This window comes from Octopus sinensis, linkage group LG9, assembly GCF_006345805.1.
Source record: "Octopus sinensis linkage group LG9, ASM634580v1, whole genome shotgun sequence".
Lineage (NCBI taxonomy): Eukaryota > Metazoa > Mollusca > Cephalopoda > Octopoda > Octopodidae > Octopus > Octopus sinensis.
In genome coordinates, this window is record NC_043005.1 from 5,815,984 (window position 1) to 5,888,072 (window position 72,089).

General features: G+C 38.0%; 1 protein-coding gene across 3 annotated transcripts; it reads left to right on the forward strand.

Annotated features, from left to right (window-relative positions):
- The first annotated feature begins 3,929 nt into the window (after positions 1–3,929).
- LOC115215775 (uncharacterized protein C19orf44 homolog) lies at positions 3,930–55,554 on the forward strand. Of its 3 annotated transcripts, none has more exons than XM_029785074.2 (9): positions 3,930–4,049; positions 31,673–31,781; positions 33,069–33,669; positions 36,245–36,369; positions 38,355–38,631; positions 41,889–42,438; positions 47,186–47,394; positions 50,050–50,213; positions 55,270–55,554. In XM_029785074.2, the coding sequence occupies exons 1-9, from the start codon at positions 3,940–3,942 to the stop codon at positions 55,348–55,350; spliced, it is 2,226 nt and encodes a 741-aa protein (XP_029640934.2). In that variant the 5' UTR covers positions 3,930–3,939; the 3' UTR covers positions 55,351–55,554. The 3 variants fall into 3 exon arrangements, with proteins under 3 accessions (XP_029640934.2, XP_036361631.1, XP_036361632.1); XM_036505738.1 differs by lacking the exon at positions 3,930–4,049 and adding an exon at positions 22,211–23,253; XM_036505739.1 differs by lacking the exon at positions 3,930–4,049 and adding an exon at positions 25,171–25,271.
- Positions 55,555–72,089: the final 16,535 nt, after the last annotated feature.

The following is a 72,089-nucleotide window of genomic DNA, read 5'->3' on the forward strand; positions in this document are numbered from 1 at the left end:
AGCAAGCGATTTAGCTCTCCTTTTACCATATTTCTGTTGAAATGCACTGTCTTTTTTCAATTATTTTTGAAATTAATGGAGAAATTAGTCATTATTAAATTGGGGTTTGAAGCATAAATTAGCATGAAATTTTTATGAATGGTTTTAATTTAGATCACTTTAAAACAGAATTTGTATCATAGAAACAGGGGCAATCTCAAGTGGGTTGGTATCAAAAGGCTTAAACCACACCCTACCACCATTGGATGATGTAGTCTGGGATTTACAGTAATAAAAAAATGACTGGATGGTCATGGCTGGGATGCTTCTGAACTTAAGATATGCTTAACCCTTTTGCTATCAGATTTCTGTTGAAATTCACTGCTATTGTTTCAATTAATTTTGAAAATAATGAAGAATTTAGTAAAATAACTTTTTCTTTTATTAATATGATGTTTGGAACATAAATTGGCACGAAATTTTTATGGAAGGTTTTAATTTAGATAATTTTAAAACAGGAAGTTTGCATCATAGAACCAAAGGTGGTCTCATGCAGGTTGTTTCAAGATTATGATCTGATAACAGGAATGAATGTGTGGGCTTTCAATTCTGCACCTTTAACTACAAGTATTTGTTGGCCAAAATTCATTCCTTGACCAATGATAAAGTTTAGTTATTTGGTATCTCATTTACTATGAGCTTCCCTGGATTTTTATTTATTCTTTTTATATTGGACAAAAGGAAGGAGCTGTGTCCATGGCTTTTGCTGGCCCTTCGAGACTGGCGAGTTTAAGTGATTATAATATTGTAACAAGGACTTGTGGTGGGTGAGAAGATAGTTTTTTCAGTAGAAGTGATCAATTTATACATGCAACAGGGAATCATTTACAGGGGTAGTAGGAGTTTGTTCCTAGTTCTTCTACTGAACCTAAGTGCCATTTCAAATATTCCATAAAGTTGTCACATCTATTATTATTTATTCACTCTACTTCTTTATATCCCTCAGTTATTTCAAGTCTGGCAAGTATGGTGGTGGTGGTGGTGGGGGACCTAAGTTCTCACGAGGAGGTTTTTATTAATGTTGAAACATATCTAGAGTTGTCACTGCCAAAGATCAGACTCACCTTCCTTTGTCTACTCTTTTACTCTTTTATTTGTTTCAGTCATTTGACTGCGGCCATGCTGGAGCACCACCTTTAGTCGAACAAATCGACCTCAAGATTTATTCATTGTAAGCCTAGTACTTATTCTATTGGCCTCTTTTGCTGAACCACTAAGTTACGGGGATGTAAACACACCAGCATCGCTGTCAAGCAATGGGTGGGGGGGATAAACACACACACACACATATATACAATAGGCTTTTTTCAGTTTCCATCTACCAAATCCACCCATAAGGCTTTTGTCGACCCAAGGCTATAGTGGAAGACACTTGCCCAAGGTGCAATGCATGCGCAAGGTGCTTGCCGATGTGGCTGGTAAGCAAGCTACTTACCACACCGCCACTCCTGCACCTGTATGTTCATATTCTACTTTCGATTAATTTAACTTTTATGATTGACTCCCTTAAATTTTTTTTTTCTAGACTAGATTTCCTTTTTTTTTTCCTCATTAGGGATGTAAATTTAAATAATTAAATTTTTTTTGTTTCACTACATTAAATATATTGGCATATTAAATATGTTAGCACTACTTGTTTTCCTAGCAGAAGATTTCCCTACACAAACTATAAAGCTGGTTGTTAATTATGCAAAAGTGAAATTTTTAAATAATTATACGGTTAAAATGTATAATTCTTCTTCTTTTTTTTCTTTCTCAGAATTTATTGAGAAAGTCATACAAACAGACACAATAGAATGAATCTAAGCCGCCGGCATGCTTTTATTTATTATTCATTTATCTTTGCATATATTTTAAACTACTTTATTTCCTTGTACAAGTAGTTCGCGAGGCGGGAGGAGGGGGTAAGCAGATTATGCAATTATTGTACTTATGGTCAACCATAGTTTACATTGGCTGAGTAGGTTAGCCAACTGTTTAATCACCTTCCCGAGGACAAGAGATGTTCGCGTTACGTGGTGAGTTTTATGAAATCGGGGTTTCGAAGCCGCTCCACCAATCGTTGGCGACGACGTGGAAACACTCACATTCATGTCGTGTGTATGTGTTATTACTCGCCCGCGCGCACACGCACACACACATATGCATACATTATGTGTGTGTGTGTGTGTGTATGTATGTATATATATATATATATTTATACACAAACACTCACACGTAGATAGGCATGAATACATGCACACACACATACTCTCACATGTATGTATATGTGTGTGTATGTAATATATATATATATATATATATATATATATATGTACGTATTTCTGTCTGTCTGTCTATATGTATGTATGTATGTATGTATGTATGTATGTATACACACACACATTACCTTGACGTCCTTCAGCAATGCTATATATCACTTCACTTCCCATCATTTCGTTGCAATCCTCCACCGGCGATTTATTTAATGCACGTAACTTATATATACACACCTACAGACACACATGTGTTTATACACGAATACACTCGCTATACTCCACCATTGATACATTAACAGAAACACTAATGTGTTGCTGATGCTATTACCTTGAACAAGTAATATCCGTTGTTGAATTTTGTCAAACGGGGGAAAGTGTTTTATTCATAAACATATCGATTTTGATATCAGATCTTCAACATATACCCAATGCAATCCATTATATATATATATATATATATATATATACACAAAGCACGCATCCACACTCATGTACATACACACGTACACACTCATACATGCTTATACACTAATATGTATTTCTGTATACATATCTGCATGCATACATAGTTTGTATATATTTATATACGTATGTGTGTATATGTGTGTGTGTCTTTGATTATTCATAAATTAATCCAAACATCTGCGCTCGCGTGTGCGCGCGTGTATTTGTGTGTGTAAATTCCAAGTGCTCGTGTAATTAGCGAATGTTTTCGAGGCTAAAATCCGATTCCAAAACCCTGTTGGAACAGTAATCTTATAATGTCTACATGTCACAACTTCTCTCTAACCTTTCTTCCATATTATTTTTCTGATCAAAACATCAAAACAAGATAACGAGTAAATGGCAGTGGAAGGCTTCTTGTTAGTGCAAAGTGAGTAGAATATGTTAGGAACTTGGAGAAGAAGTGCTCATATTTTCTCTGAGTCATCATAGAGCTATAAGCAACGTCCGGAGGAAAAAGAAACAGATAAAGTGATGAAAACGAGTTTCTTAGGACAACATTGATAAATTTTGTAAAACAAGGAAGAAGGGTTTACTGTACTGCTCACTGGTTTTTTAAAAAGGCTAGAGGGAAATGGTCACACGTAAGCAGAAAATGCCAGATCGTAATTGGATACAGGAATTCATCGGAATATAATGAAAGGCCTAAAAGGATAAACCCCTCAGCCAGAAGTTAAAATCAGCGAGAATCTACAGGCATAGAAGACAGAACCTGATCAAAAGGAAGACTCCGACATGCCCGGCAATCAACAACTGCGTGCCTGACAATGTACTGTGTGGCCCTCTGCTTGAAGGAGATAGAGCATATTTAGAAGCAATGGGGGTTTCCTGATCACGATTGATCAGGGGTTTCTTTGCGACTCGAAGATACTCACTTAATTAGATTGAGCAAATAGCAGAGAGTGTAGCTATTCTATATTGCGATGGATCTGAATTCCTGGTTATTTTTAAAAAGTTCAGCTTGGCAAAAGTTTAAGGCAAAGATATATTCTCCATTTGTTCTCAAATCACTGTGATCAGAGATCGATAAAGGGAATATCCCACTGTAAATCGATATATTTATATACATATATACCTGTGAGTGTGTAGCGTATGCCGAAATTATGGGAAGGTACAGTATATCGAAAATAATACAAATATGTTTTGGAATGTCACATTAGGTTGTATGAAATCCACTAACCCTTCGAAAATCCCCATTCCTGACGAAGGAATTCAATATATATACATATATATATTATATACATGTATGTGAGTACGTTTATATTTTAATTTTCCAATATAATTCAGTTTTTGATTTAATTCATTTATATTTATCACAGAATTAAGTAAATTACGCTGTGTAAAGTTGCCAAAGTGGAGAAGAAAATATTTGTGATCGAGGAGGGTCCGTCACACAGTTTAACATTAGCACAGTTCTGTTGATTTGGGGTTTAATCAGACACGAGTTAAGGCGTGGATGGACTTTGGGGTTTGCATTTCAGTGAGCTTTCAGTGATTGTATGGAAATTTATTATAATGCTGTATCTAAAACTATAAGTACTCTAAATTATTGAATTTTAAAAAAGGTGGCAGGGTTAGTTATATCTATACACACATATACATCTGTCTATCTATCTATCTATCTATCTATCTATCTATCTATCTATCTATCTATCTATCTATCTATCTATCTATCTATCTATCTATCTAGCTATATACGTACATCTATATGGGTGTGCGCACGTATCTGTATATGACTGAGTTAAGGGTGTTTTGAACTCAAGATCGTTAGGTCGTAGTTTCGATTCTCGAAACGGGCGATGAAGTAGTCTCCATCTTCAGAAAGCGACTATATTCCACTCGTTTTGCTCCAATCCACCCCACTCGAATTAAGAATGAGTATCAGTGACAGCTGGGAGTTAACACTACGAAGGACTAGCGTCCTGTTCAGGGTTGAGTCCTTGCACTCTCGATCGTCAAATAAATAAATAAATAAAATCCCGCTGTGACCCGGTCAACTTCCGACTCGGGGGTAAGCTTGTATACTTGATGTAAGCAGATATTACAGCGAAAGGAAACATTATACCAGAGCTTGTTGGTCGGTGAGTAAAAGTTTGTGCGAGACAAACTTTTTTTAAACAACTAATTCTCAAGAACAAAACGAATAAATTAAATTGTTCAACTTTTTCTTTTTCTTTTTGAAAATATTAATGGGAGCTTCACAAAGTTTATGGTGATCCTACTCCGGTTCCTAGATTCATGTAAGATTGTATATTATACAGATGTATATACTCATGCATTTCCAAATTAATAATAGCCAAATCTCCCTCAAACTGTACCCTACTGGCTTAAAAGAGAGACGGTATTAAATAAATAATGTGGTAAAGGGTACACTGTATTTGAGAAGACTGGATAGTCGTGGCTGGAATGTCTCTGAGCATATATCGGCTTGAGGTTAAACAACATTCATGATGGCACAACCACACAACAGAGTTTTTATATAGCAACTACAATTGCTAGAAATAGCAGCCAAATGTTCGATCGTCTTAAGTAAGGAAGTACACTGGATAATGTCTTCCTAGATACTCTCTCTTTTGTACAGCTATCCATCCATACGTATGTATGTGCCTACGCTCATACACTTATGTATGTGTGTGAATCTATCTCTGTCTGTCTGTCTATCTATCTATCTATCTGTCTGTCTGTCTGTCTGTCTGTCTGTCTGTCTGTCTGTCTGTCTGTCTGCCTGCCTGCCTGCCTGCGTATCTATCTATCTATCTATCTATCTATCTATATATATATATATATATATATATATATATAAATGGCGGTGCCCCAGCATGGCCACAGCTCGTGAGCTGAAACTAGATAAAATAAAAAAAATAAAATATGAGCGGTTTAGTTCACTTGTGATCTAAATGAATAGGTACGCTGAGTAAGTGCTATGGTTGGTCGTCTGTTAGGTTCCAAGTTCACAGCTGAGACTGGATCTAGGGATCCGTGTTAGGGTTCCGTTATAGCAGGACCTGTACCTTCATGGAAGTACCAACCAACATCCAAATTCTTTGGAAAAAGATGAATTGTGAACATTATTCTCCCACCTTTATTCTACCTTTACTCTTTATTCTTCTATTTTATTCCTCGTGAACACACACACACCTATTTTATAAGTTGGTTTTACTGAACGCATACCAACACGTCGCACTGGTATCACTCATTTCTCTCATTCCGATCAGTAAATCAAATGTAATTTTAATTAACAATATACTTAAAAAGTTGGCCCAAATATATTTTTTTTTACTGCTCCATGTGTTACTATCATGATATTGTCGTTTTAGAGTCAGGGTCATAAGTTAAACGAACAGATATAATCAAAGGCGTTCCATTCATGACCACATACCGCCTTTCATTAATATAGTATCTAAGACAACTTTATAATGTTCCGCTTTTTTAAAAGGCACTAACAGTATGATTTAAGGGATATATAACTGCTATTTTTATCTAGTGCTGGAGCAGACATGGTCATGGGCAATCCAGTCATGACTAAAGCGCTTATTTAAGGCATTATCCTATCTCCCACATTTTTTAAAAGGCATTAGTGTGATTTTAGGGCGATATGGCTGCTATTGTAGTGCTCGACATGGTCAAAAACGTTCCGGCCATTACCACACGGCCTTTTATTACTATAATGCATCCTGAAACAACATTACCCAATGTGTCCCACAGTTTTTTAACCTCATTAGAGTGTGGGTTCAAGACACACGGCTGCTGTTTTTAGCACCTTAAGCAACCATATATAGGTTCCCCCAACCACCGATAAGCATTAACACGATCCGATTAGTACTACCTGATTAAGTAAACCCATGTTCAAACAACCCAGCCATGACCACCACCTTTTATTCAAACAGTCTATCCAGGGCAATATGATCGGAAGTGTCCTTTTCAAGATGCTAGGGGAGTGGTCCTCAATCGAGGTCCGTATGACCCTTATGGGGAGTGGGGTCTATATAAGATTTAGTTGCTAAAAATTATATGCACTGAATCGGTTATACTCAAAATATTTTAACTTTTTATACAATTCCTATTAAAATTTAATTATAAAAATATAATGGGATTTTTTAAAAAACATCAAATGGCTATGGAATCCTGTGGAGTAAAACAGCAATCAAAGGGGTTCCACACTTGCAAATAATCGTCGAGTTTTTGGCTGATATTTCTAACAGATCGGGCGACCATTTAGTGTTAGTTTTGGTGGGCCGTAGTAATTGTTCTTAGTCTTTGAGTCCATGTCTGTCCCGATGAAGATCTTATGATTACAAGCGCTCATCCTGTGCATTTTGTTCAATATGGTCTTCCATAGACAATTGAGCATGATGTGAGGGTGATTTGGTTGCTCTATCTAGCATGATTAATGGTTACTAGGTGTTTAGTGATTTATTCCCAGGCCGGATCTATGAGCAAACGCATTTCATCCGTGACTATTCTGTCTTTTTGTATATCGAAGACCACACTGGTCAATAAATGTGGCCTTTGCCTCTCCACTTTCTTTCTCTTTGGTGACGGCGGCGGCGGTGGTGATAGTAATATAAGGTGGTGGTGCGGAGGGGGGTTAGGCTGTGGCTGAAAAATAAAGTATTTCGTAAAATACCTGTCATTATGAAACTAGTGTTTAGAATATGAATTAATATGAAATGTTGATCACTTTAAAACAACGTTTGAAGAGGTGGTCTCAGGCACGTTAGTATCAAAAGGGTTGTGGTACGGTGTGATTCGTGGTAATGTTGGCAGCTAGCTCTTATTTCTAACAAGTCGAACAACAATGTAGACTCTCCATGATGATGGTGGTCATGTTGTAAAGTTATATACAGAACCGATACGGATGAAAAAAAGAGGTGGTACCAGCGAAGAAGGATTTTCTGATTAAGCGTACATACATGCATACTTTTGTTCTCATTAACACATATGTACAAGAAGTAGCCGGTATCTTCAATGTCTTGTTGTTTAGCCCCGGGTCAGACCTACTCAACTGACCACCTATATAATCTAAGACGTTCGTGCCTTACCTCCCGTCTTTTTCAGACGTAAGTGCACTTAGGACTATATTATCTTTTTTTATTTATTCAGTAATACCTCGATAAACGAGTTAATTCGTTCCCGGAGATCGCTCGTAAAGCAGAGCAATAATTTCTCGTAGTAGCAATGTTTTAAATCATAATTCGTTCTCATAAAACTATTTTACCTATAAATTTCATAATGGTCGTAAATAAATGGCAATAAAACAACAGTGGAATGTAAAAAATACTTCATGTAAAGTAAAAAAGTATGTCAAGTTCATTTATAATAAAAAAATATAATCGTTTCCTGAACCCCTTTCACTCGCACTAGACTCGTACACACCAGCATTTGTAGACGCGGTCACCGATTCACAAGCACTCGTAGACGGACTTGTAAATTTCTTTTTAAACAAATAATTCTAGAGTTGTTAGCTTAGAAGCTTTTTTCGCTCTCTGTAAATTTCTCGGTAACACGCATTTGTTATGGTAGTAGAAACTTTTGCACTTGGTTCACAAAATAGCTGTTTGACCATTATATATTTATTATAAAATAGAACTCGTAAATCTGGCTTCTCGTAAAGTGAGGCATCACTGTACTCTTTTAATACATTAAGGTGTGGCATGAATTAGATATGGCTACAAGTTTCTATTCAGCGAATGTTTAAGAACTGTGCTTTTCGACCGCTTTCTGTTTGACGTCCTCATAATATTCAGGCGCTGTCAGTGTTACAAACACACAAAAAAGAATAAACTAACGCAAAATGGTGAGGGAATTAAGTAGCAGAAGATTAGGGGGGGGGGGTAATGGGTTGTATACCCCGGAAGTGGCGTGTTTAGCCGTGCCTCGTGGACATGGTTGCAAAGGCGTTGCTACAGAAAATGTATTTCTTTTCTATCCACAAGGGGCTAAACACAGAGGGGACAAACAAGGACAGACAAAGCGATTAAGTCGATTCCATCGACCCCAGTGCGTAACTGGTACGTAATTTATCGACCCCGAAAGGATGAAAGGCAAAGTCAACCTCGGCGGAATTTGAACTCAGAACGTAACGGCAGATGAAATACGGCTACGCATTTCGCCCGGCGTGCTAACGATTCTGCCAGCTCGCCACAGAAAATGGTCAACAACACTCGCTGTAATAGCCACCCAACTTAGCGAAGGTTATTTCTCACGTAAGCCGCATTTATCCTGATCTTGTGGAGGAAATCAACAATACGGAGTCGGAGAACACCTGAGGTCTCGAAGGCGACCACTACAAACTGATAGCAACCGGCCAGGTATTTGTTTATGCTCCGCTCCCCTGTGTTACGGGCTTGGCGATTCTTTTGTCCGTTTACAATCTTCACAGGCATGTCCTATGAAAAACACTATACTACAGTACTCAGACTTCATCTCATAAGTTGTTGGTCAACCCAAGGTAAGGAATTATAAAGTACAGCAATCCCTCGCCACATCGCGGTTCACCTATCGCGCACTCAGTATATTTTTCTGGCTAATATAAGTAAATTTATATCACGGACTCCTCAGTATACCGCGAGTTTCTGCGGCCGATAGGTATTTATATTTTTTTAGATTTTAATTATTTCTGTGGGAGATTTTGGAACGTAACACCCGCGATAGTCGAGGGATTACTGTAATTATAAAATTTCGCAAGGTACCATGCAGTGGGAACAAAGCACAAATCACGTTTGTGGCGGTTGTTTAACCCTGACTGAGTGAACCTATGATTAAAAACATTCCATCATCATCATCATCACTCCCACCGATATCATTGTCACCACTATCACCTCCACTACCACCATCATCATCGTCATCATCACCATCATTATCGTTTAGCGACTTGGGTCAACACCGAGCTCACGATCTCATTTTGTTACGACACCACCGAAGTCTTGTGCTTCATATTCCGAATTCCTTGGCGATATCATCGAGATAAGAGAGCAAGCGATTTTTCTCACCAAACTGGCCAAGATCTTTAAAAACAAATGATAGCACTATCTCATCTTTTGCTCTAAAACAGAGCTCGTTAAATCATACTCTGTGTTATCAAACTGCTTATAAGATGAGTGGTAAAGTTCTTTAAATTTGTTTTGTGTTGGTTGATTTTCCTTGAAGTATTTTGTACTTCACGTAGAAGTTAAGCGTAGCAAATATCTAATCCTTATAAAGACTTATCAGGAGCCATCATGCTTCAGACATATTTATATGTATACAAAACCTCTTCCGCTAAAACTGGTGACTCAACTTAATAGTGGAGTACGAAAAGATGTACAGAAGCCGGTCGTATATCTTTTTATTTATTTATTTATGTTTAATTTAGGAGGGAAGACAAGTGTTCATGACCAGTTACAGGGTTTCCGAAACCAGGAGAGAGAGGAAAGTATCTTCAAACGGGAAGCCGGGCCCGAGTGTTTTTAACGGAGTGGATTCCTCTAAAGCAGTGGTTCCCAAACTTTTTCAAGCTGCTGCCCCCTTGAAACCCTGGCCACACTCCTAGTGCCCCCACCCCAACTAACCATCACAAACATAGACCTGTTTTTGAAGCAAATTCAAAGCAACTATATTTCACAAAACTTAACTTAATGAACCCATTATTTTCTTCAACGCTCCCTTGGAACTTTCCACCCCCACCCCCAGGGGGACAATACTGCCCACTTTGGGAATCACTGCTCTGTAGCCACTCGAAGTGTCAGGTCGTGGTGTTAAACTGGGCGAAGAGTTTAAGTGTACCATCTAAGCAGGCCATGGTAAGATTTGAACTCGGAACGTAAAGACCTGGAACAAATACCAAAGTGAATCCAGTCGGACAGTTTTGAAGTTCCGCTAATTCACCGCCTCGGATTAGTTCTTTTCTTTTTTAAGTCGAACCCTGAAGGATGAAAGGCACTAGCGTAGCTAGGGTGGGGGTTGTAGGGGTGGTCCGTCCCGGCGGCACTTTTGGTTGGCTGTTGTCAGTATGTATTTTTTGCAGGATCCGGGGCGGCAAACGGAAGGGCCGCCCCGGGTGGCACACACTCTAGCTACGCTAGTGATGGAAGGTAAGGTTGACTTCAGTGTGCAGAAAGCCAAATACTATGGACGAAATGGGGGTGATTTGGCGCAGCTGAGTGGACATTCAGCCTGATTGGGCGACAGTACTTTTTGGCATTGGATGCAAATACACACACAAGTGCAGAAATATACACAAACAGACAGAAGGGGGGAGAAGGAAATTACAATTTATTAATTTAACATGATTGACATATAAACACTTTTCCTCTTCTACAGATAAAGAAAAATATGCTCACAAACATAAAGAGAGCGAGAGAAGCATTAAAACGTCCGATGTCAAATAAGTTAGCTTCGAATCAGCGCCGCCAAATAAGCAGCGCCGAAACGGTATGCCAGAACGTATCATAGCCTACATTTTATTTTATTTATGCGCCCTTTTCAAGCCTAGCCAGGCTCATGGGCCCGGTTTCCCGGTTTCTATGGCGTATGTGTTCCCTACAGCTGGACGGGATGCCAGTCCATCGCAGCGTTACTCAAGAAACAGGAAGAAAGAATGAGAGAAAGTTGGGGCGAAAGAGTACACCACCCCTACCGGAGACTCGTGGAACTTTAGGTGTTTTCACTCAATAAACACACACAACGCCCGGTCTGGGAATCGAAACCGCGAGTCCGCTGCCCTAACCACTGGGCCATTGCGCCTCCATCATAGCCTACTGCGGAACATTCTATTCAGTGCTCAAGCGATTCAGTGAATCCGCCAGCTGTTGAATGTATTTTTTCATGTAAATTAGCAGTTCGATAAATTGAAATCTATAAAATAGGTATCATATTGAAATAAAACACTGGGTTCGATATGGTTGACTAAGAGTAAATAAATAAAGCCAAACGAGAAGTCGGTGGTATCGTACCATGATGGCAGGAACCAACAAAATAAAAAGCTTCTGAACTTGTTACTGCAAGCCGAATATTAGTTGCTGGAGCGTTTGCTTACATGTCGAAACAAAATGAACATCCGATCTTTATTTTAGCCTATCATTTCTTAGACAATCATCTGTTATGAGAAAGTAACACATGGGCTGAGTGGTTTATTTATCAAACAAGAATATCAATGAAAAGTATCGGCTGACTATTGTTATGAGGCGACCAGCTTTAAGTTTTACAAAAGCCAGTGACTAGCAAGTGGCGATATGTCATTGGTGAATCTATTTGCCCCCTCCCGCTCCGTCTTCCTCTCTTAAACCTTCTCTCACAACTTCTTCTCCAACACCTCCAACACCCTGTCTATGCACAATCACATTCACTGATGATCTAATAATTCTTTCTCATATTACAACGTTTGCGGTGGATTGGTAGGTTCGTTAGAGCATTGGACAAAACATCTTTAAGTATTTGTGTTCTGGCTCTGTACATTTTGAGTTCGAATCCCGCAGAGGTCAAACTTCGCCTTTTATCTTTCCGGGGCCGATAAAGTAAGATACCAGCTAAATATAGAGGTTGATTTACTCACTTATCCGCCCCAATCACATTTCTGTTCCATCGACGGTCTATTGTATCCAGTCTCTTCATTTCAACCTTTTTTTCTTCCTTTTACCCTCACGTGTCGAACAAAATAATTTCAAAGTTTAGCTACGGTTCTTTAGGTTCTGAGATCAAATAGCACCGAAGTCAACTTTGCGATTCATGCTTCCAGGGTCGATAAAATTAAGCACCAGCCAAACCCTCGGGTCGGTTTGCTCGCCACTCCCTCCTTTGTTAGACGCATGTTGCTCTCAATCCTTCACCTTAGTCCCTTTCTTTCAACCTTTCTCTCTCCCCTTTACTTTCACTTTATGGAGTTTTCGAACAAAATATGGATCTTTTCGGTTTGAACGGCAGTTTTTTCTAGCGGTGTCATATGAAATTGTCACCCATAATTATGACCCTAATATCGATCTATTGCATTTCAATGTTTTAGGGTTAGAGTTAGGGGTGGGGTTAGGTATGGGGGGAAGGGTATCTTTTTTTCTTCAGAAATTGTAAATAAACCCAATCTGTTTCTTAAACGAGGGACATATTCATACGGCACAGAATGTTTTCACCTCAATAGACATCATTGGTTGGTTGAAATTGCAGAAACTGAAAAAAAAAAAACAACAAATATCTTACAAACTATAGAATTTTCTCAACAAAGCCAAGAGAAAAAGATGTTTTATAAACACATTCTACCAGAATACGAAGTTTAAAAGTGTTTAGTTACGTGGAAATTACTTTTAAAAACTGCCGTTCAAACCGAAAAGATCCCAAAATACTTTATGTTCTGGGCTCAAATCTCACCGAAGTCAGCTTTGCCCGTCATCCTTCTAGGGTCAATATGAAAGCAGTAAGGCCGCGTGTGTCTGCGTGAATGGAATTACAATAGAGGACAAGACTTGTCTTTCAATCCCTCACTTGTTTATCTTTCCATCTCGCTTATACCCCCCCCTCTCTCTCTCTCTTCACACTCCGCAGCCATTTCAACATTATCTTATGGTTTTAATCTTTACTTTCTCTTTCTCGCATCTCTCCAATTCTGTCTTTATCAGACAATACATCTCACCCCCCTCTTTTCATTCCTACTTCAGCTCTCGGATCTCTCAGCAATCATTCTCTCTTGCTCTCTCAATCTCATAATTTCTTATTTCTTTACTACCCACAAGGGGCTACACACAGAGGGGACAAACAAGGACAGACAAACGGATTAAGTCGATTATATCGACTCCAGTGCGTAACTGGTACTTATTTAATCAACCCCGAAAGGATGAAAGGCAAAGTCGACCTCGGCAGAATTTGAACTCAGAACGTAACGACAGACGAAATACTGCCAAGTATTTCGCCCGGCGTGCTAACGATTCTGCCAGCTCACCGCCTTTCATTCTCATAATTTCTCTACCTTCATTTCCCTATTACACCTTTTTCCTTTCACACACCTTATTCTTCTTTCAAATTTGTTCGACTCTTCCTTCTTTTTCATCTTTTATCTCAGCTATTTCCCTTTCTTCTTCTTCACATACTTCCATGCCTTATTCTCGCCACCCTTCTTCCCATTCGTGATTCTCTTCAAATCTGTTTTTCACATTTGCCCTTCTCCAATAATCTTTCACATTTCGCCTGTCCTCTCGCTTCGTATTTTTCTCACAACAGATTTCCGCCTTTCTCTATCATTCTTATTCTTTTTATATTCTTTTCTCTCACTCTCATTCTCTCATACGGTTTACATTTCTCTCTTACTCTCTCGATCTCATATTCTTACACACTATTCACTTCTCTCTCTAACGCACACGCACAGAGTCATACTCTTTGCGTGTCTCTCTCTTTCCCTCACTCACACTCATTCCCTTTCACACACTCCATTTCTTTCACTCTTACTGCCACTTCTTTATCACTTCTCTATTTCACTTCTTTCAAAACATTCTCCTTCATTCACCTTTCTCCTCCAACCTTTCCTCTTTCATATATTTTTTCTGAACTCAATACTTTCTTCCCTTCACCTCATTTCTTTCTTTCTTTCTTTCTTTCTTCGATTTTCTTTTTCTTTTTTGTCAATATTTCTCTCAATTACTTATTTTCCATGAGAAAAAATCAGAAGAATTTCCTATCTTTTTACTCACAATTTTCTCACGACTTTGATTTTCGCCCCTCTCTTTCTCTCTCGTCGCTCCAGTTAATATCCTTCCCGCTTTCATTTTTAATCTTTGTCTTCTTCATGCTCATCCTTTCTCTTACAAACACAGAAAGGGCCTTACCTTACACAACAGGCTTAAAATCTTCGCTAACCCGCGATTATTCACGAAATTATTTATTTGACAAACAGAAAAAAAAACAAAAAAAAACTAGGGAAACAGGTATCGGATCTTTTCACTTTGACCGGCAGATTTTTAAAGTAATTTCTTTGTAACTAAACACTTTTAAACTTCGTGAAAAGATCCTTATCAAAGTGAAAAGATCCTTATCATAATGACCGATATAAATGTTGGTTTGTTTATTTCTCCAGTTATGATTTTCATTGAATGGAGAGAAGTGGAGAGAGAGAGGGTAAGAGAGAGTGAAAGAGATTTAACAAAAGAATTGTAAGATAAGTGTCCTATAACTTCCTGAAAAAGGAGTCTTTCTCATTCGCAAAATGGGCCCTCCTTAATTTTGCTCAGATTGCTTTCAATTTTGGTGAACCGATGCAACTCTGAGTTTTAGTTACGACCGACCAATTACTTTATCTCGTAAATTAAAGAATCTGATGTTATTTGGAATTAAAGTTGGGAAATTTGGGTCATTTTAGCCAATCAACAGACAGCGTGGCATTAGCAGCTTGTTACCATGACAACCGCACGCTGCGTTGTGGTTCACTGTTGTCTGTGCCGCTGGTGCCTATGTTGATTTTTTCACTCTTAGTATTTTTTTACATATTTTTGGGACTCATTGACTCAGATAACTGGATTTATGATTTCACTAGGTTAATTCTATTCATAAACTTTTTAATTAGGAGTATTTCTTAAACCCTTAGCTTCACATTTCAGCAGCTTAACTGAAATTTAGCACATGTAACAGGAACTGAGAGGGATATCGTGGAACAGAGAAACTGTGGGTGATACAGATAATTTGACATTCTTTTACTTGAGACAAATTCTTTGTTGACCAGTGTTATTCTTATCGTAGTTTACAAAGCCAAACATGAAAACGTTACTCAACTTTGGAGTTTTGGAGACACACACACACATGCACTTATATATTAAAGATGTACAGAAATACATGTCAGGTATACATAATACTGAAGTACGCATAAAGTAAACACATGCTGACTAATATATTAATATAACAATTTTTTAAAATTATAAAGGGTATTTCTGTTTATTTAGAAACCTACAATGAACAGGTTAGACACTAAACTATAAATTTCACAGGGTACAACCTTAAAAGTTGACGCCGCTAGACGCAGAAAATTGCTGTTTCGCTATTGGCTAAAAATACCCAGTTTTTTCGATTTTTAAACCTCTAACTTTTTTCACTATTTTTTTTCTCCACAACATCATACCTTCAAAGCAATGAGATGGAAGGCTATATTATTATAGCCGATTTTCAGATTTTTTACTTCCTTTTAAAAAATGCATATTTTGCAAATGAAAAATCAACTAGATCCCTGAAAAATACACAAATTTTAATAAAATTGTACGGAGATAGGTCTTTAATGGAGTAGATTGCTATTATGCTAATAAGATTAAGAAAAATAACATAATTATAGCAAATAAACAAATGAGAATTTTATTTAATTTTAAGGTAATAAATAATTTTCTTTTGAAAATTAGTATTACTCTTATAACCAAGAAATTCTATAAAAGTTCAATTATAATTATTGTTTGCCATATTTCCTGATATCAACCGTTGTGACAAACGAATACTTCCAAAGATGCCCATTACAGGGCCGCTCCCAGGAATTTTTCGAAGAGAGGGCATAAGGTCAGAAACGAATACAATTCCGGGAAAAAAGGGCATAATAACATTATTTAGAAGGGCGCACTTCTTTTCTTGAGGGGACACGTGCCCCTCATCCTCCACCCCTGCATTATATGATGGCTAACATTGCTTACTGCTTATGAGAGCCCATCGAAGGTGATGACAGCGTCGACCCATGACATTCATCATCCCGTACACTGTTTTTCTTGAGAGCGGACGTGGTTGACAGGACCAATTCGAGATAGGCAGATCCTGTGGCACTGGGGTCACTTTCAGTGACCCCGAACAACAGCCACAGGAATTGATGGCGATGTCTCCGCCTCTCTGAGGCTTGCTTCCAGTCTCGATCTCACTGAAGAAGACCATTTTTGGGAATAGGTTACCTGGCAACCGAATCAGCAGTTTCGGGGAAGTTAGTAAGTTGCTTACATCGACTCCAGTGTTCAACCGGCACTTATTTTATTGACCTTCGAAAGGATGAAAAACAAAGTCGACCTTGGTGGAATTTGAACTCAGAACGTAATTTGGCGGAAGCAATGCCGCTAGGCATTTTGTCCGGCGCGGTAACGATTCTGCTTGTTTGCCACTCTAACAGTTATAATAATAATCCTTTCTACTGAAACTTGGGGGAAGGGGACTGGTCGATTACATCGATCCTAGTGTTTCACTGGTACTTAATTTATCGACCCTGAAAGGATGAAAGGCAAAGTCAACCTCGGCGGAATTTGAACTCGGAACGTAACGCCAGACGAAATACCGCTAAATATTTCGCCCGGCGTGCTAACGATTCTGCTTTACTGGTGCTTTATTTTACCAACTCCAAGAGGATGAGAGGCAACACATTTCCATTGACTTCATTTATCTTCAAACTTAAAATATTCAAATTATTATTAATGAGGTCGATTTGCTTTTACTTTATCTTCCAAACTTAATTAATCAGGCTTAATTGTTAATGACATTTCACTTATATTCAGCATTCTATTATATCGATTTACCTTCATTAATTTCCAGGTTTTCACCCATGTTTAATTGAAGTTTCCTATATTTTAACTGATAACAAAGGGTTTCTAGCATTGGTACAAAGCTACGTAGTTTCAGGGACACAATTTAGACCCCACTTTTGGATTCGTGTGTTTTATCTTTTACTTGTTTCAGTCATTAGACCGTGACCATGCTGGAGTACCGCCTTGAATTTTTAGTCGAATGAATCAACCCCAGTACTTACTTTTTAAGCCTGCCTCTTATTCTATCGGTCTCTTTTGCAGAACCGCTAAGTTACGGGGACGTAAACACACCAGCACCGGTTGTCAAGTGGTGATGGGGGTAACAGACACACATAGATATATATACATATATATGAGCTTCTTTCAGTTTCCGCCTACCAAATCCACTCACAAGGCTTTGGCCGGACAGAAGCTGTAGCAGAAGACATTTGCCCAAGGTGCCACGTAGTGGGACTGAACCTGCAACCACGTGGTTAGGAAGCAAGCTTCTTACCACGCAGCCACTCCTGCGCCTATTTATTATTAAAATTTGTTTTTGTTTCTAATTTAGTTACAAGGCTAGCACTTCTTAAAAAGAAAGGTTAGTCTATTCTACTAGCAACAGCACTTGGCTGGTGCTTTATTTTATCAACCCCGAAGAAAAAAAATGAAACATAAAGTTGACCTTAGTAAGATTTGAACGAAAAAAGCCAAAATGGATACTGCGAAGGGTTTCCCCAACACTAACGATTCTGCCAGCTCGCAACCTTTTAATTTGGTAACATTGATTTTTACACTTAGTACGTATGCACTAGCGTAGCTGGGGGGGGGGGGGGCAGCATTTTTAAAGTGGCACCACTTTATGTGTTTTTTGTGTTAAGGCGGCGAGCTGGCAGAAACGTTAGCACGCCAGGTGAAACATTTAGTGGTATTTCGTCTACGGCTACGTTCTGAGTTCAAATTCCGTCAAGGTCGACTTTGCCTTTCATCCTTTTGGGGTCGATTAAAAAAGTACTAGTTACGCACTGGGGTCGATATAATCGACTTGATCCGTTTGTCTGTCCTTGTTTGTCCTCTCTGTGTTTAGCCCCTTGTGGGTAGTAAAGGAATAGGTATTTCGTCTGTCGTTACGTTCTGAGTTCAAATTCCGCCGAGGTTGACTTTGCCTTTCATCCTTTCGGGGTCGATAAATTAAGTACCAGCTGCATACTGGGGGCGATCTAATCGACTAGCTCCTCTCTCAAAATTTCGGGCCTTGTGCCTAGAGTTGAAAAGAATGTGTTTTTTGTGGGGTCAGGGCACCTTGAGCAAGTGTCTTCTACTATAGCCTCGGGCCGATCAAAGCCTTGTGAGTGGATTTGGTAGACGGAAACTGAAAGAAGCCCATCGTGTATATATATATATATATATATACATATGTTTGTCCCCCCAACATCACTTGACAACCGATGCTGGTGTATTTACGTCTCCGTCACCTAGCGGTTCGGCAAGAGAAAAAGTACTAGGCTTACAAAGAATAAGTCCTGGGGTCGATTTGCTCGGCTAAAGGCGGTGTTCCAGCATGGCCGCAGTCAAATGACTGAAACAAAATAACAAAATAAAAAAAAAAGACTGGTATCTCGTTCAGAGAGAATGTTGTGATTTTGGTCACTTATGCACCATGGAAACCGAGTAACCGACCCTGGGAGTCCAAGAACTTGAGACAGTAATAGCGAAGGGACTTACATATCAGTTCCATTTCTTTTGTTTGTTTGTTTGTTTCAGATATGAAATGTATTCCAAGAAATTTCATCAAAGTTAAATTATAATTATTGTATGTCTGCTATATTTCCTTATATTATCCATAGTGGCAAAAGCACACTTCCAAAGTATTACCCATCACATGAGGGGTAAAACTCCATAGTATATTTTATTGTGTCTGGGAAGAGTCATTCTCTTTTAGTGTCTTGTTAATTTAACACACTCACCGGTCTGATTTCCACTCAGTTACTTATTTATTTTTACTAAAATTTTCGTTGCGTCTTGCAACCTTGTCAATTGCTGTTGACTGTCCGTTGTCGGAACTGCCTTCTTTTTTCGTTTTTTTTTTCTACAAGAACGAAACTCTATAGTATGTTATATAGTTAGCAAAAGATTATTGTTTTCCTACCTTATTTCTTATAAATAATCCTTTCTACTATAGGCACAAAGTCTGAAATTAGGGGTAGGTGGATAGTCGATTACATCGACCCCAGTACTCAACTGGTACTTAATTTATTGACCCCGAGAGAATGAAAGGCAAAGTCGACCTCGACGGAATTTGAAATCAGAACGTGCAGTCAGAGAAATGCCGCTAAGCATTTTGCCCAGCATGCTAACGATTCTGCCAGCTCACCGCCTTATCTTAATATATAAAACAGAGTTTGTGTGTGTTCCTTATGGATTCGAAAACTGAGTTGCCGATTTTGACGTATGAGGTATCAAAAGTTTCAGTAATCTTTCGGCTACCAAATGAAGTATGTTTTTTGCACAACTCCTTTTAACTACAAAAATTACTTCGAAAACGAGGTCGGGTCGCACAATTTTGAGGTCTTTAGCTAAGGGAGGCAACTCTGCCTCCACAACCTAACTCTTAGATAGAGCATAATGAGAAAATGTTTAAAATACATGGAGTTTTGTCAGGGAATGAAACTTCGAAGATATACCATCAATTTTATTAGTATTATTTAGTAGATAATCTTTTAATGTGGAGCATGTTTGTCTGCGTTTTGTCTATCCCAGAGTTGCCTCTGATGTAGCAGACTCATCGCATAGTTATTTTTTTTCTTCCTGAAATACTGCAAATCTGTGTCTTTCTTTTGATGAAAGGGTGTGTTTTAAGACAGATTTGGCTGCTATTTGTAGTGGATCAAGTTACCACAGACACACCTCAGTATGTGCTTTGTTGTGGTGAAAAAAATATTTTTTCTCAGAATATTTTGCACAATAATTTTAAAAGAAATCTGGACATCGTTCTTACTGCTAAGCATTCAACTTCAAATTACAATTGTTAATTGTTGGAAGTGAAGTAGACTGAGATGTACAAATAGTGTTATCGTATGGAGTGGAAGTTCAATACGAAGCTTTGAACTCATTATCTTGTGGTTAGTAATCCATTACCTTAGATTTGAAGCCATTAAGTCCTTAAACATTATTTTACTGGGTTTAGTCATTCGATCTCAATCTGGCATTTATTTTATAGATCTCTGCTTGATGAACTGCTGACTTTGAGACATAGTGGGACACAATATTCGATTTAACACACACACACATTAGGTGCAAGAATGACTGTGTGGTCGAGAAGTTTGCTTCCCAACCACATGGTTCCATGTTCAGTCCCTTTGCATAGTACCTTGGGCAAATGTTTTCTACTATAGCCCTAGGTCAACCACAGCCTTGTGACTGAATTTAGCAGACGGAAACTGCAGCATTGTTCATCAGAAAAATGACCGAAAATCATGTTTGTAAAGAAGAGTTGTTTGCTTCATACTTCTTGTGTACAGATTCTGTCCATAAGAAAGGAACAAATAATACAACGTAGGTCATAATACTCTGGCAACGCCGAGATGCATTGCTAGTATTTTATAAATAATGAAACTGTACCCCCCAGTGTGCTCTTTCTGCTTGAAGTTCAGAGCTATCTAATTGGATGCACATTGCATGCAAGGAAAATTCTTTGTAGGAACTCTTATTCCTAGGTTGTCTTGGTTTGAACCTAAGAAACTATTGTAAGCTTATCTATTGATCTCCTTTAGATCTTAAATCAGGTATTTTCTATCTGAGTGTAAGACGTTGTTGTTGAGCTCGAAGTGACCACAGCTGGAACATTTCTGCTCTTAAATCAGCCCTGATCGAGCAAACCCAAGGTAAGAGATGTTGCAACTGTATAAATCCGTCTCAATTTTAAGACTTTATGTTTCATTATTAAATGTGTCCTAAATTTTTGTAGACAGTAAAATACAGGTTGAGGGAATATGGTTGCTAATTGTAGCAAGTAGAGAGACAGTGGATGCCTTTCCGTTGTAGATGTAAGGTGGTCAACAATCCCAATAAAACAAGGGCGAAGGTAAAGAATACATACACCCGGTGTTTAGGGTTAGAGTTAGGATTAAGGTTAGGGTTACGCCGAAAACGGGTGGTGTGCGTATTTCTTACCTCCGCAGGCTATCACAATAACAAAAAGTAACGTCCATGTGATTCCATCACTCTAATAAGAAGATACTCCTCGGAATTCCAACAAGTGTTTACTTCTATCTTACTGTTTATATCCTTGTTTTGGTGAAGATAAAGAATACACACACCAGGTGTTTAGGGGTTAGGGTAACACCGAAAACGGGTGGTGTGCGTATTCTTTACGTCCGTCCCAAAATGTTTAGCAGCGTTTCCTTCGTCTTTATGTTCTGAATTCAAATTACGTTGAAGTCGACTTTCTACAAAATAAGTATCAGTTGAAAACTGGAGTCGATGTAAATTCGAATACACTGCTCCCTTAAAATTTTAGGCTGTACACCTATCGTGGAAAGATTAGTATTATTATTATTATGGCAGAGGTTTGGAATAGCTATTAGTATCTCACGGGGAAGTAACTGGACACGAAATTGAGTGGCAAAATGTAAAAACTGAAATTCTAGGGGGAAAAATACGGTAAACTTTTACAATTACACTTGTCTCAGGAGAAGGGGATAATCGCTGATCGGCGGACTTTCAGAATCTTTTTTTATTACCTTCACAGTGTTTACCATTTTACAAAATTAAATTAGAAAATTGGACAAAACAGAGAACAAAATTGAAGAAATTAGTAAGAAAAAGAAAAAAAAATCTAAAACAATTGACCACCTTGGGTTGAAAAATTGGGGGTGCTGGGAAACCTGTCTAATAGCTATTGAGACACGCCAGCACGCTTGCAGCGTTTCCGTGAGTGATGGCGAGGTTGATGCGCTGGAATAGCCAAGCGCCCTCACCAGTTACCTCTGCAAGGCGAGTTGCCAGGGAAGACAGGAATCTCGCAGTTAGTGGTCTGACCCCACCAAAAGTCTTGAACGCCATAGGATGGAAAATGTAGTTGGCCGACAGATAGCGGTATTTCTGGATTTTGTTCCGCTCGTAGAGGAGTAGAATTCCACCGAGAAATCAATCTCAGTTATAAATCAAAATTAAATTTGATCGGTGTGTTCTTAATTATGTATCTAACTTAGACTGCATCCGCCATTGCAGAAGAAAACAAATTACTTTTTAGAAGTTGAAAGTAAATTTTGAACATAAACTTATCAGAGTTTACAAATTGGTGACGCGAAAATTGAAACAGAATTGCGAAAATAAGAAAGTCAATTTGTTGAGAACGAATCGTCGAAAGTCTGGCTCTACACCGTCAGTAACTAAGATGCACATTAAACGGTGCATTCTTAATTATGTACAGCTGTAAAATTTTATCCACCTTTGACGCAGACAGTCCCATTTCGTTACTTCGAAAAACATTTCGTAAATTTAATTCGTCTATGTAATTTTTATATACCTATATATACCTATATTCATTGTCCACTTATTTATTTCAAATATATCCAATTTTTTAAACTTAAAATTCATCTCTCAATCTTGACTTAACAATTTTTCTTCGATGTTTTGAAAAAAAGAAACATAAAAATGACAATATTTCAGTGATTTGGTAAACAAAACAATTCTAACGTTCACTTAAAAAGAAATCTGAAAGAATATTTCTAAATATTTCTAAATCATTTATACCACAGCTATTGACCTTGCGAACCCGTCTGTTCAGTAACTTCTAAATTAAAAACGAAATAACCAAAGTAGTTCAGATCTTCGAATCGTCAACGGTTGTTAGCCACGCTATGATCTAAAAGTTTCCAGACTTCCACTAATATTCAAACTATTTAGATCATCAATTCTATTCGCAATTAAAAACAATAACAACTAAAAATACAAATCACACAACAGAAGAACTAAATGTAAGTTTATTATTATTTGCGAATTTTCTGTAAACATAAAAGTAAAGCTTATTGCTTGCGTTCGTGACTAACAACTGATACTAATCAGATTCATTATTTGTTAAGGCCGAGTCATCCTTGACCGAACGGACTTATTTATAGTCAAAGTAATTCAGCCTTGACCACCACTTCTTGAATTTTGGCACAGCTTGTTCATAGTCCTTTTTAATGGATTATAAGATTATAAGATTGGAAGATTTGATTATTATTTCTAGTAGATCGAACGCAAACAGTCGATTGCTTTAGGGACTCGTTTTCATCGATTGTCAAGTTCGAAAGGGATTTACACACAGTTGTTTGTGTGTGTGTGTGTACATGTATACACACACACACACACACGTATGTAAACATAGATTGGATGGTCAGTGTCCAGCACAATATCTCCACATTTGTTACTGCCCTTCGTTAACTCCATGAGATTTCACCTCTTGAGATCCACCTTCTCGCCTAGGAACCATTATATCCTTCTCTCTTGCTCACCATTTCTGGTTCCTTTACACTCACTTTTCCTCGCAGGCCTTTCATGCTCCGTCATTCATGTACACTAACATTACACATCCAGTAGAACGGGCTTGCTTCATTTCTTTACAACTCATACACATATCCTCTACGTCCAATCTTCCTTGTTTTCACTGCAATACAAACTTGTATATCATATGCAAAAGTTATACACCCTGTCCTTCTTATGAAGAGAGGATTTTCATGTTGAAAACAACTCCCTGAACCTTTTCAGAACCATTCCTACTTTGGCCACCCATCTCTATTGCCTATATAACTGAAGCTATCAATTACTTTTAGGGAGCCTTCTAAGAATTTGAAAGAATTTATTTATTTATGTACTCCAATGCTTCTCTTATGGACCAAGTCCTTTTTCTCTGTTGGCCTGCCTGTGATCCCCACCGCATCACTTGTGTATATCCATAGTTTACAATGGATTCATCTTACCCACTCCTTTTCAATATATTGAGCATGACCACTTCCTGGATGGTATATCTTTGCCAGATTTATCACCAACTGCTTGGTTTACATGTCAGGGTGGTTGGTTTCCTGAAGTTGGTGTGGCATATGGTTAATTCATTTACATCATAGAATTCCAAAAACATTGATCCCTCTTCATTCCTTCCACTTGTTTTGTAGCCCCTATGAACTTCAGGGTGTCCATCATGGTGATTCTCAACATATCCATTAAACCCACCAGCTGTGATAACAAGGTCACTGTCATTCATTATCAAGGTTGTCTGTCAGAGGACCTCATAAAAACTGCATTTTCTCATCTGTCAGTCCTAACTGGGTTGCTTATTCAGTGCAAACCATAGTTACTATGTTATCTAAGATAAGTTTAAACTTAATGAACCTGTCGCATACTCTATCTCAATAATTTTATCTATCCCTTTCTTTTCTAACAATATACTTATTCTACCTATCCAGTTCTGTTACCCACCCAGAAATACTTGTATCTGTGATGGGTGTAGTTGGGGCTCTGTGGTTCAGAAGTTTGCTTCCCAGCCGCCTGGTTTCAGGTTCAGTCCCACTGCATGGCACCTTGAGAAAGTGTCTTCCAGGTCAATTAAAGCCTTGGGAATGGCTTTGGTAGATGGAAACTGAAAGAAACCTGTTGTAACTGTATATATATATATATGTATAAAACATATATACATGTATAAATGTTTGTTTTATGTCATGTTATATGTGTAAAAAAACGATTAAACATTAAAGTGAAGGATTACTCATTACTGGTTAGTGGAGTACATTTTATCCAAGGAAATGGTTGATAGTGACTTCAAAGTTTTGACATGCTCACCGTGTGTGTGTATGCATGGATGGATGTCTGTGTGTGTGTGTGTGCTTGTGTCTACTTGTCTTCACAACATCTGATAGCTCTAAGCAAGCATCACTGTCATACAAGCAGTGCCATTTGTTTCCACTCTTCCATGGAAACTCATCCTGCCATGAGGAACTATTACCTTGTTTGAAAACAGGTGAGTGTTGATGTCAGGAGGGACATCTGGCTGTTGTGTCTCAATGACACTGTTACGTCCTTCTTTGAACTCACTGTACATGCCACTTTATAACATGGACTTATAATAATACAAATATAAATCAGAAACAAACAGAACAAACAATATTTCTTCTCGATGACTTCTACAACTGTCTTCACAAAGCACCTGCACACACCACACTGTCCTTCATTGACAGTGTCCATGCGCCTTTATACAGTTTAGGACAGTTGGCTTGCTATCCCACAAGAGTGTCAAGATTTCACCACAACACTGGCTATAGAAAATCTGCTGCAATGAATTCCATCTGAGCCATACAAGTATGGAAAAGTGGATGATGATGATGATGAAGAAGAGGGGAAGGAGGATGGTGGTGATGTATGTGTAAATGGCTGGCTTTTCCACTGTTTCAGTCAGTCAAATGGCACTCACATCAAGCATAGCTACCAGGTTGTATGTTCCATATTTCTATTGCTGTCCCTATTCAAACAATATCTGCTTTTGTTTCAAATAATGAAAGAAAAATTCTGTAAACAGTAATTTGGGTAGGATTGATTTTGAAATACTATCTGTAAGCATTCATGCATATCTACAAACAATACACACACACACCGCATATACATGTGTGTATATATGTGTGTGTGTGTGTGTATATATATATATACACACACGCACATACACATATACTTGCATATATATACACACATGTACTATACGTACACGTGTATACAAATTTATTTATTTATTTATCTATTTACTTATCTACTTCATTATCAACAGCTGTTTGTGTACTCTGAAGTTTAGGACCTTTTGAAATGTTTATAGTGACATATAATTGCAGTGTGTAGTATACATATATACTAGGATCTAATTATTGATTTGAAAAGTATATGTGTAATAGATAAAGTAATGATAGTCTGAATAGAGCAAGGGGTTCCTATCTAGGTTTAGATTTTTCAATGCATAAATAGGACCAAAATCTTTATGAATTTCTTTTCTGTTTTGTTGTTGGTTATCCATATTTAGAGCAACACCAAACTATTAACATCTTTTGAAGTCACCCTGGTACTGATGAGGATTTCAGCAGTCTGGTGAATCTGGTAATCCTTTGGAATTCGGAATCATAAAAAAAAAAATGACTATCCCTTGATATAGAGTAAAGTGCTTGAGTGTGTGTGTGTGTTGTGTGTGTGTGTGTGTGTGTGTGTGTGTGTGTGTGTGTGTTTGAGTGTGTGTGTGTGTGTGCGTGTGTTGACTTTAAGTGCAGGTATGAACGGATTTTATATATGTAACCAGGATTTTGAGAGCCAAAGAAGTGTATTATATTTGTCCTTTTTGTGAAAGATTTCTTCGTCATCTAAAGATCTGTGTCTGGCCTTCACAAACTTTTCTACATATTAAACATGGCCACTTCCTGGATAACAGCAGAGGCAAGATTCTTCTTTCTTTTAACTTAAACCTTTGTCTTTGCTAAATTTACAACCAACTACTAAGATATTAGGTGACTGGTTTTGGTTTCCTGAAACTGATGTTCCAAATAGACTGTTCACGTCATAGAACTCTAAGAACTTTAACCCTTTTTCATTCCTTCTATTATCTTCATAACCCCCATGTACATCAAAGTTTCCATCATGGTGTTTCTCAACATGTCTGTGATAACAAAGTCATTGTCATGTGTTAGCAAGATTATCCGGAAGAGGACCTCGTAAAAACAGTGCTTTTTCTCATCTGCCAGTCTTGCATGTTCAGAGATCACTGTTGCTATCATGTTGCTGATGATGTGTTTAAACTTAATTAGTCTGTCACATACTCAGACAGTTTCAGTTATTTTATCTATTTTCTGTAAAGGCTTTCTAATTTATCTAAAGATCTATGTCTGGTCTTCACAGATCTCTCTTATACGCTGAAGAAGACTGTTATGTTGAGTGTGGCTGTTTGTGTAGATCAGTTGTTTTCAATCTTTCTTGATTTTGTGGGTCACTAGGGACCAATCAGAAAAAATCTGGTACATTTTATATGGAAAGCACAAATCAATAACTATATTTTAAAGTTAAAATGTGGAAAATAGTAAAATAAATGTATGGAAAACCTTTGAGCAATGCAGGCGAGAAGTTAATGAAGGCACATAAAATAATGTTATTGAATGAGAACAAAATTATTGTCTTAACCTTACATACAATGTTAATGATCCAATAATATTTCAGGGAAAATATCTCTTTCTGAAATACAAGAGAAAAAAAATGATAGAAGTCATCATCATCTTTTAACGTCTGTTTTCCATGCTAGCATGGGTTGGATGGTTTGACTGGGGTCTGGGAAGCCAGGAAGCTGCACCAGGCTCCAGTCTGATCTGGCAGTGTTTCTACAGCTGGATGCCCTTCCTAACGCCAACCACTCCGTGAGTGCAGTGGATGCTTTTTACGTGCCACAGGCACAGGGGCCAGAGGTAGTTGGCAACAGCCATGATCAGTTCGTGCTTTTTACATGCCACCGGCACAGAAGCCAGTCAAGGCGGCACTGGCATCGGCCACATTCAGCACAGGTATCATAGCTACAAATATGCTAGCTTCATTTCTTTCGAGCCTACGCATGTCCTCCGCAGTCACAGCCTGTTTCACTGCCGAAAAGCATGGCAGTTCGCACACATGCATCGTACAATCTACCTTTCACTCTGAGTGAGAGACCCTTTGTCACCAGTAGGGGTAGAAGCTTTCTAAACTTTGCCCAGGCTATTCATATTCAGTGGTGCTTCTACCTGGCACAAAACCGAACTGCATCTCATCTAAGCAAACTCTCTCCCTAATGGGATGGGCAATGACCCTCTCCGTGACCTTCATCACCTGATCCAGCAGTTTGATACCACATAGGTGTCTGAAAAATATGTTGTTATCAGCATGCTGTACCAATATGTTATGGTCAAGCTACGAGTATCATGAACTTTGTGTGTAACTGTGATTGGATGAGATAAGTAGTGTCAGCACAGCAGCAGGTGACATGGTATGATGACAGCAACAGCAGTAGGTAACATAGCATGACAAATTAGCGTGGATGTATAATGGGGGTCCTGGGAAAGGCTAATGAGCAATAGATTGACTTTAAGGTGAAAATAGCAGGTAACAAAAATACATTGAAAACTATTGATTATCTTGTCTTATTAATGATACTGAGTATAAGACACTCAGACATTTTCCAGACACTCAAGCATATTGCCTTTCTAAAGCTTTATATTTATAAATTTAAAAATTGTTGTATACCTAGATACTCACTGCAATACAGTATTTCAGAACCTTTAATGTGAACTATCTTCATGTGTTCTATGATTGTGTTTAACAAGTCTATATTTGTCAGTTCATTGTGTCATATATAAGGTTGTCCCAAAAGTTCGTAGAAAGTTTTGGAAAATAAAGGTCTTTATTTTGAGGAATAATTTTTGTTGTTTTTGTTAGTACTTGGCGAGTAAAAATTCAATTTTCGCAAGTGTTTACGAACTTTTGGGACAACCTAATATTATGTTACTTTATAAAAGCCAAGCCACAATCAAGATTCACAAGCATGTAACCTGTATCATGCTTTTGCTAATGGTTTTAAGTGTTTGTGTTTTCACGAGTAGACATAAGATACCCTCTTGACTTTCCTAGCATTTAACCCAGCAGCACATCCAGGATGTGAAGGCTGGAGAGAGAAAGAGAGAGAGAGAGAGAGCTGCATTAGCACTTCAGCTGAATAAGCTGAAGCAACAAGAAACAAAAGTGCCTTGTTCAAGGACGGTGCACTGCTCAGTACAGGAATTGAACCCATGTTGTTATGATTATCAGCCCAAACACCATAACTACTTGACCATATGTCTTCACATGTTAATCTACACAAACTCTCTATGATTTCATGATTTGATTAATCAGAGAAGGGACATAAGTGACCACCACCATTTGAAGACCTTCAGATTAGTAAGAAGGAGGAAGAAGGTTATTTTTAGACTTTGGATCTTGTTAGAATATTTGCAACAGAGTGAAACATGGTAAAGGTATCAAATGTCCAGGTCTTGATATAAGGACAAGTGACTATAATAACAGATATACCCATGATTGTAAAAAACAAAAAGTGGGAAAGTCACTTCTAAAATATCTTTGATCAAAACAGCAACTTTGTATAAGATTTTCTTTTTCTCTCTCTTTATATAAAGGTTGTGATTTTAAGCCTGTCACCCTGTGTGATTGGTGACCAAGTCACACTGTTTTAATATACTTGACCTGCGTTTCTGTCGGTTTCATCAATGAGTGTTCCATTTGGTCCAATCAACGGAACAGCCTCCTCATCAAATGAACGCACAAGTGGCTGAGCACTCCATTGACACATATCCTTAATGTAGTTCTCTGGGGGATTCACTGTGACACAGAAAATGACAAAGTGGGCCCATTTGAATTACAGGTACAACTCACTTTTGCTAGCTGTGTGGAGTGAAACAATGTGAAATAAAGTGTCTTGCTCAAGGACACACTGCATCGTCGGGAATCAAACTTGTGACCTTAAGATTGTGAGTTGAAAACTCTAACCACTAAGCCATACTCTTCCATTTTAATGTACTTATGTCCTCTGTATAAATCTACCATAGTCTTCTGAACACCTTACTTCCCTGGGCATGGATACACTGAAACTCCGACGTCTGGCAGCTGGCTTGGCAGACACCCATAAAATTATTAACCATCTTACAAACAATAACTCTGAGCACCTTTTCAAACTCCACCCGTCTAACACCCGTGGACATGTTTACAAAGTCAGAAAACAGCACAGCTCCCATGACTTTCGGAAACATTTTTTCACGCTTAGAGTTGCTGAAGCATGGAACAAACTGCCGGCATCAGTTGTTAGTTGTCAGAGTACTGCATCCTTCAAAACTTCCATGCTTTCTGAGATTCGCCAACACTACACCAGATTTTCTCCCCTCCATACACACACAAGCGTGTATCTGACTCATACACTGTTCGCTTTCCAGACATTTTTACATTACTGCATGTACTTTATATGCACTTTCTGACAAGTTGTGGTGCACCTGAACACTGTATACAATAATTTCATTGTTATTATTATACACAAGGTGATTGTGTTGTGGCCTTGAATGTAGAAACTGGCATGACTGTGTCATTTCTGTTCTAATATATACTCCACTCCTTTACATTTGATGGATCACTGTATTGTATTAATGTACCATTGCCTTATCATAGTATTAACCTCATTATTCAGGTTGTAATCCATACACACTGCAATTTCCGTTAATCTCAGCTTAGAGGCAAAAGTATAAATTCACTAACCAAATTAACTTATGTGTTCACTTCCTAAACAAGGAGCAAACAAGGAAGATTCTATGTAACATCCAACCAGATAGAAACAGCAGTTAAATTTCTCTCAAACCACACATTACCTTCTTATATTACGGAAGGATATATTGGATAATGTAATCCTACATACACCATGAATGTTAAGAAAAAACATGCAGTAGTGTCTTATGGAACGTACACATTTTTCGTGGAAACAAGGATTAGAATCGAAGGGCCTTAGAGTCAACCTAGCTAAAACCAAAGTCCTAATGAGTAGGAAGGCAGACAAACAACAAATCCCTTTATGTAGATGGCCCTGCTGTTCAACCAACGGCAGTGCTCCAGCATGGCTGCAGTCACATGACTGAAACAAGTAAAACAATAAAAATCTATGCCATTTTAATCCTGAGCAAGGCCGGGTATCTCTGCTAGTATATCTATTATATAAAATCCATTCTGTCTGTGTGTGTGTCTTCTAGGATCTTGGGCATTCTCCATCCGATTGCGCTCAAATTTGATATGTAGATACTGACAATATCAGGGCGTGTATAAGTCTTGAAAAAATTATAAAAACTGATTCCAGGTGAGAATGCGATTGATAAAGCCGTGGGAATGTGCATTTGTACACGCAAGTACATCAGCTGTTGCGATTGATATTACATGTACACGAGAAAAATGCACGGTGTCTCAAATTTAGGTTAAATCAGTGTTTCTCAAAGGGGAGGCCTATGGGTCGGTCGGACAAGTTGTTTTGAGAAAATTTGGTTTAAATGTTTGACAACTCAGCACCGTCCATTAGACGGGGGAGCGTTTTACTTGTATATATATATATATAATTTATTTTTACAAAGAAAAAATCAACAAATTTTATATTCTACATGTATTGAATACTTTGCCAGTAATGTTTGAAGGTCTTTTTGTATAATTTTATATAAAACCCACATGCTCACACACATTTGTGTGTGTGTGTGTACATCATGATACAGTTTTACTATATATTTGTTACATATATTATAGGCATGCATGTTTGTGCAGCATTACATTAAAAATGTCCCGTTGCTATATTTCCAGATCCCTCACCATGCTCCACAATATCGGTTCTACTGATGCTTTACTCAGTAGAGTTTCACAACAACTCAATCAGAACAGAAAGTCTACCAAGAGCAATGATGATCTGCAGGTATTTAAGCTTTAACCTATTCGATACCATTCCACCCGTGACTGTCCTCTGGTTCTTGCTTTAAAGTGTTTTAAATTTAAACATTTCATTGAAATTTCCTGTTAATTTATGCTTCAAACACTGACAAAGTTATTTTACTAAATTCTTCATTATTTTAAAAATTAATTGAAAGAAAGGTAAGGTATTTCAACAGAAATATGTTAACAAAAGGATTAAGCAGACCTTATGGGCAAAGGCATCCCAGCCATGACCATCCATCAGTTTTTATTTAATAACAGTAAATCCTTGACTATATCATCCAGTGATGGTAGGGTGGGATTTAACCATTTAGATACTAACACACCTGAGACCACCCCTAGTTTTATGTTACAAACACCATGTTTTAAAGTGATCTAAATTAAAACATTAATTTACATTCCAAATACCAGATTAATCCATAAAGTGCTGGGGCTTGCACTCACATAGCATGGACTGCTGAGCACATTTTATGAAAATGAGACTACCATGCATACATAAAAAACAAAAAAAGTAGTTAAAATATCTTCTTAGTATTTAATGGTGGAAAGTTTTACATCATCTGAGAAGTCACTAGTTGAACTATTAGTCTTCTTGCATTTTAAGGTTATACATGACATCAGAAGTAGTGTGCAAGAGAGAAGACTGCATTGATATGGCTATGTAATGTGTATGAATGAAGGCAGTTGCATCAAGAAGTGTCAATCTCTAATTATAGACGGAACATATGGAAGGGGATAGACCCAGGAAGATCTGGGATGAAGAGGTGAGAAATGATGTACAAACGTTGGGACTCACAGAGGGGATGACAGGGGACTGAGACTTCTGGTGGTTTGTTGTGCTTGAAAAGACATGTCAAGCTAAGTAAAAGCATGGTTGCCCTTGCATGCAGGCTCCTCTTTTGCAATGCTCTCCTGCTGAGCATCCCTAATCTTGCAGGCTTGTAAGTGCTGGTGCCACGTAAAAAGTACCCATGCTGGTACTGCATAAAAGCACCCAGTACACTCTGTAAAGTGGTTGGCATTAGGAAGGGCATCCAGCCATAGGAACCATGTCAAAACAGACATGGAACTTGAATAGCCCTTCAGCTGGTCAGTTCCTGTCTCAAACTGTCCAGTCCATGCCAGCATGGAAAATGAGCATTAAATGATGATGATGATGATGATGTTGTTGTACATCTTAAACTTTGTGACAATGTATGTCGTTTATATTTTTATTATAGTAAACAATTGCAATTCTTTGATTCATTATATTTTTGTTCTTACGTTTTAGAACTATTTAAATTCCCTGAAGAAACAAACCAAAGGTGGTTCTGTAACATTCAAAGACATCAGTGATATTTCTTTCTCCAGTGAAGACACAAGCATTGATATCTCTGACTCAAGTAAGCAGGATGTTCAGGAGAAATTTTTTAAAAAGGACTTAAATTTTCGAAACAATTCATTTATAAAACCATCACCTAATCTGTCCATTATGAAACGGAGTCAAACTGATGAGCTGTTGAATTCGAAATCTTTTGATTCAGAAATTGGTAACCTCACACCTTCATTTCAAAAAGCGAAAAGCTCAGCACAGACTTCAAGTGCATTGGAGAGAGCTTCTAAACTGTTTGCCAAGTTTGGAAAAAAATCTTCTGATGTCGGTAGATCATCTGGAGTGAAGTCACATAAAAATGATAATGAAAGCAGCTCTGGGAAATTACAGAATGACAGAAAGAACTACAGTCATGATCTTGACAAATCTACATCAGATGACAATATTGGTAAAAGTGGTCGACGTTTTCTTAAGCCACAGTTATCTAAAGAATCACACAGTGGTGTTCTGTCAGCTGTCACAGACAAAGAATCGGAGAAAAAATCTGAATTAAAAACAGGTTAGTTGAATTGATTCACTTTGAATGATTAATATCAAGTGTTTTGTTGGATTTATTTTCCTTATATTTCTAATTGCTGGCATGGATGGCTTTGTGGTTAAGAAGTTTGCTTTGGATCTATGTTGTGAGTGGTTCAGTTCATTGTATGGATGGTTTTGGTTAATGATCTGTACTATAGCTGATGATCAACTAATACTTTGTGAGTGAAATTGGTAGACAGAAACTGAAAGAAGCCTGTTGTGTGTGTGTGTGTGAGTATGCATGCAATATGTGTGTGTGAGCTATTTTGTACTCTTGTCTTACACATATTTGCTAACTTGTAAGCAAAACAACAATCTCCCTATCACATTCAGGCAGTGTCATACGCTTGCAGTCAACTGCAAAAACACACCTGGGCTTCTGGACATGTTTTAATATGTTGCACAATCTTTGTGAACAAAATCGCTTGTAACTTCGTCTGACTGTTTGTTGTTTGATAGAGGAAATATTACCTTATTTGGAAATAGATAAAGGTTGGTGACAGGAAGAGCATCCAGCTGTTGAAAATCTGCCTCAAAGAATTCCGTTTCCCCCATGCAAGCAGGGAAAAGTAGATGTTAAAACGATGATGATATATGTTTTGTTTGTTTATCATTTCTTCTGAAACTATTATCAGTGCCACTACAGGGGAATCTTTAGGCAACTCCAATGATGCAGTCATCATTAGAAATCTGTCTCTTATAGTTGGAAAGAAAGGAAAGATGTCACCTGAATCACAGATGGTGGCTCATGGGTGGATGTTTTCTATCTTGATTTCACCAAAGTTTTTAATTCTGTGCCATTCAAATGACTCATAGCAAAGCTCTCTGCGGTGGGCATGAAAGGTAATCTTTATAACTGGTTAGAGTCCTTCATTCTCAGCAGAAAAGAATTAGTCACAGTTAGGACAACATTCTGCACTTTATGTGATAATACCTGGTGTCCTGCAGGGATTATTTGCTATTTATTTCATGCATAAATGAATCAGGTGCCAATATGAAGCATGTTACTGTGCTAAACACAGGAAGACAACATTAAGCTGTGCCTTGAGGTAAAGAGACCAGATCCTATACACTATAAATCTTTCCTGCAATCTGACCTACACACAAGGCAATAATGAACTACTGACTGATAACTCAAGACAACTGTCAACCAGGGCATCATTTTGGGAGGAAAAACCTGAAATTTACTTACTCTCTTCACAACACTTATCTTAAAAAGTTTGCTGGTGAATGTGATATAAGCATTATAAACAATAATCTGCATAACATGGACCATATTTCTAAAAATTACCAAATCAGGCAAAACTGTCTTAGCATCATTCAGTAAAACCTTTGTCAGCTGCCCCAAAATTACCCATGTAAAGCTCAATATGGCTATAGTACATCCACACTTAGAGATTGTATCTCCAGTCAGGGGAACCCCTATCAATCTGCTGGAAGCTGCCCGGAGACACACAACCAAATATCCACTGTTAGTCACTTACCGTACCTTGAACATATTGCCTCCCTGGGGACCAACACTTAAAACTTTGATGTCTAGCAACTGACTTAGTAGAAGACCACGAGATTGTCCAGCATCTTTCTAACAAGTTTGGCCACCTTTTTCAATTCAATACCACCAATGGACATGTTCATAAAATCAAAAAATAGAAACTGTTGAGAGATTTTTTTCGTGTTTGGAATTGTCAAAGTATGGAATAAAACTACTCACATCAGCTACGAGCTATCAGGACACTTCATCCTTCAAAAATTCCATGCATCCCTAAATTCACCAACCTGCCTATACACCCTTTGCTCTTTATGTCTTTTTTGCTGTCTGCTTTTCTCTCGCTTTTTCTTTTATTCTGTGCATCATGTATGTACTTTTAACTTTCACTGCTGTCTTTCTTTACTTGACTTATATATCTGATTTCTGTCCCCCTTTTTAACCTTTTCTGATGAGTTTCAGTGCACCTCAGCACTGTCTACAATAAGCTGCACAAACTCTTGTTTCATTGTTCATTCCAAGCGAGAGAATAATCTTCCTTCAAGTATATATGTATATAAATATACATACATACATATATATATATATATATATATATATACATACGTATGTATGTATATTTATATATATATATATGTATATATATATATATATAAATACAATTGCAGCGTGGAAGGTGTTTATAAGCCATTTAAGAAACACACAAAAGCCGTTCGATTCACTTCAACATTTAAGTTTAATTTGTCAAAATATTTTCGTCGCTATAAGACCGCGACCTGTTCACTGACAAAAATATTTTGACAAATTAAACTTAAATGTTGAAGTGAATCGAACGGCTTTTGTGTGTTTCTTAAATGGCTTACAAATACCTTCCACACTGCAATTGTTTTTATTTCAGCACACGATCTCAGATCAAATCACTTGCTATGCAAGTACATCTCCGTAATATATATAAATATATATATATATATATATGAGATCATGACTAATTCTAATGATTTCTGGCCTTGTCTTGTATGGCAAACACTAGATTTCCACCATTTCTTCATGTTGCCATGTTGTATTCCAGAAAGTGTCAAAGAAGTCTCGCATAGTTACTCTGGTGTGACATCAGGTGATGAAAGTCTGGCAGAGTTTATTGGTAAACTTGAATCTCCAAGTGAAGCGACTCATGAAGATATCCCAAAGGAACTTGTAAGTTAATCAGTGAGATAAATCTTAAATCTCTCCTCTCTGACTTACAGAGTATATTTCTAGTTTCTCTTTGCCTTATAAAGATTACTACTACTACTACTACTACTACTACTACTACTATTATTATTTGATGAAAACTCTCAACTTATTTTGTCGAGTATGATGGAGAATGTCAGCTGTCCACAGCGAGTAGACTAAGGTAACACTTGTTCACTGGTCATGCTTCAAGAACCTTGCAAAGAATTCTTGCAGTTCCAACTTGTACTAATCTTTTTGAGCCATGCTGGTAGCTGAGGGCTGACACTTCCAAGTGTGCCACTTACCATCGGTATCATGTCTACTCTCCTCATTGACCTCAACCTTCGTATTTCCCCGACTCGTGGCCGATGCCAGCACCGCCTCGACTGGCTTCCGTGCCGGTGGCACATAAAATACACCAATCTGACCGTGGCCGTTGCCAGCCTCGCCTGGCACCTGTGCAGGTGGCACGTAAAAAGCACCCACTACACTCACGGAGTGGTTGGCGTTAGGAAGGGCATCCAGCTGTAGAAACATTGCCAGATAAGACTGGAGCCTGGTGCAGCCTTCTGGCTTCCCAGAACCCCGGTCGAACCGTCCAACCCATGCTAGCATGGAGAACGGACGTTAAACGATGTAGTTGTTCAGTTTTTTTTGTTTTTTCTCCGGGGCATGCTATGTCGATGATCATGCATGTTCTTTCATTTTTATTCACCACAACAATGTCTCGTTTCCGATGCCTGGTCAGGTGATCGCACTGAGTCATTGTGTCCCTCAGAATTTTGAAATTTTCATTCATAGTGACTCCTAAGCTTTGCTCACACCATGGCTTTGCTCTTTGTAGGCTGTGATTTCCACAGAGCTCCCAATAATAATAATAATAATAATAATAATGATAATAATATTAATAATAATAGCAGCAGCAGCAACCACCACTGCCACCACCATCACCACTACCACCACCACCATCATCATCATCATCATCATTAATGAGGATGCATGGCCTAGTAGTTAGGGTGTTGCACTCATAATCATGAGACTGTGGTTTCAATTCCTAGACTGGGCAGTGTGTTGTGTTCTTGAGCAAAACATTTCATCGTGTGTTACTTTGTGGTCATTTTGACTCCTGATGCGTGGTATGCCGTGCACCTGTTCAGGCAATGTCGATTTGATGGAGAGAGTGAGCTAATGTGTAGGTATGAACATTTGATCACTATAAACAAAACAAAATCATTTGTGCAGTTCATTGGGCAAAGAAGCTGAAAAACTCATACGTTATCTTTGACAGAGAATCCATCATTAATAACAATAATAATAATAATAATAATAATATTGTTCTAAAATTTTGGCACAAGGCCAGCAATTTTTGGGGAAGGTAAATTGATTACATCAACCCCATTGCTTGATTGCTATTTATTTCATCAACCACAAAAAAATGAAAGGCAAAGCTGACCTTAGCAGAATTTGAACTCAGAACATAAAGCTAGAAGAAATGCTGCTGAACATTTTGTCTGGCATGCTAACCACTCCGCCAGCTTGACACCTGAATAATATTAATAAAAATAATAATAATGACAACGATTACCAGTAAAGTACCAGGACCTAGCCATTGAGTTACAAAGGCTATGGGAAGTGTATGTGAAATGTATCCTTGTAGTTATAGGTGCATTAGGACCTATCCTTAAAGATTTGAACAGATGGATAGAGGAAATAGGCATAGAACCTAGTTTAGTGCAGCTCCAGAAAACAATATTATTAGGGACAGTTAGGATAGTTAGGAAGGTTCTTGGCATCTAAGGTTACTTATTACAGCCCTATACAAGGAACTTTTCTTTTCCAACAGTTCATCTGTTGTATGTGTATGAAGTAATAATAATAGTAATAATAATAATAATAATAATAATAATAATAAATAATAATAATAATAACAATAATAAGTAATACTTAAATTTTCTTTTCTCCACTAGAAGCAGAATAAAGATTTTCCATCCACAAATAAATCTTTGCCACACAAGCCACACTTCTCCCTTTTACGTGTGCGGAGTCCTTCACCATCTCGTAAGATTTCCACCTCACGTACACCCTCACCAGGTGTCAAGTCTTCCATTGAAGATAAGACGGTTGCAGAGTCTTTAACTGCAGAGACAATACCAGAAGAAGAAGATGAAGCTGATATAGAAGAAGTTCTCTCAGAAAGCAATAAACAGGAGGACGAGGTGGACTTGAGCGAAGATCTTTCAAGAAGTTAGTAAAATTTTTATGTTATTCTATGGCAATATGTGTACATGTGTATGTGATCTGAAGGCATGTGTCTTAGTGGTTGGGTATTCAGTACTATGTCTGTGGAGTACTCTGCCACTTGCACATTAATTTCAGCAGGCTGTTCTGTTGATCAGATTAACTGGAACACTCATTGCCGTAACTGATGAAGTACCTGGGTGTGCGTGTGAGTGTGTGTGTGTGTGTGTGTGGTGTGTGTGTGTGTGTGTGTGTGTGTGTTGTCAACATCATTGTCATCTTAACATCTGCTTTTCCATGCTTGCCTGTGTCAGACAAGTGTATGTCCAGGCAGAGTTATGTGAGTGGATGCTTTTCTTGCCTTCAAACTCACTCCTCCCAAATGTGGTGATAATTTACCCATCTATAAAATAACAACCAGATCAGACTGTTTATGTGGAGAACTAGAAACAAACCACACCATTTAAACGAGCCTTTTGTTTACAAGGATTTTTTAATCCTTGTAATGGATTTTTAAATCCATTTAAATGAGCCTTTTGTTTACAAGGATTTTTACAAGGGTTTTACAAGGATCACACAACATGTTGAGACATATCAAGGGGCTTCGACATGTTTTCCTGTTGGACTGTAAGTAAATGGGATTGTTAGTGGAGCCATTGTTTACAAATCAGTGGATGCAAGGAAATATGAAACTCACTCATGCAAATGTGCACACACACACACACACACAAACACACAAAGGGCTTCTTTCAGTTTCTGTCTATCAGATCTATTCAAAAGTCTTTGGTTGGTTTTGGGCTTTAGTAAAAGACACCCAAGGTGCCAGTGCTATGCAGTGAGACTGAACTGAAAACCATGAGCTTGAAAACTGAACCTCTCAACCACACAGCCATGCAAGCATGCATGCATATGTAGGTAGACATGTCTGAAACAAATTATTTTCACACCCATTATTTGGGATTTCAAATTTAATCCTTTGCTGAAGGAGGCTCTTTTAGTCATCTCTAATAAACTTGCTTGAAATATGTGCTATTCCCATCCCATGACTTAATAATTTGCACTATAAAGTTCTGCCTATAACTTTTTGTTTTAATTCTTCATGAGTAATTAATTATAAACTTTTGGCGTTTTGATACAGATTTGGGGCATAGCAAAGTAATTTTGCTACAATTAATGTGGTGTGTGTGTATTTTGTGTTGGTGTTGTTTGGGCACCAAGTTGGCCCTGATTCAGGCAACTTATGATCACAGGCATCTATCTATGACTGTACTATTTGATATGACATTTGCAAAAAATCCCCAATCAGCTAAAATTTGCTTTTGGCTGGAAAAAGTAGAAAACCATTCAAAGCGTCACTATCTACGGAGATTAAATCTACATTCATGCCATTGGTCAACTTGAGTTATCTTCCTTAGCTGAATTTTTTGTAATCATGAGAATGGAAATCACTACTTGTCAAAAGTGATTATACCACTTTATCTGCTTCCAAATATCTATACCAATTGATTAAGCTGTTCTGTGAGCATTGTGCTTTGCTGTTGAGATCTAATAAGGCATGAACAAGTATGTAGCTGTTTCCCTTACCTGCTAACAAGGATCAAATCCCCCCCCCCCCTCAGTATGAAAATTTAATTTTCTGTGAACATAATTAATTTCCAGAAATGGCTCCCTTTTCTTTGAGAGTTAATATTTGCAACTAGTTTTTTTATTTTTCTTCAAGAATTAAATTTTAATTCAATTAATTTTTTGCTTAGGTCATTCGGTACATCATAACTTACTCGAGCGATAAATATTCGTCATACGGCAAATTGAGTTATTTCCCTTAGCTAATTTTTTTAATGTATTAATTTTGCTCAGAACAGGGGAGATAACTAGGTTTGGTACTTTATAAAGTTTTTTTCTGTTGTTAAATTTGGATTTTAACCGCCAAATCCCTCAATAAAAATTGTGTGTGTGTGTGTGTGTATTTATTTAGGTATGAATATATTTATATAGATGTGTTTCTGTATGTATATATACGTTGAATTTTTCTGTTTTTAATTTATTAGTATTCTTCTTAGGTGGGTGGGGTCAATTTCTCACAAGGAAATTAAAGCTCCATCATTGGAACTTAGATAACAGCGATAATAATTGCTACATATCGAACTTGAGAAAAGCCTGGCATATTTTAAGTTCCACTTGAAAATTGTATGAGAAAAGTGTGTATTAGCTGTCATTTTTCTTTACTTGAAAATCTTAGCTCATATTTGTCAAGACACAGATATTGAGTGACAAACATTTATAAGGGAGGAGGCTGTGTAAATGACCACCACCACGGCAATCATCGACAGCATCGTCATTGTTGCTGTCACCAGCCTCATCATCATTGCCAGTTTGTGTCCACTTTACCATGCTGGCATGGGTTGTGGGCCAGTTTCTATTTGAAGTCACTGTCTTCCTAGAAAGGTTAGCAGATCATGTCTTGTTCACACATTCCACTTTCAGCTAGAATTTTGCAAATTTTATGGTGGCCCTTAACTCTGACACCAAAATAGGCTGTCATTTTACCAATCACTTTCACATAACATCTTCATTGTGTCCCAATCCAATGTCGGATCAGCCTGCCACCATCAATTATTTCAACACAAGTCACTCCATTGCCTTTCTGCCAATATTTCTCAACACCATGGTTTCACACAGCCAGGGAGGTTTGACAATCAATATTTCATATTCAATCTTGGAACCATGGCAGTAATGGACTTCTGCCTACTACTCCTCCCACTCCGGTTACAGTAATTCCTGTTTTAACCTTTATCTTTCCTCTCACTCAGATCGTCCCTTTACCTTACACTTCTACAGTTTCCCTTTTTTGTCTTTTTATTTCCTTTTCCTTCTTTTTTCACCCAGTTTCTTTATTCTGCCATTTCCTGTCAATGAATGCACTCTCCTGTTGTTGGACATTCTCTGTCACTTGCTGCCAGTCGTTTGGATCCACCTGTCATTCCATCAGCCCATTCATCCATTTGTCTGTCTGTCTGTCCACTCATCTGTCCATGCATGTAGACACACACACACACACACAGAGAATGTACATACATACAAACACATGCATACAGACACACACACATATACATACAGACAGACACACACATACATTCATACATACATACAAGCATACATACATACACAGATGCGCATGTACATACACACGCACACACATATACACTCATATAAATTTGATCACCACGTTTCCTTAATTCCCTGTTATTTCTATATATTTTCAGTGAACATCTTCAACATTGATGATTTGGAACTTGCCAGTGCTGCAGCCATTTCCTCAGAGAAAGAAGAAAGTGAAACTGAAACAGAGGAACAGGATGTACAGCAGACATCGAAGAAACCAAAGAAAAACCTGTTAACAAGCAAGAAAGTATCAGATGTATCAGTCAGTGAAGATATTCCTGAGAGAGGAAATGCAGCCAATATTTTCTCCTCATTTGGAGTTCATAGCATTGAAGAACTCATACCAAGGAACCATTCAGCTTTAAGTAATCATCAGACTGTAAGTTTTGAAGGTGCATCTATTGTCAAGACTGCATCACATCTAGAGGAGTCCATTGCAGAATCAGTGCCTGAAGATTCTATTGTGTCTGATGTACCATTAGGCAGGAAGCGAACACCTTCTGTGGCAGTGTTGGAAACCTATTCTGAAGACTTTACTACTCTGAGTAATTCTAAATCTGAATCTGCAGAGTACACTGAGGACTTCCATACTCTTTCTGCTTCTAAAACAGTCGACAAGGTGACCAATACCTCCACTATTTTTGTAACAGAGTAAGAGCTTTCAGATTTTTATCTCTTTGGTCAATATTGCTGTTGTTGTTGCTATTTTTACTTTTTGTTAAAAGAGAAGGCAATGCCTAAGATCCCTTACAGGGTCTCTGTGGCTAGTGGGAGGGAGAGAAGAAGGGAGGTCTTCAAACAAGGACCCTGTCCTGAATGCTTGCAATAAAGTGGATTCTATCAAAGACACTCAGCTAGGTGATAGTATCAACCCTTTAGCATTCAGATGACTCTGTCAAATGTAGTTCTTTTTTTATTGATATTGTTTTGAATTAATCATATATTATCTTGTAACTTCAAGATTTCAATGCCATTCTTGCTTATTCTTAGAATGACATTGTAGGGTAGGTGTGAAAGGTTAAATCTGGCCTATTTGAACATATAGCAGACTGAATATTTGGGCAGGTGACCATCCAAGTTAAGTCTACTACTCAGGGAGGCAACACTAGAATTGAACTCAGAATGCAAAGAACTGGCACAAATGCTACAAGGCATCTTGTCTGACATTCTTATAATTCTGCCTATTCACCACCCCTGAAGGGGAAAGACAAAGCTGGCTTCACTGGGATCCAAACACAGAAGGCAGAGTGTTGGCAAAAATAGCACAAAGCAGTGTGTCTGATGCTCTACTGACTCTGTCAATTCGTCTCTTATTATTGTTATTGTTGTTAAGTTGTTATTGCTATTGGACATTTCTTGTTCTTCCAAAATAAGTTTTGCAAGGTGAGACAAGAACACTCACTGATTCTCACAGGAGAGTGATATTCTGTAGAAGTTGGATGTAAGGGTTTTATTAGGATCAAACTGAGACCGTGGCAGCTACCAGTTACTATCCAGCATTGGCAAGCGAACATCGTCTTGAAGGGGGTCCAGGCAACAGTTAAGAGGGCCAGCCATTGGCCATGGCTGAAAAGGAATGATGAAGCATGGCTGGAGAGGTGATGATCCTGAGATTGACTTGAGGATGGATACTAGTCAATTGAAATAGTAGATAGGGCCTCACATCACTGATAGTGGAAGTGGTGAGGGTGGTGTTCCGTAAATGGTGTGCATTCTCTTCTGATGATCCCTGAAACCTGGCATTCAGTATGTGGAGTTTTCAACTGACTGCGCTTGCACTTGCAAGCTCTTCCTAATTCCCTTACATGAATGAACACTTATACTCAACTCCAAACCACAGGCTGTATTTAAATAGACAGGTGCAGACATAGCTGTGTGGTTAAGACATTAGCTTCTTAACCACATAGATTTGGGTTCAGTCCTACTTGTGGCATCTTGGGCAAGTCTCCCTCATCGCCATATTTTAATGTCAATCTTTCATGCTCACATGGATTGGACATTATCTCACAGGTCCGAGAAGTGGATCATGCTCCAATGTCTGCTTTATCGTAGTTTCTATGGTTGGATGCCCTTCCTTATGCCAGCCACTTTACAAAGTGTGGTAGGTGATTTTTACATGGCTTCAGCACAAGTGAAGCCCCCACGCAGTTTGCAAGACTCACTCAGTGACCTTCTTATATAGCACTGGGGCTGACCAATATTTTGTGAAGGAATTTGGTAGACGAAAATTGAAAAAAAAACCAAAAAAAAAACCGTCACATGTATGTGTGTGTGTATTTAGTAACATAGATTGAGTTACTGACGAGGAAGGCAACGTCGTTGTTCGCCGTCGCCAATAAGCAGTGTCGTCATCGTTTATGCTTCGACAGGAAATTTTAACAAAATCATTCTCTGTCTCTGCTTTCTCGAATTATCCCAAATCAGTGACCAAAAATCAAATACTTATCTTGAAAAACTAGCGGGGGTTGGTTAAAAAACCTCCCTCGAAATCGTCTGTCCGAGCTATAATTGCAAGGAAACAGACGTTAAATGATATAAATGAACGGTGAAACTAAGATCTCTCCGCTAAACACACACACACATACTGTCTGAATTGTTATTCCTTTATTGGATTCAATCATTGGACTATGACCATGCTGGAGTAATATTTCCAAGGCTTTTAGTCAATTGAAATGTACCCAGTACTTCGTTACTCGTTTTTCTGAGGTCTATTCAATGGCTGAATTCCTCGAGTGACGTCCCTTTGCGGGAAGTTCACTCCCCTTACATAGATAAAAAATTTATACCTGTAAAGAATTTATACCTGGTTAACGTGTGTGGAACACAAACACAGATTCTCTCTCTCTCTCTCCCTCTCTCTCTCTCTCTCTCTCTCTCTCTCTCTCTCTCTCAAAAGCTGACTCTGTAATTAAAAACTTCGCTTCCCAATTGGATGGTCTCTGGTTCATTCCCACTGCATGGAACATTTGGACAAGTGTCTTCTACTATAGCCCCAAGCTAACGGAATCCTTCTGAGTGGATTTGGTTGAGAGAAACTGAAAGAAGACCGTTGTGCATGTACACATATAACTTTCACATAGAAAAGGTTGACAGTGACTTCGAAGTCACTGTCAACAGCAACCTATTTCTTGTATGTACTTTACTAAAAAGTAGAGTAATCTTCCACTTTTTACTGTTGAAATAATTTTATATATAAAGATTTGACATAATCACACACACACACACATTCACATTTATCGATTCACTCCCTCCCTACCTACCTCCTTCCCTCGGTATTTCTCTCTCAACAAGAACCTTTTTCTCTTGAAATAAATTTTAATTCTATCTTTCACACACACACACACACACACACACACACACACACACACACACACATTCCCTCTCCCTCTCTCTCACACACACACTCTCTCTCTCACACACACACACTCTCTCACACACACACTCTCTCTCTCTCACTCACACACATACACACACTCTCTCTCGCTCTCTTTCTCTAATTGAATTTCTCTCTCAACAATCTATCACTAGTCTTTTTTTGAAGTATGTGTTGCATTGTCTCCATATTGAAAGACACACACACACACACAAATAACTATATTGTTTATAATGTAAGTTTTTTTTCTGTTGTGTTGTGTCAACAGACTTGCACTTAAAATTCCCACCTTTTTAATCATAACTTGTTAGTTACTATGGTGACAGCACTATCTATCTATCTACCTATCTATCTGTCTATCTGTCTGTCTGTCTGTCTATCTAGTACGGAGAGACAACTAGGTAACGCTGTTAGTAGGAGAAGTTGGAAAGATGAAAGGGGGAGTAGAGTGTAGTGTTCGAAAGAAACAGGGGATGCTAAGCTAACAGAAAGAATAGGAGGAATGGACAGGTAGAATGGACAGGTAGAAGAAAGTACCAATTGAGAAATTAGCAATTAGCGAGGGAGAAACAAAAAGCTAAAAATGAAAAATGACAAAATTGAAAAATGATGAAAAAATGAAATAATGTAAAGATGATGAGAAGTTGAGGCAGTGTGAAAGGGTGAGGCTACCTCATCTATTTATCTGTCTATCACACACTCTCTCTCTCACACTCACTGTATTTCTATCTCAACAACAACTTTTTCTCTTCCCCATCTTCTAAAAATACATTGTGATGTATATTTTGATTGCTCCCATTAATACATGTAGAGACGGACAGAGAACCACTTCTCTTTTATAATGTATGTGTATGTATGCTTGTATGTATATGCACATGTACATGCGTATATATTTGTGTCTCCTCATCTTGGCACTGTACGATAGCTGTATATGAATATCAGTCATAAAAGCAATGTCATTCGTTTCCAATTGTCCATGGAAATATGCCCAGCCTTGGGAAAATACCACTTTGCTTTGAAACAGGTGAGGGTTGGTGACAGGAAAGGTATCTGGCTGTGAGGTCCATTATATTTGTTTAAGTGATGCTAGCATGGAAAAACAGACGTAAATAGAACTCAAACTGCAATTCATGGCCATCTTTTTATTATGCCGCCAGAATTTTGTCTAGTACTCTACCAATAATGCCAGTGTTTGTGATATTGTAAAGAACTGCTAAATTGTTGTAATTCCTGGGGACTAATTATAGAAGAATATCAATAACTTACAATGAGAAGTTTGTATCGCAACCATTTGGTTAAGGGTTCTGTCCTCACTTTGTGATTGGGATGGCTAACGATTAAAATTCAAGGTAATTTTTTGTTAGGTGTGCCATTTAGAAAGTCTGTGGGCCGCAGGATATCCATGACTGTTCTATACTATGTCTGCAAGGTGACCAGTAACTTGAGAGTGAAATTTGTTGACAGAAACTGAAGAAGCCTGTCGTGTGTGTGTGGCTGGGTGTTTGTGTGATTCTTATTTTCTGTGTTTGTTGACTTGTAAACAAAACAACAGCCACACATTCTGAATATAGGTGGTGTCATATGCTGATGGTCAACCATGAAAGCACATCCAGGCTTTTTGACATGTTTTGGCGTGTCATAACTTTTGTCCCTTGTGTCCCTGAGGGAGCATGGGACATCAATGAACTTGTTTTTTTACTATATTTGGTTATTCTCTTAAACACCTTTCTTGTCATATTTCTGGGGAAATGCACTTTGCTTCCAATGACAAAACCTTGAAAAATAGCTTAATCCGCTCCTTGCACTTCAAGTTATTCTGACATCCCTGATATGTGTGTGTGTGTGTGTGTGTGCATATGTGTCAAAGAAGGAGAGAGAGAGAGAAGAGAGAGAGAGAGAGAGAGAGAGAGAGAGAGAGAGAGAGAGAGAGAGAGAGGCTAAATAGATTCAGAAAGATTTGAAAATTTTTTAGTGTTTTTGTTAATATTTCCAAATGTTATTTAGTAATTTTGTTAACCATTACAGGTCGAAAGTATCAAAGAAAAAACGACACAAAACACATAAAAAGGGGAGCAGTGTTGCGACACAAACCCAAGAATCAGATTTCAAGCCTTGTTTAGAATGTCTTTACAAGAACCAAGACTGGAAGGGTCGACCTTTACATGAGGGTGGCAGAACCAAAATTCCACCTCCCAAGACAGGCTATTATCCTTGTGGGCTCCATTCTGTCATAAGTAAGAAATGCTTCTGTTGCTTTTAACTCTTTGATTGTTTCCTGATATTTTCTTTTGTTTAGTTCCAGAGATTTTACTTTGGAACATATTTCAAATTATGTATTAACTGAGAAGATTCTAATGTAAAAGATGTTACATATTAAAAAGTACTGACTTGAGACAGGATTGGCATTAGTATTATAACATTGCTGGCAGTGCTAAGTGGCTGATGAACTACCTTGTGGGACAAGCCCTTTAAACACACACACACACACACACACACACACATTATTTTAAATAATGATATATGTAACCCCTACTAAATATGTTGAGTGCCTCTTTCTTTCATTTGTCCACTAACTCATATATATGAAGGGGTGCTAAAAAGTTCCTGGGTTTAGGGGTATTGCAAAAGGTCTGGTTGGAGGCCCAAACTTTTAAGTTCTTTTACAGGGCGTAGAAAAACTGAACGATAACTGCTATAAATGTATGAATCTGAGGAGAGAATATGTTGAATATAATTGTAATTAACTGTATGAGTATATTATATATATATATATAATATATATATAATATATATATATATATACATACATACTTACGTACATATATATATACATACATATATATACATATATATATACATACATATACATATATATATATATATATATATACATACATATACATATATATATATATATATATATATATATATATATATATATATATATATATATATATATATATATATATACATACATATACATATCTATATACATACATATATATATAATACATATTATCCGCACAGCTCAAAGTAAGGTGAATAAAATCAAAATAAGCAACAGGATATCAAGTAGTAATGCAGTACGACTGTTTCAAGGGCATCCATTTAATTGAGCAATGCAGTCATTACATCAATTTAAATTCAGTGCTATCTTAAGCTGCACAAATAAAGAAATGGAACAATTTTTCTTAAATATTTTAACAGAGTAAGAAGATGTAGCTAAGAATAGACTACAACTTCCAAGAATTGAATGGATCATAGCTGGGGGTCATAGGGTTGTAATTCATTTCTAATTCATTTATCTCTTTATCAACTACTAAATCTGGGACTAGAAGACTCTCTCTCTCTCTTTCTCTCTCTTTTACTTGTTTCAGTCATTTGACTGCGGCCATGCTGAAGCACCGCCTTTAGTCGAGCAAATCGACCCCAGGACTTATTCTTTGTAAGCCCAGTACTTATTCTATCGGTTTCTTTTGCCGAACCGCTAAGTGATGGGGACGTAAACACACCAGCATCGGTTGTCAAGCAATGCTAGGGGGACAAACACAGACACACAAACACACAAACACACATACATACATATATATATATATATATATGTATACGACGGGCTTCTTTCAGTTTCCGTCTACCAAATCCACTCACAAGGCATTGGTCGACCCGGGGCTATAGCAGAAGACACTTGCCCAAGATGCCACGCAGTAGAACTGAACCTGGAACCATGTGGTTGGTTAGCAAGCTACTTACCACACAGCCACTCCTGCACCTGTTTCTACTTTGAATAAAGGACAAGAGTGTGTTGACAGTTCATGGCTGGGTATGGTTATAAATATTATCAAATGTATCCCTTTTACTTCAGGGAGGAAATAAGATATTAAGGGTAGTCAGATGGATATAAGTAACTGTCTATAAAAAGAAGCAGGGTAGGAGTAGACTTGTATATAGATAGTTGATAATAAGACCAACATTAATTTAGGTGGTTGCTGGTCTAAAATAGCATTATATAGTTATAGAATTAAAATTATATCAATCATATGTCTACCTGCTAGAAATGAGAGCTAAAACCTTCGTTTAAATCATCAAAATGACGCTGAAAATAATAACAAAATCAACAGTACTCAGGTGAAACGGATTGAAAAAATTCCCTCACATACTTATATAGCATAAAGCTATATTAATATTGCTGTTATTATCAACTATTTATATTGTCTTTGATAATAATAGCAATATTAATATTCTGTTGCATCTGGGGAGAGTCATTTTCTTTTTGTGCCTTATAATGTAACAAACTCACCGGTAAAATTTCCACTTTTTCTTATTTTTATTTTCCTAAAATTTTCATTGCATCTTGCAACCTTTTCAATAGTCTTGACTCTGTCCAAGACAAAATGAAAATTTTAGGAAAATAAAAATAAGAAATAAGTGGAAATTTTACCGGTGAGTGTGTTACATTATAAGGCACAAAAAGAAAATGACTCTCCCCAGACACAACAGAATATGTTTCAACACACGAACTCATATGAAGAATCTTGCAAACCAAATCCCAAAACGAAATAGCAATATTAATATCTATATAAATATTCAATCCTGAATAATTGTTCCTGATGTGTATGTGTGTGTGTGTGTGTGTGTGTGTGTGTGTCCTTTTGTCGTAACAGCTCTCAATAGTTGTAAACCACTGTCAGCCTCATACAGTTAGCAATATTTCTCCATGTCTGGCCAATGGGAAATATTACATTATTTGGAAGCAGGGTAAGTGTTGGCACTTCATGATTTATCCTGTAAATGTTGGTAATTTAGTCATAAATAAATAAAAACCCCAATTTCTTGTTAATTTTATGGTCAGGTAATGGGTAAATTCTTTCTTTTATTGCCTTTGTTTTCAGACCAGAATGTCTACAACCCCAACTTACAGGTTGTCCAGGATATGATGAGGCAGCAAGTAGAATTTACACAGCAGTTCTGCGAATCACAGAAATACCTTTACCATACTCTCACAGACAGTATTCAACCATCCTATGTATACACTACACTGAAAGACACCAAAGAGGTGACAGAATAACTTTGGAATTATTCAAGAAATATTGCATGTGTATGTCTGCTGGTGTGTGCATGCATGTTTTTCTGTTTTTTATTAATGGCCTGTATAATTTGAGTAACCATGTTGCTTCTCTACAGCAAGAAACTTGTTCTGTTCTGGTCCCTCCTTTCATACTTTTACCCCACATCTCCTAGCATAAAACCACTTCTCTCTCTCTCTACTGTAGTCTCTCTCAATCAAGGGGTTCATTTATTTTGAAAGCTGCACAGTGTCTTTATTAGTGCTGTGCCATGCAAAGAAGTGCATCCGGTTCATTCTGTATAGTGATTGGCATTAAGAAGGGTTTCCAGCTGTAGAACCTACACCAGGATTGAGACTTGGATCCTGTTTAACCATTGAAACCATATCAGCAGGATAAGTGGATGTTGAATGATGATGATAATGATGGGGGCAACATTAATGACGATAAGTACGGGGCTGTGATGATGGTGGTGGTGATGGCTTAGTCAAAGGGAGAAGGGTATTGTCTATGACCTTTTGCCAGGTCCTGTGGAGACTGGAGGGGTAAAAAGCACTGGTGTTGGTGCCACATAAAAAGCACCCAGTACACTTTGTAAGGTGGTTGGTGTTAGGAAGGGCATCCAGCCATAGAGACCAAACTAAAATAGACAATTGGAGTCTGATTGAGCTCTCTGGCTTGCTAGCTCCTGTTAAACCATCCAACCCATGACAGCACGAAAATCGGACATTAAATGATGATAATGATGACTTGACTCAAATAGCTGTAACAGAGTGGATTCCACGAAAATTGGTGGTGTTGTTGTTGTTGGTGGTGGTGGTGGTGATGTAAAATTGGGAAATTCCGTGCTTTGAAAACAAAGTACAGCCTATCCGATGACCTAGTACACTGTTTCTTGTCCACTTACAAAGTTTTTGTCAGTCTGTGGCCAAGGTTAAAGACACTTGCCAAAGACGATCATGCTTGGTGAGATTGAACACAGAACCATGTGATTGTGAAGGGGACTTCTTAGGCACTTCAGTGTGTGTGTGTGTGTGTGTGTGTGTGCATATCTCCATGTCTGTATGTGTATATCTGTGTGTGTGTGTGTATGTGTGCAGATGTATGTGTAAGTGTTTGTGCCTTCATGTTTCTGTGTATGCATCTGTGTCCATATCTGTATGTATATATCTATGTGTATGTGTGTGTGTGCATGTGTCCACATATCTGTATATCTGTATGTGTGTTTGTGTGTGTGTGTGTCTAATTAAGTGTTGTTTGTAATCTGAGGTTGTAGGAGAGTGCAGTGTCCACAGATTTTTCAAATCCTCTTTAAATAACAAATTAGGTCAGTTGCAGTTGAGTGAAGTTAATAATGTTAATATTTAGTTTAAACTTATAAAGGTCAGGAATCATCATCATCATCATCATCCTCATCATCGTTTAACGTCTGTTTTCCATGCTGGCATAGCTTGGATGGTTTGACTAAGATCTTGAGAGCCAGGAGGCTGCACCAGGCTCCAATCTGATCTGGCAATGTTTCTACAGCTGGATGTCCTTCGGTCTCAAAAATTTGTCCTACGAAGAAAGGCTGAGGAAGCTCGACCTTTATTCTCTTGAAAAACGCCGCCGTCGTGGTGATCTCATTCTCGCCCACAACATCATAAGCGCGGAAGTGTACCTCTCGAAAGAGCTGTTCTTCACTCCTGCTCCGGAGCGTCGGCTGCGGGGTCATTCCGAAAAGCTCTACCTGCGACGATTTCATCTCAATCGAAGGAGAGGAGCTTTCTCCGTCGGGTTGCGGATCCGTGGAACAAGCTGCCAGATGAGATGGTGAAGATGCCGACGACCGCTTTGTTCAAAGCCTCCCTGGACCTCAAGTGGCCTGAACTCTTTACATGAACACCACCCTGTACTTAACTCCATGTCCCCCTACATGGCCTTGCTATTTGCTTTTGAGCCAAATTAACTAACTAACTAACTAACATTTCTAGAGTGCAGTGGGTGCTTTTTATGTGTCACTGGCACAGGAGCCAGTCAGGCGGGCCTGGTATCGATCATGTTAGGATAGTGCTTTTTACGTGTCACTAGCATGGAAGCCAGTCAATGGGTAGGTGAAAACAGACAGATGAAAGGATCACAAAGTTAGAGAAATAAGGGAGCTTTTTTGTAGCAATAATTAAAGATGTGATTATATCTAGATTTTCTTCATTGTCATCATCAACCATAATCTTTAATCATCATAATCAATCAACATTAGCCATGAATCATCACCATCATCAGTCATCATTTGTTATAATCAATCATCTTAATCATCACCGCTAATTATCATAATCATCACTGTTAATCAGCATCATCAGTCATCATCTGACAGCAATCACTATCAATCATCTTCATTATCAGTCATCAGTGGGCATCATAAAAATCAGCAATTATCATCATTATCCTCCATCATCGATCATCATCATCAGTCATCATTATAATGATCAACATTAATCATCATAACCAGAAACGTCATCATCATCATTTCTTAGTCATTGTTTTAACAATTGCCTTCATCATCATCACTTATCATTGTCATCATCATCATGTGCTATACTCCACCAGAGCCTGGACAAAATACCATATTCTTCCTTGATGATGGAATGAAAGTGACTGTCTTGGAGGTCCCCCTCTTCCTTTCCCACCTCACCTCATCTTTCCCACAGTTGCTGTGCAGCTGATTTGAGAGAGAGAGGGGGAGGGGGGAAGTGAGAGTGGGGAATCAACCCTGGTATTTGACTGGTACCTTATCTTCATTGGGAGGCTGAAAGGCAAATTTGACCTCAGCAGGATTTGAACTCAGAAAGCCAAGAGCCAAAACAAATCCCACAGAACATTTGTCTGACTCCCCTAATCATTCACCACCACCCTTATACACAGTTTCTTTTATGTTCTTTGGTTTGGAATATTTGGTTTGAGATATTAATAATCTCTGAGGCAGAACTGGCAGCAGATGCTCACCAAGATGCTTTGCAGTATTTAGTTGTGGCCAGGTGGTGAGCTGGCAGATTCGTTAGCACAGCAGGTAAAATGCTAAGCAGCATTTTGTCTGTCTTTACGTTCTGAGTTCAAATTCTGCCCAGGTTGATTTTGCCTTTCGTCCTTTTGGGGTTGATAAAATAAGTACCAGTTGAGCACTGGGGTCAATATAGTTGAGTTACCCCTCCTTTAAAACGTTGCTGGCCTTGTGCCGAAATTTGAAACCAATATTTAATTGTGGCAAGCTGGCAGAGTCTTTAGCATGCCAGGCAAAGTGCTTAGTGGCATTTCGTCTGTCTTCACATTTTGAGTTCAAATTTTGCTGAGGTTGACTTTGCCTTTCATCCTTTCAGGGTCAATAAAATAAGTACCATTTGAACACTGGGGGGGTCAATGTAATTGACTAGCTCCCTTCCTCAAAATTTTGGGTCTTGTGCATATAGTAGTTTAATAATGGAAGGCAAGGTTTACGTCTCCTTCCATCATCTTTCTTGTTCTTCATGTAGTTCAGGCTTTGGCAGGCGAAGAGAAAAGACTTCAAGTACAACTGCTATTTACAACTGGTTTATTTACTGGAAAGGGTGAAGTGTGCTGCTCTCAGCTACCATCTTAAACTCCGATTGTGTGGGTGCATTGCCTCTGGAGACAGGCAGAAAGCTCTGCCAGTGTTGGTGTTCAGCCAGTGCTGCTGTGTAATGGCGCCAAAAGAGACAGGTCTGAATCAGTTTTCCGTCTACATCGTTTCCATCGTGAGCCTCGTTGTGATCTCACGCATGGCAAATAGATACAGGTGAGGTCTCGCTCCAGTCTTGGAGATGGCAATAAGCTACCATGAGATCTCATCCAATATGGCACTGGCTGCCTGTGCTGCTACAGTAGAATGGAATATTTAGTTGTGGCACTTGATGTTTTGTGTTCAAATCGTACTAAAGTCACCAGTAACAAGGCAGCAGAAATGACAGAAGGCCAGATCAGATATTTAGTTTTGCTTGTGTTACTTTATGTTCTCAGTTAAACTTCCACCAAAAGAGACTTCATCATTTCAGGTTTAATAATATAACTTAACCACTTTGATATCAACCTGTCTGAAACTATTCCTGGTTCTTTGACAAAATTTCACTGTTTTAAAAACTGATCTCACTTCAAACTTTCCATCAAAATTTCATGTTCTTTTATGTTCCAAACACCAGCTTAATCCTTTCCCCACCATGTTTCTCCTGACATACACTGCCTTTGTTTTGATTAACTTTTGAAGGTGTTTGGAACATAAATTAACATGAAAATTTTGATGGAAAGTTAGATTGTAAATCATTTTAAAACAGGAAATTTGTATCAGAACCAGGCACAGTCTAAGGTGGGATGGTATCAAAAGAGTTGAAAATGGCAAAATTATTTTACTAAATTCTTTATTTTCTAAATTAATTGAAACTAAGTCAGTCTACTTCAATAGAAATATGTTAACAAAAGAGAGTTAATAGTTTGTAGTTACTTAGTTCCACACCAGCTCTGATTAAATGGAAGTGCATAGTTTATTGGTTGGGATATTGGACTCATGATCAAAAGATTGTGGTTTCGATTCCCGGACCAGGTGATGTGTTGTGTTCTTGAGCAAAACACTTCATTTTATGTTGCTTCTGTCCATCCAGTTGACAAAAATGAGTGATCTTGTGATGGACTGGCATCCCATTTGGGGGAGAATATTGTGATTTCGGTCACTTATGTGCCATGTAAACCAGGTAACCAGTCCTGTGAGTCGATATGACTTGTGAAGGATTTTTATCCCTTTTTTCATCTGATTAAGTGGACCCTTGTTATGAAAAACTTTCCAGGTTTCTGAGGGAACTGTGTTACTTTTTCTGCCTCCTGCAGTTTCACTTAATGTGTAGGGGTTCCCTTGTTGGTTTGAATAAATAACTGTTATGTCAGTCGTGTCCCTCCTCATTAAAACTCTTGAAGCTACTAATCGTTATCGTTATCACCATTATCGTTATGTTATTTTGATTTTTTAAAATAATATTTCTTCTCTTTCTCTTCTTCTCTCTCCAGTACATCAGAAAACATCGGAAACCAAAGCTAACTTTGAAGAAAGCCTTAAAACTGGTTGAATTAGAAGCACGGCTTCAGTAATTAAGTACATCCATGTTATTGGTCAGTACACAGTTTATCCGTCCACTCTCACCAGTGTCCACTTTGGCTCAACCTCTGTCCTCTTTGTGGTTACTGTTGCTGTTATCATTGTTGTTCTCAGGATTTTTATTTCAAAGACACCACATGGTTATGAATGAAAAAAGAATAAAAGAAAAGAAGGAAAGAAAAATTTAAGAAATTACATTCCTTTCATCTCATTTCATTCATTTTTGTTTATTTTTTTAATAATAAAAAAAAAAATTCCCCTTGTCATTTTTCAAAATTTTCTTCATTCTTTTTTTAATTAAAAAAAAAAACGATTGAGTTCATTGAGGTAAAGATTACTTGGATTCTTCATATTGGCAAGTGAGTGGGAAGCTGTTTAATAACTTTTGTAATGGCTTAGAAGAACAATGAACCATAGCCTTGGCCTTTGCCATCTCTCTGAGAATCATGAGAGATCAATATGTTTGAAGCTCAGCTTCAACCTCTAAAAGTTGAAAATTGAAAAAAAGGGGAGGTTTTGTAAGAAAGTTGGTCTTGTTCCAAAGAACTGACAATCTGAGAAGGATACAGCAAAACTGAACTAAAAGGAAAACAGGTATTACAAGAACCAACCATAGTATGAGAGAAGAAGACTGTGCTGGTATTTATGTGGTGATAAAGGATGACTGTTGCATAAAGGAGTGCCAGATGATACAAACCCACTCACAAGGCTCTTGTTGGCCCAGACATATGCATACATATATATATATATATATTTATAAATAATATATATATATTGTATATATGCATACACACACACACACACACACACACACACACACATATATATATATATATATATGTATATGTATATATAAATATATATATAAATAATATATATGATGATGATGATGATGATGATGATGATGATGATGCATATATATATGCATATGTATATATATATGTGTGTGTGTATGTATGTATGTATACATATATATACATATGCATATATGGGTACAGGATGTCATGAACAGTAAACAACATGAAATACGAAAGCAAATGAGTTCAATATGCAAACAACAAGAGAAACAAGTGGGAAACAGGAGAAGTAACATAAAGATCGACCATTCATCAGTTGTCGGCTGTCTATCTACTCCTCATTTCGAGCATTGAATGACAAAATGAGTCTTTGAAGACAGTTGCTTCCATAAGTGCCAAAATAAAATTTAGGACTTATGGAGGGTCAAAACAGGACAGTGGAGACATACAAGGAAACTGAACACTAGCAAACATGGAGGGTCGTTAGACCAGAACTCAGGTAAAATAGCAAATGCTGGAGAAATATTTTCTTTAAAAAGAGAAAAGATAGTAGAGAGAGATAGAAAACATCCAGTCTCCAGTGCTTAGGATAGTCCTGAAGGAAAAGAAAGATGGCTAATGGTCACATGTGAGCAATGAGAGAGAGAAAAGGATAAAGAGGGGGGGGAGAGAGAGAGATAGAAAACAGTGAAGGGGAGCAAAAGGAAAGTGGAAAAATGGATGGGGGAGAAAACAGTATAGAGTAGAGTCACATCAAAAAGAATACGATAACTTACTTGGAAATGGATGTGTGGCGTTAAATCAAATAATAATAATATAAATTATATATATATATATATATATATATATATATATATATATATATATATATATATATATATATATATAGGCGCGGGAGTGGCTGTGTGGTAAATAGCTTGCTTACCAACCACATATTTCCAGGTTCAGTCCCACTGCGTGGCACCTTGGGCAAGTGTCTTCTAGTATAGCCTCAGGCCAACCAAAGCCTTGTGAGTAGATTTGGTAGACGGAAAGAAGCCCATCGTATATGTATATATATGTGTGTGTGTTCGTGTGTCTCTGTTTTTCCCCCCAACATCGCTTGACAACCGATGCTGGTGTGTTTACGTCCCCGTAACTTAGCGGTTCGGTATATATATATATATATATATATATGTAGTATAATTATCATCATGTGGCCAAGGGAAAAATATCACCTTGCTTGGAATCAGCTTGGAATCAGGTGAGGATTAGCAATAGGAAGGCTATCAAGCTGTATAAAAAAATCCACCCGACTCATGCAAGCAATGAGAACTTGACAATAATATGAAGATGATGATGATAACACTGAGTGTTAACGTTGATGATGATGATGATAACGACAACAACGACTGGGATGATGTTGACAATGATGGTAATGATGATGGTGATGATGATGAAGATGATGATGAAAGTGATGATGATGATGATGAGGATATATATATTTGTGAAAACACTGACCCACGTACATAAACCTAGTATATATATATATATATATATATATATATGATATATATATATATGCAGATACAGATTTATAACTGGATAAACGCATACACACACAAACTCACACACTTTACATTCTGAGAAACACATACACAGAAAGATACACACAAACTTACTTCCACTCACACATATTTACATAATATACGTACGCCATAACATATAAACAGACAGATGCACACACACAAACACACTCACACAAACTGATAAGCGAGAGAGAGGAAGTGTGCATGTCATGACTCGACCTGCTAGAAATAGCACACATTAGCCACTCTAGTCTTGGATATAAGCTGAAGAAAGAAAGGCATAAATAAATAAAGCATGTTGGTCATGTATGGAATACTTTTGATCATGGTTCAAGACTACCAGATCTGGGCTACGGTTAAACCACAACAAAAATGCATGCAGACACACACATACACACATGGATAGATAGATAGGCAGACAAACAGATAGATAGATAGATAGATAGACACAAAACATGTAGATATGCATGCATGCACAGATATACACGGCCACACACACACACACACACACACACACACACATTGTGTGTGAGTCACTGGCTTTCAGTTCCTGATGGCACAGATTAAAACTAAATTAACTCAAAGGATTCTGGGTAATATATTGTTGGTCTGATATTCTTTTGCTTTATTGTTTCATTGTGTTGTTGGTAGTGGTGGGCGTGGGGTGGTATTTGAGATGTAGTGGTGGTGGTGGTGGTGGTGGTAGTGGTGATGGTGGTGGCACTGGTGATGGTGTTGATGCTGCTGGCGCTCATAATAGCAATGATGATGATGGTGTTGGAGATAGCAGTAGTTGTGGTGATGATGATGTTGGTGGTATTTGTGATGGTGGTGGTGGTGGTGGTAGTGCAGGCGGTAGTACTAACAGTGGTGTTGGCGGTTTGGGTATCAGATGTAGTAGAGTTAAGGTGATAGTGTTGATTGTACAATAGTGAATGGGGGTGTTGTGGCGATGGTGGTAGTGTAGTGATGTAAACACTGACAATAACAGTATTGGTGGTGGCCCTGATGGGTGGTAATCATGTGGTAGTGACATGTAGTAATGGTGGTAGCTGCAGTATTTGTGGTTTAATAATGATGTGGTGGTGGTGGAGGTGACGGTTTTGTGGTATGGTGGTGAGTAATGATTGATGATTGTGGTGTAGTGTAGTGTGGTGGTAGTGGTTCTGTAGTGTTGGTATTGTGTGATAGTGAAGGTAGCAGTAGAGCGAAGATAGACAAGAATACAAATGTTTCAAAAGCGGCTTTTATGGTAATCAGCTTCTTTTGTTGTTGTTGTTGTTGTGTTGTTGTTGTTGTATGGTGGTGGTGGTATCGGTGATGGTGGTGTGGTGTGGCGGTGGTTAAGTTGTATGGTGATGGTGGTGGTGGTTGTTGTGTTAATGATGATAATGTTGGTTAGTTGTGGTGGTGATGGTGTTGTTGTTGGTGTTGATGGTGGAGATGGTGGTGATAGTGGTGTTGGTGGTGGTGGTGATGTTAGTGTTGGTTATAGTGGTGATGGTGGTAGTGATGGTGTTACAGTAGAGGTGGTGTTCGTTTTGTTGGTGCTGTTGTTGTTAGTGACATAACAATGGTGCTATTCTTAAGTAACTCCAGTCAACCATTGCTGACAGCAGAATCTTGTTCCTGCCGCTGAATCACCAAACTTATGATCAAACATTCCAGACATGACCACCCTGTCGTTATTTCAGGTTGTTCTGTCTGGAACTTTGATATCCAATCTCTCCTTTTAATATCAGTCAGTCGATCCTGGGCCCATCACATTCAGTAATAGCAAATTACTATGCCAATCCAGAGATGTAATTAGCCAGATCCAATGCTGTACAACAGATCCAGGGCCAATCACATCCAATATAGGATCATCATCATTACCATTATCTTCATCTTTCATCACTATCATCATCATCATCATCATCATCATCATTCTAATGTCTACTTTTCCAAGTTTTATTGAGGCAGATTTCCTATGGCTGGATGTCACCAATCTTCTCCTGTTTCCAAGCAAGGTAATATTTCTCCATGACCAGTCATGTCACAGAATATTGGAAATGAATGACACTGCTTGTATAACAGTGACACTCATTTACAGCTATCATGCAGCACACACACACACACACACACACATGCTTCTTTTAGTTTCTGTCTACCAAATCCACTCATGAGGCTTTAGTCAGCCTGGGGCTATAGTAGATAACACTTCCACCAGATGTTGTGAAGTGGGACTGAACCTGAAACCTTGTGGTTGGGAGGCAAACTTCTTAAGCATACAGCCACAAAATTCTTTGTCAACTGAATGAACCAGATTTAACTAGATATTACTTAATAGGGGTGGGCATGGCTGTATGGTGAAGAAGTTTGCTTCCCAACTATGTAGTTGAGGGTTTAGTCCAATGGCATGGCACTTTGTGTGTGTGTTTGTGTGTGAGTGTGTGCGTGAGTGAGTGAATGTGTGTGTGAGTGAGTGAGTGTGTGTGTGAGTGAGTGTGTGTGTGAGTGAGTGAGTGTGTGTGTGTGTGAGTGAGTGAGTGTGTGTGTGTGTGAGTGAGTGAATGTGTGTGTGAGTGAGTGAGTGTGTGTGTGAGTGAGTGAATGTGTGTGTGAGTGAGTGAGTGTGTGTGTGAGTGAGTGAGTGTGTGTGTGTGTGAGTGAGTGAGTGTGTGTGTGTGTGAATGTTTGTGTGAGTGAGTGTGTGTGTGTGTGAATGTATGTTTGAGTGAGTGTATGTGTGTGTGAGAATGTGGTCAGAGAGTGAGTGAGTGTGTGTGTGTGTGTGTGAGTGATTGTGTGTGTGAGTGAGAGTGTGCATGTGTGAGTGTGTGTGTGTGAATGAGTGTGTGTGTGAGTGTGTGTGTATGTGTGTGTGTGTTGTTTTGACATTGTGAAATAGTTGGTGGTGATGATGATGATGATGATGATTTACTGTGCTAATGAAATCTAATCGACCAAAACATTTCCATATCTGTTGATTGTCTGCAAAGAACCAGTTTTTTTTTCTCCTTCCAGTAAAACATGTAAATTAAATTCCTAAATTCTTGAAATTAATCTTCATTTTTCTTTGAGAGAGTTATGAACAATTGCTGCCAGGTTTTTTTTTCCGTCTCAGAAGGAAATTTCAATTTATTAAGAATTTCGTGTGTGAGAAAGAGAGAGGGAGAGGGGGAGAGATAGAGATAGAGAGAGAGAGAGGGAGGGAGAGAGAGAGAGAGAGAGAGAGAGAGAGAGAGAGAGAGAGAGAGATGTGCATGCGTGTGTGTGTGCACGTATGGCATTCTCTATATTTTATCCTTTAAATTCGTTAGCTAATTTTGAATATTTCTATGGGTTGATTACATTTTTGATTATGCAGATTATAATCTTTATTCTTTTACTCTTTTCCTGGTTTCAGTCATTGGACTGTGGCCATGCTGGAGGACTGTTTTGAAAAGATCAGTCCAATAGTTACTTTATTTGTTTTGGACTTATTCTATCAGGTCCTTTTGGTCGAACTGCTAAGTCATGGTGGTGCAAGTAAGTCAATACTGATTGTCAAGCAGCATAAAAGGAAGACCAAAACAGAGACACATACATACATACTTACCTACATGCAAATATATGTGTGTGTGTGTGTGTGTATCATCATCATCATCATCATTGTTTAACATCCGCTTTCCATGCTAGCATGGCTTGGACGATTTGACTGAGGACTGGCAAACCAGATGGCTGCACCAGGCTTCAATCTTGATCTGGCAGAGTTTCTACAGCTGGATGCCCTTCCTAATGCCAACCACTCTGAGAGTGTAGTGGGTGCCTTTACATGCCACCAGCACGGGGCCAATCAAGCAGTAGTGGCAATGACCTTGCTCGAATCTTCTACACTGTCACCGGCACAGGTGCCAGTAAGGCGATGCTGGTAATGATCACGAATGGTGTCTTTTATGTGCCACCGGCACGGAGGCCAGATGGCTGCTCTGGCAATGATCACGCTCAGATGGTGCTCTTAATACCTTACTAGCATGGGGCTCGAGTGCCAGTAAGGCGATGCTGGTAATGATCATGCTCGAATGGTGCCATATATATATATATGTATGTGTGTGTATAGTGTACATCCTATAAGGATCTACTTGGTTTTTGTCAAGCTGATGCACCCACAAGGCATTGGTTGGTTTGGGATTATAGCAGAAGATACTTGCCCGAAGTGCTGCCACTGGAGTTTGAACCTGTAACCATGTGGTTGCGAAGCCAGTTTGTGAGCCAAACAGTCACACCTCTGCTTATACTGGTCAAAAATGATTTATAACTCTCCTCTAATCTGTGAAAATTTTTGTTACTGTAAACAAACCGTCGTGAGTAGCGTTATACTATGCTGGTGAGGTCTAATAGACTGAAACATGTCCATTGTTATGGTACCTTGCCTGGAAACAAAACTCAGACTTTCCTTGGTTTGCAGGCCTGTCCCACTGAAGTGTCTACAACATGTTCAGCATCATTAAGAGTCAGTGGATAGAAGTCCATCATGTTGGATATATAATCACATTATCAATGAGACCATTGGATGCTGTCACACACCGCTGGTCACACTGTGCTGTCTTGATTGTGTCATTCTTTCCCATCTTGACCAAAATTGCTGAACTAAATTGTCTTTCCATCATTGTGGAGGCCTTCCAAGTGGCCCTTTCCGGTCCCTTGGATACCAATCAACAACTGCACAGATCCGTCTGTTGTCTGTGAACCCTGTGACATGTCTAGTCCAGAAGAAATTGTGCTTCTAGTATTCTACAATCACATCGTTCACTCCACTCTGTTCTCCAATTACATCATCATCATCAGCATCATTGTTGTCGTTTAATGTCTGCCTTCCATGGGTGGGATGGTTTCACAAGAACCACCAGGCAAAAGCTTGCACCAGACTTCTGTGACTATTTTAGCAGGATTTTTACAGCTGGATGCCCTTCCTAACACCAACCACTCAGCAGAGTGGACTTAGTGCTTTTTATGTGGCACGAGCATAGGTGACGTCAGTTTCGACAAGGTTTTTACAGCTGGATGCCCTTCTGAACACCAACCACTTTACAGTGTGGACTGGGTGCTTTTACGTGACACCTACACTGACACAGTCACCAAGTACTTGCAAGAAATTGAATAAATGACAAAGGAACAGGAAATTATGTAAAGAACTTCATTAGCTGAATGTATATGCATCAAAGCTTCAAAACTCGAGTGGACTTCATTTTTGAAATTCTAAGGAAGTTATAAGGTGATGCCCATGCACTTAGCTCTGAGTGCACTGCATCTTGGCACAGAAACAACTGTAAGCTGATGAAGTTCATTGCATAATTTCCTGTTGGTTTGTCATTATTCAATTTCATAAACATACATTGTGTGTGTGTGTGTGTGTGTGTTATGCATGTATATAATTAAGTAGTACAAATCAAATATAAATTGTATGACACATAATCAGCATTTAGAACTTCATGTGCAGCCTTACATATCAAAAGAGAAAACTGTAAAATGAACTTGTGTATTATAATCCAAGTTATCTTTCACTATTCTCCATAGTTTAAAAGATCACAGCATATAGAAAAGCGAAAATTGAAGAGTTACTTCATATATTATTTAGCTGTCATCTTACATGCATTACATTAACAATAGAATCTGTTGTATAAGGAGAAGCCTTATAAACAGTTAACATCATAAACTCTTCAGAGACTCCATAACAAATGTAAGATTTGTAACAGGCATCAGTCAGTGTTATGGCATTATTTGCTATGTTTGTTGATACCTTAAAACTGTCTGATGCCGGGCTCATACCTCCTGATCCACAACTCCCTTAAGACAACCTCCATACCCAATCTTCTATAAAAACAATGTGTCTGGCCATGGAGAAATAATATCATGCTTGGAAACAGGTGAGGTTGGCAATAGGAAAAGGTCCGGCCATAGAAAATCTGTTTCAATGAGTTCCACCTGCCCCTTGCAAAGATGGAGAAGCAGATGTTAAATGATGATGATGGTGGTTTTTGGTGACAGTGACGATATTGGTGGTGGTGGTGGTGGTGATGATGACGATGACAAGACTTTTGAATTTTGCTGAACTGATACTTTAAGAAACATTATTGTTAGAAAATAAATATTTTGCAAGTAAAAATCATTGAATTTAATAGAATTTTTTTCCTATAACTTTGACAATTCTTCTAAAAATTGATGCAAAGAAAACACAGAATCAAACATTCCAAACTGAGAATATGATTTGAGAAAACTGAAATTTCATAACTAGAAAGAAATATTAAAAAATTCTTTCTAAAGAATATGATCAAAATAGTTGGAATTGTTTTTTTATGACACAGTCCTGCTAGTCTTCAAATAATCTACAATTGTGATATGATATTTTGGAATGTTATCTTCCAAATTTTTTTTATAGAATTGTCAGAAAGTTAGTCTGTTATTATATTTGTCTTGTGTTTTGTTATTTCTTCAATACTTGTAAGAATCTGTCTCTCTAAACACAGCCCCCTCTCACTCTTTCCCTCTCTCTGTGTAGTCTCCACACTTCTTTCCCCTATACCTATATCATTTTCGATGAACAAAAGAAGCATTATTATTATTCAGTAACAAGCGTCACTTTCTTCTTGTGGAACTGGCTGGCAGCACAGGAGTACAACAGCTGCTAAAATTCTCTAAATACATCTGCTCTCTTCTTCCATCTTCCCCCGCCTCCTGAAAGAAACCTGTCATATACTATATATATATATATAATAATTATATATATAATATATATATATATAATATATATATATATACTGTCGTTATGTTCCGAGTTCAAATTCCGCTGAGGTCAATTTTGCCTGTCATCCTTTCGGGGTCGATAAATTAAGTACCAGTTACGCACTGGGATTGATGTAATTGACTTAATCCCTTTGTCTGTCCTTGTTTGTCCCCTCTGTGTTTAGCCTCTTGTGGGTAGTAAAGATATATATATATATATATATATATATATATATATATATATATATATACTATTCCTGTATGTTATATATTTAATAATTACTGGTATCTTTATTTTATATGTAAAGCATAATGTGTTATACATGTATGTATATTGTTGTAATTGTCATTTTAGTAAACAAATAAATGAATAGACATAATATAATGTCTAAAAGTTGATGAATACCACCTATTGATCCCCTCCATTTTCTTACTGTTCTCCTCCCCTCTCTCTCTCTCTATATATATATATACCATTATACACACACACATATATAAATCTACAAACTATGTGTGTGTATGCGTGTGTGGGGACCTAATGGTTAGAATATTGCACTCATAATCACAAGATTGTGGTTTCAATTCCCAGACTAACCGTGCATTGTGTTCTTGAGCAAAACACTTCATTTCACTTAGCTGTAAGTGTGCAACCTTGTGACAGACTGGCATTCCATTCAAGGGGAATGTTGTCCTGCCCTCTTAACCAGTAGGCATCATTTGAAAGCTACAACAACGTGTGGAAGCACATTGTGACCAGTGATGTACAACAATATTCAATAGTGTAGTTGTTGCCTGTTTTATATCAGTGACTTTTCGTCACTGGAAAAAGGATATATATATTTGCATTGGGAACCACTTCACATTGACAACCGGTGATTGTCACATGCTGATGACGGGTCAATACCCAGAAACTTGGGTCCGTGTGTATCACGTCAGGTTGGAGATGGGAAGGACGACTTCCCTTTGCAAATACTGATAGGGCACAGACAGTGTGTCAATAGCCAGTTGAAGGGGCTACAAGCTACAGTTGTATCAGCCCGTAAAGGTTAGCTGGTGAGTCACATTTAAGTGGCAAATATACTTCATGATGTCATGCAGCTACAGTTTATACCTTGCTCAGAGATTTATTATTCTCTCTCTCTCTCTCTCTCTGTATATATATATATATATATATATATCATCATCATCATCATCATCTTCAGTTAATGCCCATTTTCCATGCTGGCATGAGTTGGACAGTTTGATAGGAGCTGGTCTGCCGAAGAGTTGGCCAGACTCCATGTCTGTTCTGGCATGGTTGCTATGGCTGGATGCCCTTCCTAACACCACCCACTTTACAGAGTGTACAGAGTGCTCTTAGCGCAGCACTGCATGGCTACTTTTACGTGGCACCAGTATGGGTGCTTTTTATGTGGCACCAGCACCCGTGAGCCCACAAGATTAGGAATGCTCAGCAAGCAAGGGGACATGCCTGGATGCATGGACAACCATGATTTTACAATAGATATGAAGAACAACACAAAAGGGATTTAAAACTTTTCTGCAGCTGTTTTGGTAGAACTTTATTGATGTATTCCTAGATTACATCACAGCATAAATCCACAATCTTCAGGTAAAATTTTAAACAGGTATAAGCAAGTGAGATAAAACTTTGATAATTACATATCCAACAAACAACAATTTTCTGCTCAACTTTCTCAGTCAAGGTCAATGCAGCAATCACACGCTATACAGAAGCTCTTTTGCAGGAAATAATTTCCGGCATTTCTGGACTCTAGGAGTCTCAGGACAGGAAAAAAAAAAAATGCTTCTCATTATATTAACATGTTAAAAACAAATATGTCGCCAGTGTTGGAAAAATAAGGTCCACAAAAGAATGCAACAGGCAGAGGAATCATGCATATGCATAACACACACACACACACACACACACACACACACACACACACAAACACACACATTCACACACACACACACTATTTATAGAAAAAGCAAATAACACTTGTACAGAGTATTACTTCCTAAGCCTCGATGGTAAAGTAACAGACTAACATTTATTGGTTTTTAATTAGTCTTCTCGAGGTATTTTTTCACCTAAGTGCACAACAACTGTTACGGCTGTTCTTATAAATGATGAAATATTTGGGTTTATCACATTGAGTATATAATCTGATAGAAGAGAGGGAAGGAGTTTACTTCTGATACGTGATATGAAGGAAATATACGTGATCATACTTCGCAGCAAGTCTCCCGCTGTGGCGTGACAAATTCTCGGTTTCAATAAAAATATAAACTCTGTGTGTGTGTGTGTGTGTGTGTGTGTGTATGTGTGCGTGTGCGTGAATGTTTAGTTAAGTAAGATTCGGGGTAAAAATCTTGTAGAATAGCTCGTCCACGCATTTTACACCTTGGATACATGATAATGGTAACATGGATAACACAACATCTCACCAATATACTAAAGACATAAAAACGTCTCGAAACAAATGTGATTTTAGATAACGAATATCGTCAATTCTATTGTCTGTCATCTATCTATCTATATTTAGCTGGAAGGTCATGCCTCTGGCCCTTTTAATACAAATTCCTGCTTCTCATGAGTCGCAAATAAAACGATGGAAATAATACCAAAACCGAGCTTTCGTTTAACTGCGATGCTTTATTCTTCAGCTGAATAAAATTATACAACGAACCAGATTAGTACATCACGAAGAAAATGTGAACTATAGCAAATCGTTCATAATTAGCTTTTCTATCTCAGTCGAACTTGGACACATAGACTTCAACAGGTGAAAATGGAAAACTTTCTGCTATTTATTAAAAAAAAAAAACTTGTTCAAACCAACATTTTCAGTTTGCAACATCCGGTGGTCTATTGTGCAACGCGATTTTATATGCACTTCGTATCCTGCGTAAAACTAGACCAATCTAAATGCCTGACCTGATAAAATCTTTCCGAAAATAGTAGCTGAAAAACAGGAAAAGAAAACTGAAAGCAGTAGAAATGCACGAACGATTATGGTGGTGCCATGAAGTAAACATGCTTCAGATACAATTGTTTATTCATACAAACGTAACTGAGATGAAATATGTCATAAATAACACTGAAAAAGGAAATATACACTGCCGGAAGTTGTTGTTGACAAACAACGACAGTAATTTTATTCAGCTGAATACACGTTATTGATTGGTTGAAATTACCGAAATACGACAACTTTAAAACGAAATAACTTCGTAAATATAAACTTTTCCTAAAAACGCCAAAAGTTAAAGATGTTTTATATGACACATTCTACCAGTGTCCGAAGTTTGAAAGCGTTTAGTTACGAAAAATTAATTTCTCGATCTGCCGTTCAAAGGGAAAAGATCCTCTTCTACTATAGTAGCTTCGGGCCGACCAAAGCCTTGTGAGTGGATTTGGTAGACGAAAACTGAAAGAAGCCCGTCATATAGATATATATGCTCGCTGATTGTAGACAAAAGCCTCATTGTTCGTATAGACCACTGGTTCTCAACCAGTTCTTTTTGACCTATGGACGTCTTTGGTTCCCATTTTACTCCAATGGACCCTTGTAGCCATTCGATGTATTAAAAATCTTATGATATTTTTATAATTAAACATTAACAGGAATTGTATATAACATTAAAATATTTTGTGTGTTGTAGAAGTATGACCAATTTATTGCAGATAAATTTCAACAGCAAAACCTCACGTGGACGCCAAGGGTCATAGAGATCCCGGTTGATGAGAACCTCTGATATGGACGGGATCGGTTGTTTCCAGTTCTTCACATAATTATGTCTGGACTGTTTCTTCCTTGATAGAGTGAGCGAACTTATTACTTTGCTTGGAAACAGATAAGAATTGACGCCAGGAAAAAGTTCAGGCCTTGGAAAACTCTGTTCCAACTTAAGCTCGTCTAACTCGAGCAAAGTTGGAAAAGCAGACGTTAAAACGATGATGATGGTGATGGTGGCGAAAATTGAAACTTTCTCTTTTGCTGCTTGTCAACGTTTGTCAAAACTGCCTTCAAAAATGATTGATTGGAAAAATGTCAGCAGGGGCTTTGATAAAGTTCAAGCATACAGCGTAACTGGCTCTGGTCACCATCATTAAATATGGTAATATTAAATCTACTTGCTAATTGCAAAAGGGTTTAACTTTAAACCAAAATGTTGAAAGTTCAAATCCGTGGAAACTCTCTTCAATTATGTAGTTAAGCTAAAAGTAGAATGCTGGTATGGCAAAAATATTTGATGATAGTTTTATAGCCGGTCATCATTTTTTATAGCCAGTTTGGTGACTGCTTATAGCCACGTTTTGTTACCGTTTGTGTAACACTACTTTTATATGTTTACTATTTGGAATTAGATAATAAATATATTTTACTTTTGAAGGGGGAATATATATTGATAAACCCGTCACTTATAACTTACTTATAAGTGTTATCATTATATGTAAATCCCGACTCCAGCTACATAAACGCTATAGTGAGAAATATATACTCTGAAACGCTAACAGACATTTTATGCGTGCATGTATGTTGAAGAAGAACAAATTCATGTTCTTTTAACAGCTATAAAAAATACAGTTTCATAATTGCAGAAATAAATTTCATTAACAAGTTAAATTTCATTAACAAGAACGTGAAGAAAGAGAAAATAATTACTACATTAGTTTATGCACATTTAGCATTTATAGTACAATTGGAAAGTAAAGTCATTTTGTTGTAGTAATTAAGTCGTAATTTTGTTGTAGAGAATTACGACTTAAAATTCACACTAGCTAATCTTTCATACTAACTACGAGAGTTCACAGCAATTCAAATAAGTCTTGTTGGATTTTTAGCATAGACATGGCATAAAAAATAGCCAATATCTCAATGATAGAGTGTCGTGGAGTTTAGTAACACCCAACGAACACTGAGTAATTTCCCCCAAATCAGGGTTTTTATAACTGCTCATATCTAAATTCTAAGAACCGTATTTCGTGAACTATTTCTTTGACGAAAGTTTAGAATTTGTATATGGGCAGTAATTTTAACCAACGGGATACCAACAATTATGTTTGTTCGGGCAAACGAACATTACGTCATATTGCTGCCTTTTATGACTGGCTTACAATAGTTACAAGTATGTAACTATTTTTGTAAGATCGTATGCGTGCGCGTGATTGTTTGTCTTTTATGTCAAATTATGTATGAAAACATTTTAGCATTAAACTAAAGGATTACTCAATACTTTTTTGTAGAATACGTGTTTATTAGACTTTTATAAGATAGTGATTTTGAAGTTTCAGCTTGGTCACCTTCGTCAGACCGTATGTGTGTGTGGTGTGTGTGTGTGTGTGTGTGTGTGTGTGTGTGTGTGTGTATACAGGAAAGTATACATGCATATTTATATATATATGTACGTACATACATTCATACCCATATACACAAGCCGCACGCGAACACTGAGAGACGCATGAAAAGAAGGATGTACCTGGCAAATTGCTCTTAGTTCACAGTCAACCGTCTTACAAAAAAAAAAAAAAAAAGAGCACACTAGCTGATGTAGTCCTTGATATACTGCATCTTACAGAATGGAGACACGATTGTCATCAGAGGTCTGCTTGATCAAAATGCTGACTGGAGGTAAACAACAGCAACAACTAAAAGAGTTTCTGAGGCAGAGTTTCACAAGCGCCCACCCCACACACACAACGATTGTTTCCGCATAAATGGATATTTTTCTAATGAAATTTTCTACAAATACACTTCATCAGGTGTAGATTACGATTGCATCGGAATTTGTTGTGAAAAATAATTTCCGTTGGATGCGTGAGGAGAGTTTCGGAAAATTCGCGAGTAACGGATTTGTTTCTTCATAACTCAGAGAAAAAAGGGTATTTTTTTAAAATAAAATTTTCTACGAATATCTTTCGGGGTGTGCAGATTACGATTATATCAGAATTTAATATGGAAAAAGATGTAGGGCATGCCACATACATACTGACACACAACACAATTTTGGGGAAATTTCAAGTTTCATTTTCTAAATATATAATGTGCGCCAGTATATATGTGTGCGCACAACAATTATATTTTTTCAAATTAAATTGTAATCTACACACTCTCAAAGGTATTTGTAGAAAATTTCACTGAAAATCATGAGGAAACAAAACCGACACGTGTGAGTTTCCCGAAATTCTTCTCCCAAGACCCGGAAAGACATTTTTTCACACCAAATTCCGATATAATCGGAATCTATTCCGACTGAAGCGTATTTGTAGAAAATTTCATTAAAAAGATGTCCATTTTTCTGAAAGTGATGAGGAAACAAAAGTTGGAGCGTGTTAGGTACATTTATGTAGGTATGCTCTTCCTGAATGGTACACCAACGAAAAAAATTACCTTCAGTTTTATTAGTGACTAGCAGCATAGCCCGGCGTTGCCCGGGTATGTAAGAGCCCCTAGTAGGCAACGACTAATCCCAATCTAGTCCTTTCCCTCTAGGGAACGAAGGCGCATGTGTAGGTTGCAATGTCTTCTCTTCACTCGAATACTTCTGTGTATACGATGTTCCTAGCTGTCCCTTTGGGCGAAAACATGAAAACATCATTGCGCCTCCCAAGAGAGTTAAAAAGGTCGAGTCGCGTCTCCTAAACAGTCTGTGGTTTGTGTTTAATACACAAATCGGTTTGCTATGTGTGCCACATATGATTTAATTAACCGATTTTTTCCAGTAATAAAGTATCCTATTGGAATAAAAAGGGCCATATAGCTCCTTGGAGCAGACATGATGCTCGCCGTGAATTAAAAAAAAAATTCCTGCCAATTTGTGAAAGATATTGTCGAAAATATGTCATATTGAATTTGAACACGATTTCCCAAAATGGCATGATTTTATCGATTTTTTCTGATGGTAAGGTATTGCATGGAAAACTAACGTCAGAATTAAGTTTCTTAGGGTAACATTAAGCTTCACCATGAGTTTGGTGAAAATCGATTGCAAGTTGCGAAAACTACAACAGAAAATGTGTTGCAAATAAAAAGCTTAGATTCTCGACCCCATGTCGAATTTATCGATTTATTTCAGAACTGGGGGAACTTTTCAACATTTTTGCTGCGTTCGTTTTGAATTATGACATTGGGCTATGTGTGTGTTAAATTTCATCAGAATCGGTTGAAAGCCGTGGTCAGGGTGAGGGTACAACCTGACAGACACACAGACAGACAAACTGCCGTTTATATAGAGAGAGATGCGGCCCGCCTAATGATGAGCCATGCCTCATGCGGCCCGCTTCTGGTAAAAGGTTGACCATACCTGAACTACATTAAGATTAACACTTTCTGTAATGACAACAGAATGCCCTCATCCCCGCCACCTACAAGCTTAGTCATCATCGCCGAGCGACTGACCTGGGGATAAATGCCAAGCGTCAACACCGCCGCCGCCACCGCCGCCACCACCACCATCTTGTCAACAGGAATTAGACCAAACGAATTACATCCCGTGTCTGTTTCCTTTTTTTGTTTTTGTGTGTGCTTGTTATATTTGCGATGATGGAATAAAAGACATGACTGCACACTTGTAATATTCTTACTCACTGGCAATCGATATCTACCGACATTGTCAATA

Coding starts and splice junctions, on each gene's coding strand:
- LOC115215775 (XM_029785074.2), top strand. CDS start 3,940: ATGTTTTGGAATGTCACATTAGGTTGTATGAAATCCACTAACCCTTCG. Junction 31,782..33,068: donor AGAGCAATGATGATCTGCAG/GTATTTAAGCTT, acceptor CTTACGTTTTAG/AACTATTTAAATTCCCTGAA. Junction 36,370..38,354: donor AAGATATCCCAAAGGAACTT/GTAAGTTAATCA, acceptor TTTCTCCACTAG/AAGCAGAATAAAGATTTTCC.